Source organism: Argiope bruennichi, chromosome 1 (assembly GCF_947563725.1).
Source record: "Argiope bruennichi chromosome 1, qqArgBrue1.1, whole genome shotgun sequence".
NCBI lineage: Eukaryota > Metazoa > Arthropoda > Arachnida > Araneae > Araneidae > Argiope > Argiope bruennichi.
The window spans coordinates 111747011-111819099 of NC_079151.1; the positions used below are offsets into that span (position 1 = coordinate 111747011).

Here is a 72089-nt window from a genome sequence, read left to right on the forward strand (position 1 = left end):
ATCCCTAGCAAACTAACCACTCAGGTGGCCAGCAACCAGCCGATTGATACACCGGGGACCACAGTGCATCACCCGTCTAATGGGTCACCACGCACGGCAAACACGTGGGGGTATTTGCTGTCCATGAGAAGCAAGAAGCAAACAGAGCGGCGACAGCTTCTCATGGAGAGCTCCCTCGCCTACCCTCGAGGGAAAGAAGAAAAAAGGAGACAGCAGAAGACGTAGTGCAGAGTAAAACGTAAAGGGAGTAAAGATCCCTGGGTACCTCGGGTACATGTATGCCAAAGTACAGACAAACAGAGGTCAACTTCTTGATGGATTGGATCCAAATTTAATACCTATCCATACTTTAGATGTAAAATATGTAATTTAAATTTTATACATCTACTTATCTTTGTTTCATAATTATGGCGTTAACTTATATTCGGAAAGCCGGACTGACTTTCTCTGTAATAATATACCTGCGTAATAACCATATACCAAATTTTTAACTATCTAGTCAGTGTTTTTTAATTAATGTGTTCGTAGACAGACATAATTCCAAAAATGTGTTTTTTTCGGATTCCTAGATGTCTCAAGTGTGGAGATTCGTTAAGAACTCTATCGAATTCTTTGACAATTATTTATCTTTGTATATAAAAAAGTAAAAACATGAAAAGTTAAGTAAATACAATTTGACAGTTTTCATTCTATAAAGATTAAAATACTGACTAAGTAAAGCAAACATAACCTCCATGTTGAACTTAATTACAGATGTATTGAACAAATCTTAAATTGAAGAAAAATTATTGAAAATGTTTTTTTTCACGCCTGCATCTATTTGAAATTAAACGCAGATGATCACATATAGCAGCAATTTCATGCAATCTCTATATAATATCTTCCACAAGAATATATTTTGTAAAACAAGTAGAAATACTCATTTTTGCTTCGACGATCCTACTAATTAAATTTAATTGAAATTTTTTGTTAGTTCTATTCGTATGCAAAAACGCAGATTAATTAATTCAGTGGATGCATGGATAGAATGCATATTCGTTGACTGCACAGTAAAAATATATAGCCATATTTATAAAGAAAAACCTTAGACATTGAAAGAATTAGTAAAAATCTTTTTTTTTATACTTTTTGTAATTTCTAAAAATCTTAAATTACAAAGAAAAAAAACTGTAAATATTCTCGCCGTCGTCTTTGAAGTATTGATATAAAATAATTAAGGCATCTACGCATCTATCTGCTAGTAAACCTACATTTATTAATTTGGGATATTTCGGGATTCCTTTTAAGTATTAACAAGGTTAAGGAAAATTACTTTTCATCAAAAAAGTGAGAATAAAAATTAATCATCTTTGTTTCCCCTAAAATGAATTACCTACGATTACAAATTAATTACATCGCAAAATCAAATTAGAATTATAAATTGCAATTTTTTATTAAAAAAGAAAGCATATTGAACGCAAATGGAGATGAAAAACGTTAAGAAGAAAGGGGTGTTAAGCTATGCATCTCACATTTATATTTAGGATTGAACTGAAAATTTTATTCCATTCTTCAAGTTTTCACTATTTTATCCTTAAAAAGTATTACTTTATATTATTGAGTTTTTATTATTTATGATGATGTGCTTTTTAAGATATAAGAGGTATAATTTATTTAATTGAAATAATATTTTCCTTTTGCATAAATTTAACATTTACGAGTTACAAATGTGAAAACTGTATCATCAAGAAATCGAGGATCATTTGAATTTTAAACTGTTGAAAGTTAATATTAATCCTAAACTCCATTTTGTAACAAGAAGCATTATAAAAACCTACATAATTTACATCTCAAATTAAATAGATAATAGATGCTACAAAAGTGCTAAACAGCATTATACAGATGCTGAAGCAGCAAATGAAATATGGAAGATTTATAGCTGATAGACAGGTTTCATGACGCAGTTTTTTCGCCAGGGATTCAAACTGTTAGCAAATTAACATAGTGGTCGCTAAAGTTGTCTCACATCTAGCATTATTTAAATGGCACGCATCTAACATTATTTAAATGTTATATATATTATACTTTTAGGATTTCTAAACAAATATTTGATTAAGAAAGAAATAAGTATTTAAATCGACCAAAATTTCTCTTTTTCGAAATTATAAACTATTCATGTAATGTAGTCTTCTGGAACAAAAATATTTTGATTTGAATCCCTTTTTGTGATTGTTCCCATTTTTGTAAAATAAGTCATTTTTACTTATATTGCAGAACTAATAATTTGAGAAATTTCCATATTTGCTTTCAATATTGCCATTAAATAGACTGTAAAAATTTCTGCACCATGCTGTCATAAGACTGTATTATAGAAGGGTTGCCACAAGCTGCGATACGGTTGTATAATACGGTTCTTTTATAATACGGTTATATTCAACTATTCTATAATACTTTTAAGCTGTGGTATCACAACCCTTAGCCACAACAACTCATGGAAATGTCCCATTCCTATTTTTTCAGTTAACACAAAGCCACTTTAAACTATAAATATCTGATATATGTGTTCACTTCATTGATTTGAGATGGTAGCCAATGTAATATAATACATCAGGGTAATGACAGTATATTGCAGTCTGTTACCAGAAATGGTAGGGTCATTGCATCTTGAAACATTGACTATGTATATAATATATATCATCCCTAATGCATATAATTGCATACTGTGAGAATGAAAACCCGTTGACACATGTATTCCAGTTGTTTTATCCCAATTTTCTAATTTTAAAATTTCTAATTAAACACATTAGAATTATAAGAGGAATTTTAGACCAAGAGAAACATGTGTTACCCCGTTTAACATTTATACTTCAATGATCTAAGGGTTCCCTTTAACATCATTTCCATATAAGTGTTTAAAAGTAAGAAGTGCTAGGTCAGAGAAGTTTAATTCCATTGCAAAGTTTGTATGCTTCCGTGTATGTTGTAAGTTTGTAAAGTTTGTATGTTTGTACATGCTTCCGTGCTCTAGATAATTAGTGCGTTTCAGCCTTTTCAACATTTCTAAATGAGCTTAAATGTTATATATCCTTTATTATTATATATTAGTTTAATTGTTTAAGTGGACTGTTTATTCTATTATGGATTTTTGCAGAATTAAGAAATTTTTATGAACATTTATTAGAATGAAAATACGTCAAATATCTTTTAAAAATTCTTTATAACAAAATATATTATTTTTAAGCCATTTAAAGAAATTATAATTTTTGAAAATATTAAAATATTTCAAACAAAGAAATTTTTAATGTTTGCATTATTTTTTTGCCTAATTATCATATAAATATGCATTTGAGACAAATCTCTGTTTAATTTTGTAATTCTGTGTAAAAGTTGATTTTTTAAAAAAAATATCTTCTTAGGAAGCATTGATTTTTTATTAGAATTTTATTTCTTTGAATTAAAATTGGCTTTTAATTTTCTAAAAGTGTTCGAAACGGAAAGTTACTCAATTTTATTTTAACGTTTAACGTGAAACTTCATTATAAATTGTATGCCAGATCCTCAAAGATTATGATAATTTCAATATTAAAAACAATTTAAACCCAAATGGAACTTTTAGATAAAAACATTAAAATATATTTAATAATCTAGAATAATTAAATATTCATTCTACTGAACAATACGTTTGTTTTGCTATTTTATTCGCATGTAAGTATATATTGTACAAATGACACATTAAAATGGAAATCTCTCATTTTCAACATTTTTTTTTTTTTTTTGCTAATTGGAAAACCATGAATCAAAAAATAAATTAATTAATTAAACATAAAATCTAAATTACAAAACATTTAAATCGTCTGGTTAAGATGCTGTATCACTGAAATTTAGAGATTCTAATTTACAAATGAAACTTATTTCTTTTCTCTCTTATTATCTTGCAGATAATTTTTTAAAAATTTTATTGAATGATTCACTTTCGTTGATTTGATTTGATTTGATTTGATTGTTTTTTTATGGCGCAAGGGCCAATACTGGCCAAGCTGTGCCAAACTCGAATTAACTTAAAATACAAAAAAATAAACTCATTTCAGTAAGGGGATGTAAAGTTAAAATAACAAGGTGAAAATAGAATTTTAGATATTATGCATGAAATTAATGTCAAGTAGAAATGAAAATACATTAATATGGAAAGGTTCGCCAATTATATCTTTCAAATTTGGATAATCACTGCCGAAATATTTTGCTCTTAGAAAGCGGTATTTAGGGCATTCACATATGATATGCCGAACTGAAATTATAGCATTACATTTTGTACAAATTGGAGCTGTAACTGAATAAAGTAAATGTTTGTGAGTAAAATGAGTATGACCTATGCGAAGCCTTGTTAACACAACACTCATTCTACGGCTGAGAGAGTCATTCTTAAACCCAGAAATAAATGGTTGGATGGAATGCAATTTATTATCAAGTTGCGAGTCCCAAGTACTCTGCCATATACGAAGTGAACATTGCTTTAGAATTTGATCTAAGTCTTGAAATGGGACAAAGGTTTCTTCATTTGAATTAGCTGTTTTTGCGGCAACATCAGCTTGATCATTCCCAAGGATACCAACGTGTCCGGGAATCCAACAAAATAGAATATTAAAATTACGATCCAGCAATTTAAAATATAGTTTTACTGTACTGAGCACCAAAGGATGGCTTTGTCTGGATGAGTTCAAAATTGCATCAATTGAACTTTTTGAATCGGTATATATGATCCAGTCTTTCTTTGATAATAGTCTTATCGCTCTTAAAGCAGTGTAGATGGCAAAAATCTCCGAGGTAAAAACAGAACAATGTTTGTTTAGCTTTCTGGAAAGTACAATGTGGTCAAATATTACAGCTGAGCCAACGTGGTCACCGATTTTGGAACCATCTGTAAAAACAGTGCCGTATTTTTCAAACGACTGCCTATGATCACAAAAAATTTGTATGTAAACAGATGGTGCAGTTGTAGATTTTGGTAGCTTATTAAAATCATCGACAGTTAGAATGCTTTTGCATGTCCAAGGAGGAATTTCGTCTTCTTTAGTTAAAATGTCAATGTTCTTTAGGTTAAAACTATCTAAAAGAGGGCGGATTCTAAAACCAAATGATGGAATAAATGAAATCTTTTTCTCGTATAATTGTCCATAAATCGGATTCACGATTCTGTCATATAAAGGGTGTGACGGATTCTGATTTATTTTAAAAAAGTATTTGAGAGAAAATCTCTGGCGTCGTAATTGTAAACCTGGTTCTTTAGTTATTACATATAAGCTTTGAACAGGAGAAGTTCTAAAAGCCCCTGATACAAGTCGGAGCCCCTGATGATGTATTGCGTCAAGCTGTTGCAGAATAGACTTTGCTGCTGAGTTGTAAATCACGCTACCATAGTCTAATTTTGATAAAATGACACTTTTGTAAATTTTTAATAGAGTTGAAGTATTGCATCCCCACGTTGTATTTGACAAAACTTTGAGAATATTTAAAGACTGAGCGCATTTTTTCTTTAGATGAAGAATATGAGAACGGAATGTTAGTTTAGAATCAAATAAGAGGCCTAAAAATTTAACGACCGGCACAACGGGAATAGCTGTGCCATTTAACTGAATTTCTGGGTCGGGGTGCAATCCACGAACTCGACAAAAATGAGTGCATTCGGTTTTTTGAGTAGAAAGGACGAAACCATTTTTATCAGACCATTCCGTTATAGATTTGACAGCAGCTTGCAATTGTCGTTCGATAAAGGGCATGTGAGTACTTGAGCAATGGATTTGAAAATCGTCGACAAATAATGACCCATGAACATATGGTGGAAGTTTTTCCATAATTCCATTAATTTTAATAATAAATAAAACAACACTTAAAATACTCCCTTGCGGTACCCCTTCATTTTGAATAAAATCATCAGATAAAACATCATTAATACGAACGTTAAAAATTCTTTTCTGAAGAAATTTTTGAATAAATATTGGCAATTTTCCACGAAAACCCATATTATGTAAATCTTTTAAAATGCCATGCCGCCAAGTACGATCATATGCTTTCTCCATGTCGAAAAAAATAGATACTAGATGTTTTTTGGTAATGAACGCCTCCCTGATGGCCGTTTCCAGGATTAGTATGTTATCTAAAGTACTGCGACCATGTCTGAATCCACTCTGATATTTAGAGAGCAGTTTCTTCTCTTCTAGAACATAGATTAATCTAGCATTGATCATTCTTTCCAGAGTCTTACAGAGGCAACTGGTAAGGGCTATAGGCCTGTAGCTTGATGGAAGCTCTGGATTTTTACCAGGTTTTAGAATGGGAATAATCGTTGCTCGATTCCAGGACGTTGGGAAAACATGCTCATTCCATATTCTATTGAATAAAATTAGAAGCGAATTTAACGAATTGGAACTCAAATTTTTTATCATGTCATGATGAATGCCGTCAGGTCCAGGTGCTGTAGGATGTGAGTTCTGCAATGCTCGCTTAAGTTCATGAAGCTGAAAATCAGCATTATAAGCATATGACGCTAAGGTATTAAAATCAATTTTTCTTTTTTCTTGTTGTTTTTTATAGGTAATAAAACTTTGAGAATATGATTCTTCACTGGCTACATTAGCAAAAGCTGTACCCAATGTATTCGCTATATCTTTTGTATCAGTGATGGAATTTCCATTGCTGTGTAAGAATGAAAGTTTCTGATATGATTTATTGTTCCCTAAAATTTTCCTAACTTTTTCCCACATGCGCTTGGAAGACAAATGTCCGTGGATGGAGCTAACATATTTTTGGAAGGAGTTAAACTGACTTTCTCGTCTAATTCTTCTAAAAAAGGATTTAGATTTTTTAAAGGCAATAAAATTTGGGGTGGTAGGATATCTTCTGAATTTATCCCAAGCCTTTCTTTGTGCTTTTTTAGCAGCAGCGCATTTTTCATTCCACCAGTGTTTGTAAAACCTTGGCAAATTTCCAGAGGATTTCGGAATTGCTATTTCAGCAGCTTTTATCAAGCATTTTGTTATTGAATCTACTGCATTATCAATATTTGGCTGTTTTACTATGTCTTCTGTAATTTCGGAATGTGATCTAAAAAGTTGCCAGTTGGCTTTGTCAAAGATAAAACGCTCAGGTCTCCTGGGAAGGCTAACATCAGATTTTGAATATTTTAAAATAATGGGAAAATGGTCACTATTGAATAGATCGTCTGAAACTGAGAAATCCCAATGGGAAACAAGTAAAGGTGAGCAAATGGCTAGATCAATGGTGTGAAAAGTTTTATTTGCCTGATGAAAATAAGTAACATTTGAATCATTTAAAAGACAAAGAGAATGATCATCAATGAGTTTTTCGATCTGTCGACCTCTTGCATTTGTATCTGTGCTACCCCAAAGCGTATTATGCCCATTAAAATCTCCAAGAATAATAAAGGGAGCTGGTAACTGTTTGATAAGATCATCAAGATCTTTCTGGTGAATAGTGTCATTAGGTGGAAGGTACACAAAACAGACGGCAATTACAGATTTGATCTGAATTTGTACAGCTACAGCCTGCAGTGGAGAGGTAATATCGATATTCTTGGATGGAAAACAGCTGGGTATGAAAGTGGCGACACCTCCAGAAGCACGAGTATTTTGTAAATAATCTTTTCTATTTATTTTATAATTTTTTATTCTCACGTCAGTCATAGAGTTGAGGTGTGTTTCTTGGATCCCTAAGCAAACTGGTTGATATTTATTCAAAATAGATTTGATGTCATCAGAATGGGTGCGGCATCCATTACAGTTCCAAGAGATTAAATGAATAGCCATTATTTGGGTTTTTTAAAAAATTTTGATTTAAAATGTTCGGATGTCATGTGAGTAGAATCAGAATTAACTTTGTCCTCATCCATGCTACTTATAGAATCGTCTGATGGATGAATTGTCAGTTGTTCTTCCTTTTCCTCGATTTGATGTTTTTTATTTTCTTTTTCAAGATGTTGACGAGCTTTCACTTTATTCAAAATCTTTTTTCGCTTAACGTTTTTAGGAGGCTGGGAGGAATTTTCTTCATATGATCTTTTTATCTCAAGAAGTGCGAGCCAATCACTTCTTTTTATTGTTACAGTATCTGGGTTGGTATTTGAAGGTGTTACAGGATTATTAACAGTCGGTTTAGGTATTGGCTGCGAATTTCGTTCAGTTGTTGAGTTTAATGCAGCAGAATACGAGAGACCTGGTTTAGGTGTTCTGTCTGTTACTATTTTTCGAGCTTCTGGAAAAGGTATGTTTTTTGTGATTTTAACTGTTTGAATTTCTTTTTCTTCTTTGTAACGTGGGCATGATCGGAAGTATGCCGGATGGTCACCGCTACAATTGAAACATTTTGGTGTTGTCGAAGTGCAATTGTTACTATTATGATCAGGAAGGGAGCATCGAGCACAAATTTCTTTGTCTCCCCTGCATGCAGTTATAGTGTGTCCAAATTTCTGACATTTGAAACATCGGATGGGATTCGGTATGTATGGTTTAACAGAACAGTTTATATAGGCTATTTTCACAGATTTTGGTAAAACAGGAGTGTTGAATGTTAAGATAAGGTGCTTTGTAGGCTGGATTTGATTGTTTTTTTTAATCGTGATTCTACGAACAGCTATTACATTTTGTTCTTTGAGGCAATTTAGGATGTCTTCCTCAAGGTCTGTCTGGAATTCTCGTTCCGATATAACGCCTCTAGAATGATTTAAAGATCGATGGGCTGCAACAGTGACTTGGGTTTCCCCTATCATTTTTAGCTTTTCAATGTTTACTGATTGCTGTTTATTTTTCACTTCTATAAGAAGGTTACCATTAAATAATTTTTTTATATTACTAACTTCTCCAATGAGACTAGTTATACATTTGTGAATAACAATTGGTGAAACAAATTTCAATGAACTTTTCTCAGCACTTATAATAGAAAATTTAGAAAAAGCATTACAATGGTTAGAAATAGTAGAAGCCATGCGACATAGAGAAGGTTTCGGGCCCGACGGCACCGCCCACCACGGAGCCCAACAAGGGAAGGCAGCCACCGGCTCTGTCCCTTCCCAGCCTCGGCGCTTACCTTGGTGCTAGCCGGAACCTATACGCTCGGAGTTACCCCCGGGGACAGTGACCACCCTTAACGCCAAGCCCAAGGAGTAACCCCTTCGCTTGATCCCTAGCAGACTAGCCACTCAGGTGACTATCTACCAGCCGATTGATGCACAGGGGACCACAGTACACCACCCGTCTTTCAAATGGGTTGCCACGCACGGCCAACACGTGGGACTTTGACTGTCCATGAGAAGCAAGAAGCAAACAGAGCGGCGACAGCTTCTCATGGAGAGCCCCCTCGCTTGCCGTCGAGGGATGGAAGGATCAAGCAGAAAGCAATAGGCGTAGGGGAGTGTAAACATAAAATGAGTAAAGATCCCTGGGTACCTCGGGATTGGGACACCCGTACTCACCTATAGTAGGTGAGCCCCTGAGGGGTCACTTTCGTAGTTAGATCAATGAGTTATGATGCCTGAAGGGAATTATCTATTAGCAGTTAATGTCAATTTTCTAAAACAATCCTGTGTGCATTAGCGTTTCATTTATAATCCTTAATATTTTCGTATGCATTTCAATATATCTCCTTCCTCCTCTACCATGTGTACAAGTATTCTAATATTCAATGATTTCTACCTCAAAATTTTGAAGAAATTGTAAAAATATATTATTGTAAATAATAAATTCAGAATAATTCTAACCATCAAAGAATTCTATTTAGACAGTTTGGCAAATATCTACATTTCAGGTCCTTCTGAATCCAACAAACACATTAATGGAATTGCGTATATTTGGAAAAAAAACATAACTTTATCACTCTCAGCTAGACAGATGAAATTAGCCATATAGACTTTGAAAAAGGATTTACAAATATAATGTAATGTTTAGAAAAAAAAATGCAAAAGGAAATTATAATAATAAATAAATAATGTAAAAATTAGTAGGAAGTTTGTCTCTCCGATTGCATGTGCAGACAATAAGTAGCTAGATGAGTAAAATTTAGTACATAATTGATAATCAAATGTTTAGATCTACGTTGAATGCAATTTAATAATGGGTTGAACATATGTAGGTCGGTACTTTTACATTCGTGCAAGCACGATAAAAGAAAATCGAAATGGTTTAAGTAAATGGAATCTATTATGCAATTATGTTACTAAAATTATATCTCTATGTCAAATCGGTGGGTAAAAATGGCATATGCTGTTTTCTTTAGTACACTAAGAAGCACGAAAGTCTCATGTACGGGATATCGAAAATAAGATTCTGAACATTATTAATATTCAGTGCCTTTTTCAATGTCAATACATTACTGCAGGAAGATTTGGATTTGGATTTGGATTTCTGGCGCAAGATCCTAATATAGAATATGCTGCGCCGAAACAGTTTAAAATTTTCACAGCAAGATAAAAAGTAGTTTATCGTTACAAAAAGTGTAACTGACAGTGTTCAAACTAGTCAAAAGTTAAGGTAAGAAGGTATTAAAACTATATGTTAAATTTCATGGATGATATCAACATCTTTAATGTACGAAAAAATGTTTGGATGATGCGTCTCACCCAATAAAGAATCTAAGGTAAAATTGTTGGACTTAAAATGCTTGCAACGAAGATCAGTAAAACTTGCGCATTCTATTAAAATGTGACGAATTGTTAAAATATCTCCACAATTAAAACATACTGGTGGTGGCTCGGCAAAAAGTAAAAATCTATGTGTCAAGCGAGTGTGACCAATGCGTAGTCGGGATAAAATTACATCATAGCGCCTGCTTAGTTTTGAAGACCAGTTGGCCAATTGTGGTTTAATAAAATGAAGCTTGCTGTTAGTTTCCATGTCCCATTCATTTTGCCACTGGCGATAGCACCAACGAATAATCGCTGTACGCATATCTTTATAAGAAAGACGTTGGGGCAAGATTACGCTCGCCGACTTAGCTGCTGTGTCTGCGATTTCATTTCCAGAAATGCCCATGTGTGAAGGGATCCAGGAAAGCAAAACTCTAATATTTTTTAAACATAGAAGTCGGTATATCTTCTTCACTTCCTGTAGAAGTGGATGACCAAGAGATGAAGAGTTTAGAGCCTGCAGAACACTCAGAGAATCCGTGTAAATAACAGACTTATGGATATGTTGTTCATCAATATATTTGAGGGCTAAGTAAATAGCGGTTAATTCCGAGGTAAAAACAGTAGAAAAAGGATGAAGTTTATAACTTATAATTCGATGTCCATGAACAAATGCGCAACCCACATGATCAGATGATTTAGAACCATCCGTAAAGATGGGTTCATAAGAACAATAAAATTCACGATGATGTTTAAAAAGTGCAATAAAAACCGAGCTATCAGTGTCTGATTTTCTAAATTGTTTAAAAGGGTCTTCAAAGTGTAATTTGTCCTCCATCCATGGAGCTGTATTTGGACTATCCTCCTCATATATTTGTATATCGCTAAAATCATTTGGCAATATTCTTTGTACACGCAATCCCAAATGAGGTATGTAGGATTTGCGCGAATTAAACAAGCGATCGTTAACGTCATTCCGGATTTTCTCATGAAAAGGATGGCGTTTATTGGATAAAATACGATAGAAATAAAACAATGATAGCTTCATTCTCCTATTTGACAAAGGAGGCTCAAACGCTTCAGCATACAAACTAGCTACTGGTGATGTCCTAAATGCTCCAATGCACAATCGGAGAGCTTGATGGTGAACAACGTTCAAACGTTTAAGGTAAGATTGCCTAGCAGAGCCATAAATAACACATCCGTAATCAATTGTTGATCGAATGATACCTCGGTAAACTCTTAGTAGGCACGTCCGATCAGCACCCCAAGAAGTATTGGATAAAACCCTCAGAATGTTTAATGACTTCAGGCATTTACTCCGCAAATATGTAATGTGCGGAAGGAAAGTCAATCTTTTATCAAAAATAATACCTAAAAATTTGTGCTGATCCTGAATGGAAATTAAATTACCTCTCAAGAACAATTCTGGCTCTGGATGAAGGGGACGTTTGCAGAAGTGCATAGCAACTGTTTTCTGAGGAGAGAACGTGAAACCGTGTTTATTTGACCACTCTACAATGTTATTTATCGCTGTCTGAAGCTGCCTCTCAATGTATCGCATGTCGCGGGCATAACAAGAAATTTGCATATCATCTACATATAGTGTCTTGTTGACAGTTGCTGGTATAACAGATAAAATAGGATTAAGAGCTAAAATAAAGAGTGTCACACTTAAAATACAGCCTTGTGGGACACCTTCTTCCTGGCAAAAAACATTGGAATAAGTATTCCCAAGCCGCACTTTAAAATATCTCTGGTGTAAAAAATTTTGAATAAAAAGAGGTAAATGCCCTCTAAACTTAAGGTCGTAAATATTTTTCATGATCCCGTATCTCCATGCTCGATCATATGCTTTATTTATATCAAAAAATACCGATACCAAATGATTCCTTTTTATAAAGGCCGTTCGAATATCCGTTTCCAAGGCCAAAAGATTATCAATTGTTGAACGATTCTTCCGAAAACCGCTTTGAAAAGGGGAAATAAATTCATTTTCCTCCAGTATGTGAACGAGGCGTGCGTTTACCATTTTTTCAAAAACCTTACATAAGCAACTGGTCAGGGCTATTGGTCTATAGTTAGATGGCTCTTGTGGATCTTTTCCTGGCTTTGGTACAGGGATTATTATTGCAAATTTCCATTTATCAGGAAACACATGCTCTTTCCAAATTCTGTTATACATGAACAGAAGATTTTGGAGGGATCTGTCAGATAAATGCTGCAGCATTGAATAAGTAATTCCATCCGGCCCCGGTGCTGTCTGTTTTGTGACAGATAATGCTCTGCGCAACTCCGAGATGGTAAAATCAGCATTGTAAGATAAATGCTTTTTTGTTTTAAAGCGTAGTTTGATGTTTTCTTGGTATTTTTTGTGCGTGAGGAAAGGTTCCGTGTAATTACTCGCTGAACATACAGAGGCAAAAGCTTCTGCAAGAGCATCAGCCATTTCCTGAACACTGGAAATAATTTCCCCATTCTTCTTCAGGCAAGAGATGGAACGATCAGGATATATTCCGCATACTTTTCGAATGCTGGTCCACATATATTTGGAAGTTGCATCAGAATTTATGCTCGATACAAATTTAATCCAATAAGTCCTCTGACTTCGTCGCTTAACTCGTCGTGCTATTGATTTGGCCTTTTGAAAAAGAATCAAATGATTCGTTGTTGGTCGCCGCCTAAAGGTGTTCCAGGCCTTCTGAAGATCTTTTTGGGCCTTTGTACAATCTTGGTTCCACCATGGTTTTTTATATTTGATTTTTCCTGATCTCGATTTTGGGATTGTAGCATCTGCAGCTTTTATAATAGTATCAGTTATTAGGTTTACAACGCTATTTAAATCATCATTCTCTACCATATTATGTGTTATCTGTGCCCTTGAGGTAAAGTCTATCCAGTCAGCTTTTTGAAAAATATATCGTGGTAGACGTGGAGTATTTACACCACTTCCAGTTAAATGCTCTAAAAAGATGGGGAAATGGTCGCTATCGAGCAAGTCAGTTCCCACTCTAAAATTAAAGTACGGAGCTAGAGAAGGTGAGCATATAGCGAGATCTAGTGAATGAAAGGTTTTGCTCCTATGATGAAAATATGTTTCTTCTCCATTATTGAGCAGGCATAGTGAATGGTTATTAATAAATTCTTCAATCAGCCGCCCACGAGGATTAACATCTTCACTTCCCCAGAGAGGGCTATGACCATTTAAATCACCAACTAAGATGAAAGGAGATGGTAATTCATCCACTAAGGCATTAAGATCTCTTAATTCTACCGAAATACTAGGTGGCAAGTAAAGACAACATATTGTCGTCAAAGAGGGGTTCAAGACTCGGACAGCAACAGCTTGCAAATTTGTATGTAATGGAATGATAGACGAGGGTGTATTATGGGATACAAGGAGAGCAACACCTCCAGTAGCTCGATCGGATTCATTATCCTTTCGTATAAAGCTATAACGTCTGATTTTCATAGTGTCTGACGGTTTCAAATACGTTTCTTGTAGAGCTATACAAATCGGATGGGTTTCACTAATTAAATCTTTAATATGAGTTGTTTTATTACGGAAACCACGGCAGTTCCAGGAAATAAATTTGGCCATCAAGATTGGGTTTGGTTTGGTTTGTGCTGTTTATTGGCGCAAGAGCCATATTTGGCCATGCTGCGCCAATCCAATGGTAAAATATAAAAGTGAGGTAAAAAGTAGATTTAAATAGCAAATTTAGTTAAAAAAATGATAGACTAATCAAGGAAGGAATTAATGTCTGGATTCTATTGATCACAGTGATACGACAGATATTGTACATACTAAATACAAGTATAAAATCTTACAGCTTTTAAAAATTTAAAAATATTTGGGTGGGGATTTTCACCCACCAGGTCCTGCAAGTTCAACGAAGTTAAATGAAAAAAGCGAATACGTTGGAAGTTAAAATCAGTACATTCAATTAAAATATGTTTAATAGTAAAATCCACACGGCATGTGGGGCACTTTGGTGCCGCTTCACCGAAAAGAAGATGTTTGTGTGTGAAGCGAGTATGTCCTATACGCAGGCGAGTCATTTTGACGTCAACCTCACGTATAGGGAGAACAGACCACAATCCAATAGTTGGTTTAATGGAATGTAATTTATTTTCGGTTCGCTGATCCCACGTCAATTGCCAAGAAGAAAAAATGTGTTTAGCCAAGGACTTCTTAATATCGCAATAAGGAAGTCCCTGAGACAAAGCATTCGCTGCTGATTTTGCCGTTAAATCCGCCATTTCGTTTCCAGCAATGCCAACATGACTCGGCACCCAACAGAAAATAATTTGAAAGCCTTCATTTTGTAACAGGCGCAAGATAAATAAAATTCTAACAGCAATCGGGTGCATCCGATTGTGATAGTGAGTTAGTGTCTCCAAAGCAGTCATGCTATCAGTGTAAATAATAAATTTACGCTGAGTAGAAGGGGAGATTTTCTGAAGAGCGCAGAAAATGGCCACCAACTCAGCAGTAAAAACTGAGCAGCAATTGTGTAAACGGTGGCTCAGTGTATCAGATGGTAGTATGATTCCACAGCCAACATGACCATCTGATTTCGAGCCATCCGTGAAAATTGGTGTAAAGGAAGAAAACCGATAGCGATGATATAGAAACATCTGTTGAAAAATAATCGGTGCAGTTGAGGATTTTTCAAATCCTGAGAAGGGGTTTAGAAAAGAAAATTGTGGTATATCCCAAGGTGGAAAACAAAACAGATCAGCGGATTTAATAGTAATATTTTCAAGGCCCGAGTCATGAAGGATATTTTTAATTCTCTCATTGAATGGAAGGATATGAAATGGACGGGCATTATACAATCTGCGAAGAACAGGCGGAAATTTAATTTGACGTAAAGGGTGCTTTGACACTGACATGATTCGGAAGTAATACGAAGCGGACAATTTGTTACGCCTTAAATTTAGGGGCATTTGGTGACAGATAACATGCAGGCTCTCAACGGGAGAGGTCCGAAATGCACCGGAACAAATTCGTAAGGCAGAGTGGTGAACAGTATCCAATCGCCGCAAGATGGAAGCGCTGGCAGAACCATACACCATACAGCCATAATCGATTCGGGATAGAATTACTGCTTCATAAATGCGGAGTAGGGAGGTTCGATCGGCACCCCAAGATGTTCTGCAGAGTACCTTCAGAACATTTAAGGATTTCTCACACTTCTTCCGCAGGTGCAAGATGTGCGGAAGGAAAGTCAACTTGCGATCGAAGATTATTCCCAAAAACCGTATTTCATTTACGACAGGAATCGATATATTACCAATGTTAATATTTGGATCCAAGTGAATGTTTCTCTTTCGGCAAAAGTGCACACAACGGCTCTTCTCCGGTGAGATATTGTGTCCGTTGTTTTTGCACCAAGCTACTAATTTATTCACAGCATTCTGCAATTGTCTCTCAATAAGGTTCATACTGCTTCCTTGGCATGAGATCTGAAGATCATCCACATAAAGACTTGCTTGTACAAATGAAGGCAAATGAGTTAAAATCTGGCTCAGATGAATAATAAAAAGGGTGACACTGAGGACACTTCCCTGCGGAACTCCCTCAGCCTGAATAAAACTATTAGAATAAAAGTTCCCAACACGAACTTTGAAAGTCCGATGTGATAAAAAGTTCAATAAGAATATGGGCAGGTTTCCCCTAAAACCAAAGTTAAAAAGCGTAGAGAGTATGCCGTAGCGCCATGTACGGTCATACGCCTTCTCAATATCGAAAAATATGGAGACAAGGTGGTTCCTCCTTACAAATGCGTTGCGAATTTCAGTTTCCAGTAATACGAGGTTGTCAAAAGTAGACCGACCTCGACGGAAACCACTCTGCAACGGAGAGATGCATCCTTGTTTCTCCAATTCGTATATGAGCCGAGCATTGACCATTCTCTCAAAAGTCTTGCAAAGACAGCTTGTTAAAGCAATTGGTCGGTAGTTCAGAGGATTAGAAGATTCCTTGGCAGGTTTTATAATGGGGATCACAATCGCTTCTCGCCATTGTGAAGGGTACTTCTGCTCAGTCCATATTCTGTTGAAAAGCATTAACAGATTGGAAAGGGAAGTGGTATTCAAATGGCGGAGCATATTGTATGTAATCCCATCAGGCCCGGGACAGGAATCATGGGCATGAGATAATGCTGTTTCTAGCTCAAACATTCTAAACTCGCAATTGTATGGAAAGGTATTTCGTTCGTTAAAGCGCAAAGGCAACCGTTCCGCACGATTCTTAATTGTAAGAAAGTCAGGGTTATAAGAATCAGTAGCGGAAACCTGTGCAAATGTTTGACCGAGAATGTTGGCAACGTCTAATGGGGCAGAATACTTCACATTCCCTCTATTTAAAACAGGAATGGAGGATTCATGATATATTCCATTAGCAGCCTTTACCTTTTTCCATAGAACTTTGCTGGATGTTGAGGATGTGATAGAGGATATGAATTGAATCCAGGATTCCCTCTGACTACGACGTCGTATGCGGCGAGCTAGTGCTTTGGCTTTTTTAAAAGCTATAAGATTCTCTGTTGTAGGGTACCTTCGAAAGGTGTTCCAAAACTTTTTCTGCTGCTTGTGACTGTTGGTACAGGCTTCATTCCACCACGGTCTGCGAAATTTTCTTAGACGTGGTGAACTCTTTGGAATAGTGGAAGTTGCGGCACATATTATACTGTCAACGACATTTTGAACTGCTTCCGAGATGTCTGATGTATTTACCATTGTCTCTGTGATATCTGCCAGTTGAGAGAAAGTAGTCCAATCTGCCCGCTGGAATAAGAAACGCGGAGGACAATAAGTCGCACCGCTTCCATCAGCATGGGAAACGATAATAGGATAGTGATCGCTATTATATAAATCGTTGCTAACAGCAAAAGTTAGCAACGGCAGAAGTTCGGGAGAACATATGGCCAAATCAAGACTGTGGAAGGTACGTGTAGGCTCGTGAAAGTACGTCTTTTCATCATTGTTGAGCAAACATAGACAGTTATTAGAAATGAACTGTTCTATTTGCTGCCCACGAGAATTTGTACTATTTGAACCCCACAACGTACTATGGCCATTGAAATCGCCAAGCAGGATAAAAGGCGAAGGAAGCTGGTCCACTAACTGGTCAAGATCTTGTTGACGAATGACATCATGAGGCGGTAAGTAAATACAGCAGACAGTGACCAAAGTTTTTATATGAACTTGTACAGCCACAGCCTGTAGAGAGGTGTGTAGGGTGAGAGGAGTGCTCGGATATAAATTGGAAGTGAAGATGCAGACCCCTCCAGAACTATGAGCTCCATTGTCTGCATCTTTCCGAATACAATTGTAACCGCGTAATTTGATTGATATATTTGGCTTCAAGAAAGTCTCTTGAAAACCAAAACAAACAGGATGAAATCTGTTAATAATAGACTTGATGTCATGAAGTTTGGGCCGAATGCCGCGACAATTCCAAGAAAGGAAGGTACCCATTAAGAGAGTGATTTGGAAGGAGAGAGAGAAGAAGCAGTTGTTGGAGTTGCATGATCATCGCAACTCATACCAAGTTCATATTCATCCTCAGACGGATGCAGTTTAATATCGGGGCTATTAAGCGTGTCACCAAAGATGGACTGTAAGTCCTTATGGACAACACCTTGCGTCGCTAACCCCAATGCGACGGAATTTTTCGATGCAGAATTTTTCAGTTTCTTTCGCAAATCTTTTTGCGTTAGGCCACGTTTTGCTAAGTTTAATGTCAGAGAGTTCTGTGATTTTGATTTTCTTCTAACAGTTTTTTGAGTATCAGTGTTAGTTTTCAGAGTATGTTCAGCATCGGAATCTGAGGTTTTTTCATTATCTGTTGTTTTCCTGGCATATTTTAAGCAGTTTTCACAAGAGCAATTCTGACAGAAAGTTTTCTTAACTGCTGAAGCATAACTGACACCAGGGATTGGGGTCTGTGCCTTAACCCTGCGTCTGGCTTCAGGATAAGATAAATCCTCTTTGAATTTTATTGTCGTAACCTGCTTTTCCAGTGCCCAGCGAGGACAAGATCGAGAATATGAGGGATGATCGCCACCACAGTTTACGCACTTTTCTTCTGCGGTACACTGTTGGCTGTCATGCCCTTTTTGTGCGCAGCGGGCACAAGTGAGAGACCCGCGGCAATTCATTTTGGAGTGGCCAAAGCGTTGGCACTGGAAACACCTTAGTGGATTAGGGATATATGGCCTAACCGGTAACTTTATATAGCCTGCATAGACGTACTCCGGTAATTTAGAAGTTTTAAAAGTTAATACGTGATGTTTCGTCTCAAGTATTTGTCCATCACGTCGTATGGAAATTCGACGCACATGTGAAACACCTTGAGATTTCATTTCGGAGACAATTAACTCTACGGGAAGATTTAGTATTTCGCCGCAGGTGATGACGCCTTTGGAGCTATTAAGTGATTGGTGAGGGGTTACAGAAACTCTTATTGTTGCCAAGGATTTTAGTTTTTGTATCTGTTGTGCTTGCTTACGAGAAGAAACCTCCACAAGCAAGTCGCCAGATCTCATTTTTCGAATAGATGCAACTTCGCCGACTGTAGCATTTATTGCCTTTTGTACAAGGAAAGGGGAGACTGTTTCAAAAGTTTCTTTATTTTCAGAAATTCTATTTATTACGAAAAAAGCATCAAAATGTTCATTATTGTTGAAAGAAATAGGTACTTTGTGACGCCCACTAAAGGGACCCTTCTTGGGAGGAGCCATGCGATATTGAGAGTGATTCGGGCCCGACGGCACCGCCCACCACGGAGCCCAACAAGGGAAGGCAGCCACCGGCTCTGGCCATTCCCAGCCTCGGCACTTACCTTGGTGCTAGCCGGAACCTATACGCTGGGAGTTACCCCCGGGGACAGTGACCACCCTTAACGCCAAGCCCAAGGAGTAACCCCTTCGCTTGATCCCTAGCAGACTAGACACTCAGGTGACTAACTACCAGCCGATTGATGCACAGGGGACCACAGTACACCACCCGTCTTTCAAATGGGTCGCCACGCACGGCCAACACGTGGGGTTTTGGCTGTCCATGAGAAGCTAGAAGCAAACAGAGCGGCGACAGCTTCTCATGGAGAGCTCCCTCGCCTGCCGTCGAGGGAAAGAAAAAATACAGCAAAAAGCAGAAGGCGTAGAGGAGAGCGAACTGAAAGGGAGTAAAGATCCCTGGGTACCTCGGGATTGGGACACCCGTACTCACCTATAGTAGGTGAGCCCCTGAGGGGCCATCAAGATTGGGATTTATCTGGAGGTTTTTTCTTTTTTTCCCCACCTGATTGATTTTTAGAGGTAGTAGACCGGTCTAATTCCATATCGGAGAACTCAGAAGACGACGTGTAAGTTTTTAAGAAATCTTCTGCCACAAGGGGTCGATTCAATAATGCTTTCTTTTTTGTTCTTTGTTTTGCATTTACTTTAAACGCTTTAAGAGATGATATCGTGGAGATTTTTGTTTTATTACTGCAATTACGTTTGGCAATTTTATCATTTACAGGATAATTGGATGACATCGAAGGAACAGAGGAGACTGCTGGCAATTTTGTAGTTTGATTTGAAACTGAACTAGTGGGTGGTAATTGAGTTATACGAGAATCGGTTTGAGCACTACTACATGTTAGTGTTGCTTTTAGTATACCAGAGTAAGATGCACCAACTTTTGGAGTTCTATCATTTATTAATTTTCTTGCTTCTGCGAAGGATATATTTTTCCGTATTTTTGTGGATATAACTTCCTTCTCTAGAGTCCATTTAGGGCAAGACTTGGAGAAAGAAGTATGAGACCCAGAGCAATTAACGCACTTCATGGTGTCTGAATGGCAATTATTTATCTCATGTCCAGGTTCAGCACATTTTGCACACATGATCATTTTGCTACGACATGCTTGCTGGGAATGGCCGTACCTTTGGCATTTAAAACACCTAAGAGGGTTAGGTATATATGGTCGAACTCTACAAATTTGGTACCCTGCTTTGATTGACTTAGGAAGAACTGGAGTTTGAAAAGTTAATACGATGTGTTTTGTTGGTATAAGTTGACCGTCACGCCGAATGTTGATACGACGCGCGGCGCATACTTGCTGGTCTGAAAATTCTGTTACAAGATCTCCATCAGATAAGTCGATGAGATCCGGCTCGGAAATGACACCACGTGAAAAGTTTAAAGTTTTATGTAAGGCTGTTTGGACAGGAAAATCTCCTAATTTGGTGAGTTTACTAATAAGAAGAGCTTGTTTCTCGGAAGTCTGCAACAAAAGGTCACCAGAACGTAGTTTTTTAATGTTTTGTACTTCACCAATTGTTGATTGTATTAATTTGTTTACAAGGAAAGGAGAAACTCTATGAAATGTATTTTGAGTACTAATGATCATGAAACGAGAATTAGATGATGCTACAACGACGTTAGAAGAAGAGCCCATATGATATGGATTAAGGTTCGGGCTCGACGGCACCGCCCACCACGGAGCCCAACAAGGGATGGCAGCCACCGGCTCTGGCTCACCCCAGCCTCGGCGCTTACCATGGTGCTGATCGAAACCTATACGCTAGGAGTCACCCCCGGGGACAGTGACCACCCTTAACGCCAAGCCCAAGGAGTGACCCCTTCGCTTGATCCCCTTGAGCAGCCCAGTTAAATGCCTGGGATACCGGCCGATTGATACATTGGAGACCGGAATGTACCACCCGTCTAATGGGACGCCACGCACGGCCAACACGTGGGGTTTTTGGCTGTCCATGAGAAGCAAGAAGCAAGAAGCAAACAGAGCGGCGACAGCTTCTCATGGAGAGCTCCCTCGCTTGCCGTCGAGGGAAGGAAGAAAAAGAAGACAGCAGAAGGCGCAGTGGAGAGTAAACATAAAGGGAGTAAAGATCCCTGGGTACCTCGGGATTGGGACACCCGTACTCACCTATAGTAGGTGAGCCCCTGAGGGGTACTGCAGGAAGAGGGAGGGGGTTTGGAAAGGCTGCTTTTATATCAGAAAGTATAAGAGGAAATTTCGAGAAGACCTCAGATGCTGTTTATCTCTTGTGGTTCGAGAAAACTTGGATGCTCTTTCATAGTCTCGGGGTCAATGAAGCCATTTCCCATTAACAGAATAATGTAATTTTCTGTGCATTTTCCCTTTTAATTTAATCTATAGATTCTTTAATGTATCTTAGATGGGGAAATGATTTTCATGTATGTAATTAATTTTAAGCTTGTATAGCAAAATTTTGTTCCTTGGTGAGAATTAGGACTGTTTTCCAATGAGAAGAATTTTTAAACGGACTATGATTCGTAACTAACAAGTCTGTTTATATTTTATATTAATTTTTGTTTCATTTAGCATGGCAACAAAATAATTTATTTATGTATACACTTGTAAAGTCATCTAGTTTGATATACTCTTTCTCTAAAAATTCGTAACTTAAGCTCAAATTCAATAAGTAAAGTTATTTCTATCGTGTTAAAGACTAAAATAAGAGGTTTATAATAAACTTTGTAACAATAACAATAGGAAAAAGAACCGAATATTTCCATAACAAACATATTCAGTGAATACTTACATAAAATATGTGTCCATTCATACAGTGCCGTTTTTTATATGTGAAAGCATCCATTCCGTTTTCCGCAATTATTTTTGGTTTTTTTGGTTATATTTCAGAAAGAAAATTTTCATGCCCAAAGGCTGCGAAACAAATTAGTTTTCTTTTCGTGAAAATGAAGAAATATGTTTTAGTTTCAGTATGAGTCACACATATTCAGAAATCCACTCCAATACCAAAAAAAAATCATTTTATGCGTTTTCGCACAACATTCACAGAGGAGAAAAAGGAAAATAAGATTCAATTTGGAAAGTTTTGAATATTATTAGTGGGAAATTTTGATATTCTGTTGTTGTTGTTTGGTTTATTGGCGCAAGAGCCATTCTTGGCCATACTGCGCCAAGCGCATGGTTCAATTTCATCCCATATAATATGTGATTAAAATTTAAAAAACGGTAAGTAGTAAAAAACGTACATTTTTTTAAAGTCGCAATGAATGCATGAAATTCAAATGTAACAATGATTACTAAAGTACAATAAAATTACTATAAGAGAATAAAAAATTAGAGAAAAAAGGAAATGTTTTAAAAGCTCAGTAGTATACAGAGGAATGTGGCAATAAATGCCAGATACAAGTAAAAAACGCGATAGATTTTAAAAATTTAAAAATATTTGGATGGTATGTTTCACTCACCAAGTCTTGCATGTTAAGATTTGACGAGTGGAAGAAGTAACGACGATGAACATCAAATTAGGACATTCAATCAAAACATGTTGAACACTAATATCAATATGACATTCGGAGCATATTGGTACCCTTTCACCAAAAAGGAGATGGCGATGAGGATATCGAGTATGCCTCACGTTGTCGTAGAGTAGGCCATAAACCAACTGTGGGTTTGGTGAAATGTAACTTATTGTGGATCTGCAGATCCCATGCCACCTGTCATTTAGAAAAGTTGTATCGTACAAGAGACGGGAAATTTCGATATGATATTATATTCCCAGAAAAAAGGTAAATAAGGCATTGCCATAAAGAAAATATAAACTGAATTACGTTTGCAAAATTACAATAAAATTTAATTATTTTTATACTATTTGTTGAGAAATGCATGATTTTACATCATTCATTAAAGTTTGCTTGCGTTATTTTGTTTTCGAAAATAATAAATTGCATGCATATTTTTCTATTCTCAGATTAGAAAACTAGATATCTGCCCATTTGCAAAGAGGATTTAATAGAGGTGAAATGAAAGATGGAGAAAGAATTGGTCTTTTTATTGAGCAATATGTTGGATCCCTATTATTAGTTGATAATCTATACAACACAAACCAAACAAAAGATAATATAAAAGTAATATAAAACTAATGATGATTTAAAAACTTTCTGAGGTATTAAACATAATTTATTATCATTTCAAATATCTTCTTTTCAAATTCATTAGCGAGTCAAAAAATGCGTTCCCAATTATTCATAGTTCCTGGGATAATTTGGGAAAACTTTATTTTATTCTTCTTTCTTATATAAATATTTTACACTGAAGAAGAAATAGCCTGAAAAATTACCGAATTACCGAAACTAAATCTACATTTGGTGCTGAAAATATTATGAAGTATAGATTAATAAATGAATCAAAAGCATAAAACATTATAAAAAAATTAATCCTTTCAACGTCTTCAACCCGTTTTCTTTTAAAAATAAGTAATTAAATATAAATACATTTTTATTATTGGCCATTTCTTTGCACACAAATAAAAGCGTTTTTATATTAACGAACTTTTATTAGTGTGTCAAAAACTAAATATTCCAGTTATTTTCTGTATTTTTAATTTTTGTACATAAAATTAAGTTAGAAAATTAGTTTTCCTCCAGTTCGCTAGTCCAATTACTCCAACTTGCGAAATTAGTATAGAATACTAAAATTTTACCAAATTAATGGATTTTTGTATACATTAATACATTATTATCAACGTATATAAAAGTATAAAGTTTCAAATTTATTTTTCCACAAGTGAAATAAAAATGAAATATATTACTAAATCTTTCCAACATGAATGTATCAAGTTAGATAAAAAAAATATTCTTTACTTTACTACGTAGAGCCTGCACAAACTTGATCTTTGATCTAGAATTATATAACCTTCCTAAAGGAAATGGCTTATCGAATATAGAGTATTATTCAAATTCAGGCTTTAAACCCCTTTGGCGGATTCAGAATTTTATGTTTGAGTTTCTGATAATGGCACTCGGAGAAGAAAGCCAAGAACGTGTATTCTGTACTAAATGCGCCTGAGAGATTTAATAATGGATCTTACTATGCGATAATAAAAAAAAAAAAACAGGAAAATCCATAAGTGACTTTCTGTCTGCATGGATCAGATGAACTTGATGCTTCATTTACATAAATAAATATACTTCATATACATTTATTTTATTAGTTCTAATGACATGGAATGTTATGATGATGTATAAATATATGAATAAGATTTATTTTACATATTTTTATTTCATTTGTCTTCTTTTATATTTGTAAAGAGAAAATTTTAAGATTGCCTGAAATATTTTTTTTATTTGATGGATCTGTGTGTGTTTGATACAATTCATTGTCTTAATATTTTTTTAAATATAATTGTCAATTAATTATTTCATTTAACTAAGATTTGATTGCACCCAAGGGGCTCTATTTGGTATTAGATTTCAAACAAAAAACGCGGGTCTTCCTCATATCTGACTGCAGAAATAGGTGTTGCTATTAGAAATTCTGAAATATATTCTTAATTCAATATACAGATGGAAGTTTATGACATTTTTAATAAAAATGTTTCAAAATTAAAAATTCGTTAATTCCTTAAGATTTTTATTAAACAATATTTTTGTTCATTTACCTTTTTTATGATTGAACGATAAATTGTAAATATATGATGTTTTTCCGGTGTGTAAATGTGGTTCTGTTAGTACAATTTGCAAGTTCTCCTCTGTTACCAAATTCACTTCAATATATGAAAATGTTTTGAAAGATTGAAATAATTTCAAGATTTTAGAGTTAAATGATATTTGATATTAAAAATTCGTTAATTCCTTAAGATTTTTATTAAACAATATTTTTGTTCATTTACCTTTTTTATGATTGAACGATAAATTGTAAATGTATGATGTTTTTCCGGTGTGTAAATGTGGTTCTGTTAGTACAATTTGCAAGTTCTCCTCTGTTACCAAATTCACTTCAATATATGAAAATGTTTTGAAAGATTGAAATAATTTCAAGATTTTAGAGTTAAATGATATTTGATATTAAAAATTCGTTAATTCCTTAAGATTTTTATTAAACAATATTTTTGTTCATTTACCTTTTTTATGATTGAACGATAAATTGTAAATGTATGATGTTTTTCCGGTGTGTAAATGTGGTTCTGTTAGTACAATTTGCAAGTTCTCCTCTGTTACCAAATTCACTTCAATATATGAAAATGTTTTGAAAGATTGAAATAATTTCAAGATTTTAGAGTTAAATGATATTTGAACAAATCCAACAATTTGAAATTTCTATTACCAAGAAGAAATTCAGTTGAGATTTAGATTCTTCTGGGGTAAGTTAAAGAAAAAAATTCTAAAAACCGAAATGGCGGATTCATGAATATTTTGATTCCAAGAAGTTCTGGTTTATCAGCTATTGTGTGTGTGTGTATATATATATTATATATATATACCGTTTTCTGCTGTGTTAGTTTATGGTTAGAAAGGAAGAGTTACAAAGTGTGTTTCAAGCCAGTGTCTGATGACGTTGCTGAACATTTGACAAAGCACTTACTAAAAATTAAGTTTTCAGAAAATCCAACAATTACGGACCTACATTTTTTTTTTTTTTGGAAGCTCTCCTGGAGAAATCCATATGACGTCACGCTCTTGGAAAGCTATACATCTGAAATATTCAACGGGATTTATCTGCCTGAAATTTTTGCTCAAAAGAGAGCTATTAAATGTTGAATACTACTACTGACAGCACCCTGAAAATTATTTAATTATTGACTTGTTCCCGGGTTCTGCTGCTTATTTTTACCTGTTCTTTGCTAACATCTTGATTGGGATTTACTGTTATTTGTGTTCGTGTTTTCTGGATTGAATTGGATTTCATCCCTTCCGGGTTTAAGGATTGGAATCACTATACCCTCATGCCATTGTGAGGGAAATTAGAAAATTAGATAGAGATACCTAATTCAAATGGCGAAGCATATTATAAGCGATTCCATCCGGACTTGGGCTAGTATCATGGGTGTGAATCAAAGCATTTTTTGACTCAAACAGACTAAAAGTACTATTATATGCAATATATCTGCGAACAGTGAAATTTAAATAATTGTCTGCCGCTCGATTCTTAGTCACTAGGAATGTAGGACTATAAGAATCAATGGCGGAGACTTTTTTCGAATGCTACGTCCGAGAACATTAGCAACTTCCAGAGGCAAGGAATATGCTTCCTGATTTCAACACAAGCAGTGAAAATTCAGGATAAATTCCATTGGCTGCTTTGACTTTTCTCCATAATTTTTTACTGGGCGTAGAATACGTGATAGAAGAAACGCATTTCAGCCAGGATTCCCTCTGACTAATCCATCGAATGCTGCGAGCATAAGCTTTGGCTCGCTTAAATGCAACAAGATTTTCCGTTGTTGGGTACCTATGAAATTTGTTACAAAGCTGCTTTTGTTTCTTGTAACGTCACAACAATCCTTGTTCCACCATGGTCTGCGGAATTTCCGTAGAAGGGATGAGCTTTTGGGAATACTTTTGTTTGCTGCTTTTAAAATGCAGTCGAGGACAATCTGTACTGCCGTCGATATACCTACGGTGTTAATCATTGTTTCAGTGATTTAGACCAATCCCTTGAAATAACCCCAGTCTGCTAGCTGGAACCGGAAGCGAGGTGGACCTTGGATCGCATCCCCGTTATGATCATAAGACACTACTACAGGAAAATGATCACTATCGTACAATTCGTTTTCAACAGTAAAATTCATCAATGGCAAGAGTACGGGAGAACATATGGCGAGATATAAATTGTGAAAAATGCGTGTAGGTTGGTGAAAGTAATTTTTTTCATCATTGTTGAGCAGACACTGGCAGTTATTAACAAGAAAGTAGGAAGATACGAGTATGAAGTTTTTTAATTCAATGACTTGAAGAAAAGTTGTTGTTGTTGTTTTGGATTTTTTTGGCGCAAGGGCCATATCTGGCCATGCTGCGCCAAGCATATGGTTTAAAATCATACTACATAAAAGATAGTTTCATCGATTAAAATATAAAACAGTTTAGTCTCGGTAAAAGAAGGCGAAAATTGAATAGATTAAAATGAAACATATAACATTCAGAAATTTAAAATGAGCAATGATGGTTTAAATGTGGAAATAAAAAGTGAAAGTCACAAAGTTATTTTTAGTTGTCAAACAAGCCAAAAAATGAATTAAATGTACGTGAAAAGGCGAATAGCCTTTAAGAATTTGAAAATATTTTGGTGGTACGTCTCCCCCACCAAGTCTGTTAAAGTTAAAGATGAAGATTTAAAAAAACGAATTCTATGTGAGCTAAATGAGCAACATTCTATTAAAATGTGTTTAATACTAAAAACGACCCGACACGTGGGACATATCGGTGCACTGTCTCCAAAAATAAGATACTTATGCGTAAAGCGGGAGTGCCCTATACGGAGACGAGTCAACTTAACATCAAGCTCTCGTATAGGAATCGTAGGCCATAAACCAATGGATGGTTTGACTGAATGCAACTTATTCTCAGTCTGCAGATCCCATTTTCCTTGCCATATTGATAGCAGGCGGGAAAAAATGGCTGTTTTAAAGTCACTATATGGGATGCTTTGACACAGCGAAGTGGAAGCATGTTTTGCAGCGACATCTGCTGCTTCATTTCCAACAATGCCCACGTGACTTGGTACCCAGCTAAATATAATATTAAATCCCTTTTCCTTAAGAGTTCGTAAAAGAGACAATACCTCAATGGCAATCGGATGCATTCGATTATGGTAGTTGGATAATGTCTCCAATGCACTCATGCTATCAGTATAGATTATGAAATTACCCTGAGTGTTTGGCGAGATCTTCTCTAGAGCACAGAAAATTGCAGTCAACTCAGCAGTAAACACTGAGCAACAATTGTGCAAACGATAGCTCAGTGTCTCAGATGGAAGTATGATGCCACTACCGACATGTCCATCCGATTTCGAACCATCTGTAAAAATTGGTGCAAAAGAAGAATATTGGCAGCGATGATAGTGGAAAAGCTGCTGTAAAACAACTGGCGCAGTTATGTCTTTATTGAAACCAGAAAACGGGTTCAAAAAGGTAAATTTTGGAACATTCCAAGGAGAGAATTGGAGAGAAGGAACTGATTTAATAGTAATATCATTAAGTTCCAAATCATTCAGAAGCATTTTCATTCTCTCACAAAAAGGGCGTATGTGAAAGGGACGCGCATCATAGAGTCTCCGCAGTCCAGCCGATAGTGTCATTTCACCCAATGGAGACTTGAAGAAAAATCAAATCATTGAAGCAAAAACAAGAAAATATATCCATTAAAAGTTTATTTGAAAAAAATAAACATCACCAGTAGATATTTTTATAAGCATTTTCAATAAAAACGTTAAAGCAGTAACAAACGTATAATAGATTCATCAAGCACTAAAAAAATGAGATGTAAAATATAAAATTAAATTCCTTTATATTTGAAAGTTTTCCTCCTTTGATTCTTATCAATTACTCTAATTCGCAAGCATTAGAAAATGTTCTATTTTTAGCTTGAATATGTGCTTGATACAAAAGCAGATGTTTTTCATATGAACATTGAAATAATGGAAACATATTTCTGTATATAAAAGCCTGTATATATTTCTGTATATAGATAAATTCCTAATTCCTATTTCCAATATCAAGAACATATTACCAAGAGATTTAAATTTGGCATTCAAGATACTCGACATAGTTTCGAATAAAAGAATTTTTCGTTTTTCTAGTTGTGGGGTAAAGAAATAACGACAAATAGAAACTTTTCTCTTTCCAATTTTAGTTAATAACCAGACACCTGTTACTTACATTAGGGATATATAAATATTTCCTTTTTAAAGTTGTTTCTTGGCTTTTTTTTCGCAATCTGGAAAGCACGCGCATCGAGATAGACCTCATGATACTACTATACAGACATTAAACTTAACCCTTCTTCCTTATCTCTCCACAATGGAAGAAGAATGGAATTATTTGATGAAAAAAATTCAAATTGTTTAGGTATAGTATAGTAAGGTGCAGTGCGGTTTATTGGCACAAAATCCAAATTTGGGACAAGCTGCGACATTACAGAGATCTTTAAACAGTTCCAGAATAATCAAGGATACATCGTAAAATGTCAAAAGTTAAGAAGGTCAATGTTTTATCACGATTTTGTACAAGGATAGAAATAAATCTCAAATTTTAAATGCTATGGAAAAAAAACAATGGTTTTTAAAAGTCAAAGAAGTTTCTCACCCACCAGGTCCTGCAGGCGAATAAAAGTGAGTTAGTTAAACGATCAGAAGTAAATTGTGACTTTGAGTAAGAATATGCGCAATAGAATTGACCACATCACAGTTTGCACAATGAAGGGCCCATTCACCAAACAACAGATGTCTCTGTGTATACCTTGTGTGTCCAATGCGAAGACGAATTAAATTTACATCTGCGCATCGGTTCGGTAGAACTGATCACATATTTACATTTGGTTGAACAGTAAATAGTTTATCAACTTGCATGTCCCAACCTTCTTGCCAGTTTCCCTAGATATATCGTTCAAATTGTTTAGATAATTTTCAAGATAAAACGTCTGAGCATCTGTGCTCTGTTTGAACAGATTTTGAACTGTTCATATTGTATTGGCCTACAATTATGACTTCATAGAGATTGCATGATATTGAGTATTGTACCAATCGACTGGTGTATAATGGTTAGAATATCATCTTTTATTTCGTAAGCTGTACTCAACATGTGTAGATTGTGGTAGAATATCATCTTTTAGTGGTTAATGGTTAGAATATCATCTTTTATTTCGTAAACTGTACTCAACATGTGTAAAAGGCCACGTAGTTTTAACAATCAGATATTATTTGGGTTTATCTCCAGTTTTTTTTTATCAGTATCGTTAGGGTTTTTAATTCATTATCCATGGGACTGCAAGATTGTGTGTGAAACTCACCCAAATATTTTTAAATTCAACGATCCACTTTTTTCATTTAATTTAGCTTTGTTCTTATCCGAATCATAATTTGTTTTCCGTTTCATGTGTAGTTACGCTTTTAAAACGTTTGTTTGCTTCTGAAATGTAACATTATTTTAAGAATTTGTTTAATTTTAGACGATTTGAGTTTTTCCTACAACTTGATTGGCTAATATAGCCCAATATAACTTCTCTAAATACCCTTGTATCAACTAAATTGTAAAGTTTAGGTTTCAAGTTCCTCAATTTAAATTTTCAATTAAATTGAAGAAATCGAATTGCTATCCTCTCGAAATTGTTATTCGAGCTTCCGGATTCAAGATCATATTAGCTTAAAATATCAGTTATATATGTGTGTTAAATCTAATTTTTAATCCAGGAATGTCCTACAAATGTACAGAATATATTTTAAAAAAGGAATATTTTTGCCTCAATATGTAATGTATGTCAGCTCGAAAGATATAATGCAGTCAGTACAAATGTATTAGTGCAGATGGGTTCCCCATACTCATATAGACAGTAATTCGTCTAGGTTGGTTGGTTAGTTGATTTTACTGGCGCAAGAGCCATGTTTGGCTATGCTGCGCCAAACATATGTTAGATCAACAGGATCAAGGTATAAAATATATAAAATTTTAAAAATATTAAAATAAATTTTCCTTAAGTACATAAATATAAATGTCTAAAATCATTGAGAACAAGTACTATACATATGAAATACTTGAATAAATTTAGGGCAAAGATTAAAAGGAATTAACCGAGTACATAACGTCATACAATAAATGTAAATTTTAAAACCGACAGATAACTACGAAATCGATAATTTTAAAAAACTAAGGTTGAAAAGATGATATATATTTATTTATATTTTGTTGGAATAATAATATGGGAGTATCTTTTCTCCCGTTTGCGTGTAGTAGTTGGTAGAGGCGGAGTTGGAGGACTAGTGTCTTCAGATGTATCCTCTAAGTTTTCTGACATATTATATTCCAGTGTATCACCTTCCGATGCACTAGAGCACATTTCTGCGTCAGTATCCGATTCCTGACGTAATGGATCACTGGAGTTTCCCGAAGGAAGGTCAGCTAAAATTCGAGTCTCAGTATCAGCTGAATAAACAAGGGCTGGAGAGTTTGTAATCAAAGCAGCACTTGTTACATCATTCGTTCCAGAATTGCCCTCTACGGAAGCGGAAAGGGGAGGGTTTCTTGGTGAAGTTTTATGGAACTTTGCACTCTCTTTTTTATCCAAGTTCATCTTGTGAGATTCTGAAAGATGCGAGGTTTTATAATGTTTCGGTGCGTTATTAATATTTAGTTTTTGATTATCTTTATTAATCCTATAATCTTTTTTGAACTTTTTCCTGTTATTAACTTTTTTAAAACCAGAGCAATCAGATGAACTTATATTAGATTCTGGGACAGTGGATTTACGCATTTCTTCGGTTTTCTCTCCACATGTACTGGGATTGAATGCTGCTATAAAAGATTCGTCATATCTAGGGCAGGTCTCCGAAGGTATGTACGATATTTTAAATCGAGCAGAATCGGATGGTAGGACTGCAGATAAGATCTGAGTGCTTGTGGTTCCGAATGTTTTATTCACCACAGATGCATAGCTGACTCCTGGAGGTGGAGTGCGAGACTTCACAATCTGTCTGGCTTCGATATAAGAAATATCATTTTTTTACCTTCTCAGCAATCACTTCTTTTTCAAATTTCCAAGCAGAACAGGAACGGGAAAAGGAAGTATGAGAATCTTTGCAATTTACGCATTTCTCTGGTTTAGTACATGCAGAACTGTCATGACCAGCTTCCGCACAGCGGGCACAAATAAGAGTTCCACGGCAGGAAGCTTGTGAATGCCCAAAACGCTGGCATTTAAAACACCGCAGGGGGTTTGGAAAATATGGTCTAACTGCCAATTTCATGTACCCCGCTTTAACTGACTCGGGTATTTTAGGAGAGTGAAAAGTGAGAATTAAATGCTTAGTATCAACTAGTTGACCATTTTTTCTGATTTTGATCCGACGCACATGTGTAACGCCAATTGCCTTGAAATCTTTACAAATTTGCTCTACCGGAACATTAAAAAGTTCTCCACAAGAAATCACACCCTTTGAGGAGTTAAGAGATGCATGTGGAGTAACAGAAACAGGGATAGTGCTTAGAGAATTCAATTTAAGAATTTGTTCTGCCTGCTTACGAGATGCTACCTCAATAAGCAGATCTCCTGAGCGTAGTTTCCGAATAGACTTAGTGTTACCAAGATTAGAGGATATCGCCTTCTCAACCAAGGACGGAGAAACAGTATGAAAAGTCTCATTTGTAGTAGAAATACGTTTCAAAATAAAAAATGTATCAAAAGATTTGTTAGATTCGACTTGATTATTGAGGTGTCCACTGAAGTTAGAAAAGTTTTTGCGGCCCATATGATATTTATAGAGGTTCAGGCCCAGCGGCATCGCCCACCACGGAGCCCTACTAGGGATGGCAGTAACTGGCTCTAGATGTTCCTAGCCTCAGCACTTACCATAATGCTAACTGGTACCTATACGCTGGGAGTTACCCCCGGGGACAGTGACCACCCTTAACGCCAAGCCCAAGGTAGGTAGGTATGTATGGTTTATTGGCACAAGAGCCATGTGAGGCCATACTGCGCCAGTCATATGGTTTAATTTAAGAGCACATTAATATGTACTGAATCAATCAATTATAAATTAATACCAACTAAGATAAACTGTATATAGTGTAAGCGATGTAGCAATCAACTAATAAAATTTTAAAATTTATGAATCGCAGGAAGAAAATAATTATGAAACGGTAAAAGTGTGATATTAATGATACGACTCCATAAAAATGCAATAACAGACGATAAAAGGTTGAAAGGCAATTAGATGCAAGTAAAAAGGTTAATTGCTTTTAAAAATGTAAAAATATTTGGGTGGTATTTCTCACCCACCAAGTCGGTTAGAGTTACGGATGATGTATTGAAAAAGCTGGCACGATGGGGATGGTAGGCAGGACATTCAATTAAAACATGCTTAATACTCAAATCAACATGACACATCTGACACATTGGTGCCCTTTCGCCAAAGATCAGATGTTTGTGAGTGTAGCGCGTATGTCCTATACGGAGGCGTGTTAGCTTGACATCTACCTCACGGATAGGAAGAGGTGGCCACATAGCAATGGACGGCATGACAGAGTGCAATTTATTGTGGGTCAATAAATCCCACGTTTCTTGCCAAGTAATCAAAACACGACACGCCAATAGTCTCTTGATATCACAGTATGGGAGTTCTTGGTTTAGGAAGGAGGATGCAGATTTAGCTAAAGAATCCGCCATCTCATTCCCAGGGATACCAACATGACTTGGCACCCAGCTGAAAATGACATTAAAACCATCGATCTTCAAATGACTCAAAGTAAACAGAATGCTATTAGCAATCGGGTGCATCTTATTGTGGTAGTGAGAAAGAGTTTCTAATGCACTCATGCTATCGGTATAAATAATAAAATTCCGTTGAGCCAAGAAAGAAATTTCCTGGAGAGCATAAAAAATAGCTACTAGCTCAGCAGTGAATACAGAACAGTACTTATGTATACGATAGCTCAGAACATGAGATGGGAGAACAATGCCACAACCAACATGATCAACTGATTTGGAACCGTCAGTGAATATTGGTGTAAATGAAGAATACCGACAGCGATGATAGTTAAATAGCTGTTGAAAAACAACTGGAGCAGTTGAATTTTTGTCGAATCCTGAGAAGGGATTCAGAAAGGAAAATTTTGGGATATCCCAGGGTGGAAAGGAAGAGAAATCATGTGGTTTTATGGAAACGTCATTAATAGCTAAATCGTGGAGAATTGCTTTGATCCTCTCAGTAAATGGGAGAATGTGAGAGGATCGGGCATCATAGAGTCTTCGAAGACCAACTGGTAAAGTTGTTTCGGAAATGGGATGATTTGACAGAGACTTTGTTCGAAAATGATAAAGGACAGATAGCTTCTTTCGTCTTAGATAAAGAGGTAGTTGGTAACAAATAGCATACAGGCTCTCTACCGGGGAAGTTCGGAATGCCCCTGAGCAGATCCTTAAAGCAGAATGGTGAATGGTATCCAAATGCCGCAAAACAGACGCACGGGCTGAACCGTATATCATACAAGCGTAGTCTAATCGAGAGAGAATTACTGCTTGGTAAATACGGAGAAGGGAGGTTCGATCAGCTCCCCAAAATGTTCTGGATAGTACCTTCAAAATATTCAAGGACTTCTCGCACTTCTTCCTCAGGTATAAGATATGAGGAAGGAAAGTCAGTTTATGATCGAAAACCACTCCCAAAAATCATATCTCGTTCACAACAGGAATATTAACATTCTCAATGCAAATATTCGGATCTGGATGAATCCCTCTCTTCCTGCAAAAATGTAGACAGCGACTCTTCCCAGGAGAGATAGCATATCCATTGCCCTTGCACCATGCCACTACTTTATTCACGGCATTTTGTAATTGCCTCTCAATTAGGCTCATGTTACTACCTTCATAAGAAATCTGCAGATCATCCACGTACAAACTACAAGATACAGAAGAAGGCAAATGATTAAGGATTTGGCTGAGATGAAGGATAAAAAGTGTGACACTGAGGACACTTCCCTGTGGGACTCCCTCAGTTTGAATAAAATGATCAGAATAAAAGTTTCCTAAACGAACTCTAAAAGTACGATGCGATAAAAAATTCTGTAAAAAAATTGGCAGGTTGCCCCTAAAACCAAAGTTGAAAAGTGTTGAAAGTATGCCAAAGCGCCAAGCACGGTCATATGCCTTCTCCATATCGAAGAATATGGAGACAAGGTGGTTCCTTCTGACAAATGCGTTTCGTATTTTAGTTTCCAGCAATACGAGGTTATCGAAAGTAGATCTACCTCTTCGGAAACCACTCTGCAACGGAGAGATGCATACTTGTTTTTCCAATTCGTATACGAGTCGAACATTGACCATGCGCTCAAAAGTTTTGCAAAGGCAGCTCGTCAGAGCAATTGGCCTGTAATGCAGTGGGTTGGAGGAATCCTTACCAGGTTTTAGGATTGGAATCACAATAGCTTCGCGCCATTGTGAAGGGAACTTCTGCTCAGTCCAAATTCTGTTGAATAACTCTAACAGATTAGAAAGGGAAGTGGTATTCAAATGGCGAAGCATGTTATAGGTGATTCCATCTGGCCCTGGGCTAGTATCATTGGCTTGACACAAAGCCATTTCCAGTTCCGACATCGTAAATTCACAATTATATGCGAGGTTTCTTCTAGCATTAAAACGCAAAGGCAACCGTTCCGCGCGATTCTTAATTACCAGGAAATCAGGACTATAAGAATCTATTGCCGACACTTGTGCGAATGCTTGGCCGTGAGCAGTTACAACTTCTAATGGGGCAGAATACATCACATTTCCGGTTTTTAAAACAGGAATGGAAGATTCGTTATAAATCCCATTAGCAGCTTTTACCTTCCTCCACAAAGTTTTACTGGGAGTATAATATTTCAGAGAAGAAACAAAGGATATCCAGGATTCCCTCTGGCTTTGACGGCGTATGCGACGAGCAAGGGCTTTGGCACGTTTAAAAGCAACGAGATTGTCCGTTGTTGGATACCTTCTAAATATGTTCCAAAGCTTTTTCTGATTTTTATAACTGTCACGGCAAGCTTCATTCCACCACGGTCTACGAAATTTCCTTAGACGTGGGGAAGATTTTGGTATAGTTACATTTGCGGCGTTCATTATAATATCAACGACATGTTGCACTGCTTCCGAAATGTCAGGAGTTTTGACCATAGTCTCTGTGATATCTGCCCGTTTCGAGAAAGCAGTCCAATCTGCCCGCTGGAATAGGAAACGAGGAGGCCATGAAGTCGCACCACCGCTATCAGCTTGGGAGACTATTATAGGATAATGATCACTATTATAAAGATCATTCCCGACTGTAAAATTCAAGAATGGAAGAAGCTCAGGAGAACAAATGGCCAAGTCCAGACTATGGAAAGTGCGTGTTGGTTCGTGGAAGTATGTTTCCTCATCCTTATTGAGCAGACAGAGACAGTTATTAGAAATAAACTGTTCGATCTGTCGCCCACGAGAGTTCGTACTGTCCGAACCCCACAAAGTACTATGCCCGTTGAAATCGCCAAGTATGATAAATGGCTTAGGAAGTTGATTCACTAAGTTGTCAAGATCTTGGAGACGTATGATATCATGAGGTGGTAAATATATACAACAGACTGTGACCAATGTTCGAGTGTGAACTTGTACAGCCACAGCCTGTAGTGAAGTGTGTAGAATAAGTGGTGTGCTTGGATGCAAATTCGAAGTAAAGATACAGACGCCTCCCGAACTATGATGTCCAGTGTCTGCATCTTTTCGCACACAGTTAAAACCACGCAATTTTATGGGAATGCTAGGCGTCAAGAAAGTTTCTTGCACACCGAAACAGATTGGATGAAATTTGTTAATCATGGACTTGATATCATAAAGTTTAGATCTAATGCCGCGACAATTCCATGAAAGGAAGGTACCCATTAAGAAAGTTTTTTAATTTTTGAAATAGTAGGGTCAGTGGCCTGAATAGGAGTGACTTCGCAAGTCATTGCAAAGTCATTATCATCCTCATCAGATGGATGTAGGGCTATGTGATCGGGACTTCTAGGTAAGCCACCAAAGATGCTTGGTAAGTCCTTTTGAACTATGCCCTTTCTTGCCAGTCCCAGAGCTACAGAACTCTTAACATGGGATTTTTTAAGGGTCGATGTCAGTTGTTTTGGTGATAGACCACGTTTAGAAAGCTTGAGCTGGAGTGATTTCTGCATTTTTGATTTTAATTTGGGCTTTTGGGATATATGTGTTTCAGTTGGATTGTTTATTGATGGTTCGGTGTCAGAGTCGCATGACTTTTCACTGTGAGTTGCTTGGGAAGTAAATTTAGCACAGTTTGTACATGTACAGTTTTTGCAAAATGTATTCTGAACAACTGAGGCATAGCTTTTCCCAGGTGACGGTGTTCTAGCGAGAATTTTCCGTCTCGCTTCAGGGTACGAAATTTGCTCTTTCGTCTTGAGCGTTATTATTTCTTTTTCCATTTGCCAACGTGGACATGATCGTGAAAAGGAGGTGTGGGCGCCATCGCAGTTAACACACTTTTCCTGTGCACTGCTTTCCTACACTGCTGGCTGTCATGTCCCTTCTCTGCACAACGGGCGCAAGTGAGTGTCCCGCGACAGGCCATTTTAGAGTGCCCAAAACGTTGACACTGGAAACAACGCAAAGGATTCGGAATGAAAGGTCGGACCGCCAATTTCAAGTAACCCACTTTAACCGATTCCGGCAAAGACGGGTTTTTAAATGTAAGGACAAGGTGTTTTGTGGGGAGGAGCTGCCCATCTCGTCGTATTGAAATACGACGTACATGTATAACTCCTTCAGGCTGAAAATCTTTCATAATTTCTTCAATTGTTGAATTGAATAACTCTCCACATGTTATTACACCTTTCGAGTTATTAAGTGAGTTATGGGCACTTACAGTGATTGGTATTGTGGCTAAAGCTTTCAGTTTTACGATTTTATTAGCTTGCTGTTTAGATGAAACTTCAACGAGCAAGTCTCCAGAGCGGAGTTTCCGAATTGAAGCGACTTCACCAAGTGTACTATCGATGGCTTTTTCAACCAAAAACGGTGAAACAGAATGAAATGTTTCTTTGTCTTCCGATATTCTTTTAATGACAAAAAAGTGATCAAAGTATTTGTCTCTGTTGAAATGAAAATTTTGTTTTGTTTCTTTTTGTTGCCCACTGAAGGGAGATTTCCGGGAGGAGCCCATACGATATTGATAGTGATTCGGGCCCGACGGCACCGCCCACCACGGAGCCCAACAAGGGAAGGCAGCCACCGGCTCTGGATATTTCCAACCTCGGTACTTACCCTAGTGCTAATCGGTACCTATACGCTGGGAGCTACCCCCGGGGACAGTGACCACCCTTAACGCCAAGCCCAAGGAGTAGCCCCTTCGCTTGATCCCTAGCAAACTAACCACTCAGGTGGCTAGCAACCAGCCGATTGATACACCGGGGACCACAGTGCACCACCCGTCTAATGGGTCGCCACGCACGGCAAACACGTGGGGGTATTTGCTGTCCATGAGAAGCAGGAAGCAAACAGAGCGGCGACCGCTTCTCATGGAGAGCTCCCTCGCCTACCCTCGAGGGAAAGAAGAAAAAAGGTGACAGCAGAGGGCGCAGAGGAGAGTAAACCTAAAGGGAGTGAAGATCCCTGGGTACCTCGGGATTGGGACACCCGTACTCACCTAAAGAAGGTGAGCCCCTGAGGGGCCAAGCCCAAGGAGTAACCCCTTCGCTTGATCCCTAGCAGACTAGTAACTCAGGTTGCTAGTTACCGGCCGATTGATACACCGGGGACCACAGTGCACCGCCCGTCTAATGGGTCGCCACGCACGGCAAACACGTGGGGGTATTTGCTGTCCATGAGAAGCAGGAAGCAAACAGAGCGGCGACAGCTTCTCATGGAGAGCTCCCTCGCCTACCTTCGAGGGAAAGAAAAAACAAAGCAGAAAGCAGAAGGCGCAGAGAAGAGTAAATCATAAAGGGAGTAAAGATCCCTGGGTACCACGGGTATTTGGTATTTGGTATTTTGAGATTTAATGGCTCAAGAGCCAAATATGGCTATACTGCGCCAAACAAATGGTTTTAGAAATGTCACGTATAATTCAATCAGTTTAAATTTATAATTTCTCGTGATAAAAAGAAATACATTCAATAATGAATAGTATCAGCGTTTATAAATATGCCAATTACATCCCGTAAAGAAATTTTTTCTAAAAATGTTAAAAGATTAAAATATCGATGAAATTTAAAAGAAGGTGAAAATGCATCTTCCATAAGATAAAAAAAGGTACAATAAATTACAAAACGAAGTGAAAAGAAAAAATAATTGCAATCTTTTGATTCGGTGTTTTTTCAAGTATTTGCTATGTATAGGTGTACTTGAAGTTTCACTGTAAAAATTTTTAAGATTAATCCATTTAACTTGACATTCTTGGGGTCTTTGTTTAAAAACAGTTTTATCAACTGTGGTGGAATCGGTAGAATGTTCCGCAGCAAGTGGTGTTTCGTCAATTGTTTCATGAGGGTTGTATTCTATTGCATTATCCGATTCTATTTCGCTGTCAGTGTTTGGTTTGGGTTTATTTGTGGTCATGTATTCAAGGTCAGGCTTGGCTTCATCCATTTTATCTGCTGATTTAGAATCAATCGAAGAGCTCAAACTTGAGACTGGCATAGGTTGGGGGACTTGTCGAGGTGAAGTCTTCCAGAATTTAGAATATGATATATTTTCAGAATTTTGCTTGTGATCTTTTTTATATTTTTTCTTATAAGTGACAGTTTTAAATTTATTGAAGTCCTGTGACATTTCATTAGATGGAACATGAAGCGTTTCATGTTCATGACCAGTTGGCTGGTTAACATTTTTACTGTTGAGATCTACTGGCGATGACGTTACAATAGCGGACTCGGGACTATTATCAGTAAGTATATTGTTTCTTTTGTTTTGAATACGATCAGTTGCAGGTGGTTTTTTCATCATAGATGAGTAGCTGGTTCCAGATACAGGAGTTTGTGATTTTACAAGTTTACGAGCTTCGGAGTAAGAAATTTGTTTTTTAATTTTTGTACTAATTATTTCCTTTTCTAACTGCCATGCTGGACAGTTTCGAGAAAAGGAAGTATGTGTACCTTGACAATTAAAGCATTTCTCCCTAGATGTGCATTCCGAACTATCGTGACCTACTTCTGCACAGCGGGCGCAAGTTAATGTCCCTCGGCAAGAAGTTCTTGAATGTCCGAACCGTTGGCACTTAAAACAACGAAGCGGATTCGGTATATATGGTCGAACCAACAGGCGCATGTACCCCGCCTTGATGTACTCGGGTAATTTGTTGAAACTAAAAGTAAGAACCAGATGTTTGGTATTTAGGAGCTGGCCATCTCTCCGTATAGCTATACGCCGTACATGGCTAACCCCTTGTCCTTTCAACTCTTTAGTTATTGCATCTATCGGTTCATTGAATAGCTCCCCACAGGAAATGACACCTTTGGAGGAATTCAGTAAAGAATGTGGAGAAACAACGACTGGTATATTTTCGAATGATTTTAATTTCATAATTTGTACAGATTGTTTTCGAGATTGTACTTCGACCAGCAAATCGCCAGATCGAAGTTTTTTAGTACTTTTAACCTCACCAATATTGCCAGTTATACATCTTTCAACAAGAAACGGAGAGAGAGAATGAAATGTATCATTAGTAGCAGATGATCTTTTGATAATGAAAAAGGTTGGAAAATTAGGTACTGTTGGAAAGGTAGAAACATTTTGTTGCCCACTGAAGGGAGCAGCTTTGCGTTTGCCCATACGACATTGGTACAAATTCAGGCCTGACGGCACCGCCCACCACGGAGCCCAACAAGGGAAGGCAGCCACCGGCTCTGACCATTCCCAGCCTCGGCGCTTACCTTGGTGCTAGCCGGTACCTATACGCTGGGAGTTACCCCCGGGGACAGTGACCACCCTTAACGCCAAGCCCAAGGAGTAACCCCTTCGCTTGATCCCTAGCAGACTAGCCACTCAGGTGACTAGCTACCAGCCGATTGATGCACAGGGGACCACAGTACACCACCCGTCTGTCAAATGGGTTGCCACGCACGGCCAACACGTGGGACTTTGGCTGTCCATGAGAAGACAGAAGCAAACAGAGCGGCGACAGCTTTTCATGGAGAGCCCCCTCGCTTGCCGTCGAGGGAAGGAAAAACACAGCAGAAAGCAGAAGACGTAGGGGAGTAGAAACATAAAGGGAGTATAGATCCCTGGGTACCTCGGGATTGGGACACCCGTACTCACCTAAAGTAGGTGAGCCCCTGAGGGGTGGGTACCACGGGATTGGGTTGGATTGTAAGGTTTAGTGGCGCAAGAGCCATACCTGGCCATACTGCGCCAGACCTATGGTTAAAATATTAAATACTTGTCTTAAATAAAAATGTAAAAGTGGAAACTAATTGACAAAATTACATTGCAATGTCTCGTAACATTATCAACAAGGTGTAAAAAAAATGACAATAAGAAGAAATATTAAATAAGATGATAAAAACCAACTGCTTTTAAAAATTTAAAAAGATTTTTATGGGGACGTTCCCCCACTAGCATTTGCATGTCCACTGTTGAAGCATGAAAAAAACTTAGACGGTGATATTTAAAATTAGGACATTCAACCAAAAGGTGATGAACCGTTAAAATTACTTTGCATCTCGTGCAAAATGGAGCTCTATCTCCGAATAAAAGATGTTTATGTGTAAGACGTGTGTGGCCAATGCGGAGTCTAGATAATTTAACGTCTAGCTCTCGCACTGGTAAACAAGGCCAGAAAGAAATAAAAGGTTTTATCGTGTGAAGTTTGTTATTAATTTGATTGTTCCACGACTCCTGCCAGAGTGAGTAAAAATGACGTTGGATTGCACTTTTCGCATCATTAAATGGGATGTCTCTCTGTATAAGCAAAGACGAACTCTTTGCAGCATTATCCGCGAGCTCATTACCAGAGATTCCAACATGACTCGGAATCCAGCAAAATAGTATCTCAAACCCCCTGTTTTCGAGAATCCTTAGAAGATCTAGGATTTCCACGGCAACTGGATGAATCCGATTTTGAATACTGGACTGTATTTTCAATGAGCTCATACTGTCAGTATAGATACAATATTTTCGCTCAGAAGAGAGTGAAATCCTCTGAAGAGCATAAAAAATTGCCAATAATTCAGCAGATAGAACTGAAAGAGATGTGTCTAGGCGGTAACTGAATATATCAGTATCGAAAACAATTCCGCAACCAACATGACCATCTGACTTTGAACCATCCGTAAAAACTTTTAAGTAATCTAGATACTGACAGTGATGAGAATTAAAGAGATTCTGGTAGACAATAGGGGCAGTATTCTGCTTCTCAAAACTAGAGAAGGGATTTAGAAAGGAAAACTGAGGCATATTCCATGGGGGAAAGGAAAAGAGATCAGCAGTCTGTATCATCTTATCATGGAGCTCGGAATCGCGAAGAAGAGATTTAGCTCTCTCGAAAAATGGGAGAATGTGGGAAGGTCGAGCATTATGAAGTCTTCGAAGACTAACCGGAAATGTCATAGAGGACAAGGGGTGCTTTGGAATAGACAAAGCTCGAAGGTAGTACTGGGCAGATACTTTTTTTCGTCTTAAACCAAGTGGTAACTGATGGCAGAGAGCATAAAGACTTTGCATTGGTGAGGTTCGAAATGCACCAGAGCAAATTCGCAAAGCTGAATGGTGTACAGTGTCAAGTCTACGTAAGGCCGTAGAACGCGCAGAGCCATACACCATACATCCGTAATCAATACGGGATAAAGTCAATGATTCGTAAATTCGGAGCAAGGAAGTGCGATCTGCTCCCCAAGTGGTTCTGGAAAGAACTTTAAGAATATTTAATGACCTGTCACACTTCTTCCGCAGATGTAGAATATGCGGAAGGAAAGTGAGCTTACGGTCAAATATTATTCCTAGAAATTTCATTTCATTGACCACAGGTATTTCAACATTCCCAATATGGATTGAAGGATCCAAATGAATGGCTCGTCTTCTACAAAAGTGAATGCATTGACTTTTTTCAGGAGAAATGGTATGCCCGTTTTTATCGCACCATCCTACCAGTTTGTTAACGGCAACCTGCAATTGGCGCTCTATTAAGCGCATATTGCTCCCCTGGCAGGATATCTGAAGATCGTCAACATATAACGTAGCCTGAATAGATGAGGGTAAAACATTAAGAATTTGACTAAAATAACTGATAAAAAGTGTAACGCTGAGGATACTTCCCTGTGGAACACCCTCAGCTTGAATAAAAGGATCAGAATATAAATTACCGACCCGAACACGAAATGTGCGCAACGATAAAAAATGTTTTAAAAACATGGGTAAATTTCCTTTAAATCCAAATTTTGATAGTGCAGAGAGAATACCAAACCGCCACGTACGGTCATAGGCCTTTTCAATGTCAAAGAAGACAGAGACCAGATGATTTCGACGGACAAATGCATTGCGAATTTGAGTTTCAAGTAACACAATATTATCAAATGTCGACCTTCCTCTGCGAAAACCACTTTGAAGCAACGGGATGCATTCTTTCCTTTCCAGTTCAAATACAAGACGGGCATTAACCATGCGCTCAAGTGTCTTGCATAGACAACTTGTGAGTGCAATAGGCCTATAGTGAAGAGGGTTAGAGGAGTCCTTACCGGGTTTCAGGATTGGAATCACAATAGCTTCATGCCATTGTGATGGGAACTTCTGTTCAATCCAAATACGATTAAATAAAATTAACAGATTGGAAAGAGAAGTGGCAGACAAATGGCGAAGCATGTTATATGTGATTCCATCTGGACCAGGACTGGTATCATGAGTCTTCGATAAAGCCGTTAGCAATTCGTGCAATTTAAATTCCGAATTGTATGGAAAGGATTTTCGAGTAGAAAAACACAACTTTTTCTGTTGTGCGCGATTCTTAATTTCTACAAATGAAGGCTTATATGAATTATCAGAAGAAACCTGTGCAAATGCATATCCAAGAGCATTGGCGACATCTAATGGGGAAGATACACTTCCATTTTCTGTCTCCAGAACAGGAATAGAAAACTCTTTGTAAATACCATTAGCTGCTTTAACCTTCTTCCAGAGTAGTTTCGAAGAAGTAAAGGCTGTGATGGAAGAGATGAAATGAATCCAGGACTCTCTCTGACTTTGCCTACGGACACGACGAGCATTGGCTCTGGCACGTTTGAAAGCAAGTAAATTCTCTGTTGTGGGATATCTTCTGAAGATATTCCACCGCTTTTTTTGTTCTTGGTGACTGTCGCGGCAAGCTTCATTCCACCACGGTCTCGGGAATTTCCTCGGACGTGGGGAGCTTTTGGGAATGGAATTGTTCGCAGCATCAATTAAGCAGTCAACTACATTTTGTACTGCCTCTGCAATATCAGTCGTTCTGACCATATCTTCCGAAATTCTTGCCAGGTGCATGAAAGCAGTCCAGTCTGCCCGCTTGAATAGGAAACGTGGGGGACAAGAAGTCGCTCCACCTCTATCAGCATAGGAGACCATTAAGGGGAAGTGATCACTATCATAGAGATCACTCCCAACCGTAAAATTGAGTAACGGAAAGAGGTCGGGAGAGCAAATAGCCAGATCTAGACTGTGAAATGTACGTGTGGGTTCGTGGAAATAGGTTTTCTCGTCATTATTGAGCAGACAGAGAGAGTTATCAGTGATAAACTGTTCAATCTGTCGCCCACGAGAATTTGTGCTTTCCGAACCCCACAAAGTACTATGAGCATTAAAATCGCCAAGAAGCAAGAAAGGTTTGGGTAATTGGTCCACTAAACTATTAAGTTCATGTTGATTGATGACAGTGTGTGGCGGCAAATAAATGTTACAAACTGTGACAAGGGTTCGTAAATGGACTTGAACAGCCACAGCTTGTAGAGAGGTGTGTAAATTTAAATGCGAGCTCGGGTACAGGTTGGACGTTAAGATGCAAACACCACCGGAAGTATTATTTCCAGTATTAGCATCTTTCCGAGCACAGTTGTAACCACGGATTTTCACAGCAATGTCATGTTTCAGGAATGTTTCCTGAAAAGCAAAACAAGCAGGATGGAGCTGATTAATAATATGCTTAATGTCAACAACTTTGGACCGAAGACCACGACAGTTCCAAGAAATGAAAGTGCCCATTAAGTAACTGAAGAATTGAGTTTATTACGGCTAGTGTTATGAAGAGTTGGCGAAACATCGCAACTCATTTGCAATTCATCTTCCTCGTCAGACGGATGGAGGGAAATGGAATCGGGACTTTTAGGTGAGCCAAAGATGGACGTTAAGTCCTTATGGACATTACCTTTCGTCGCAAGTCCCAAAGCGACAGAATTTTGTGTTGCAGATTTTTTCAACTTAGTTCTTAGTTCTTTTGGTGAAAGTCCCCGTTTTGACAGCTTTAGCTTTAGTGCTCTTTGAGAATTGGAGTTTGATTTCGATTTCGATCGGACTGGTTTGCTAGTTTCTGGTGCACTGGATGGTGAATTTTCAATCTCAGAGTCGGAAGAGTTTTTGACAGTTGTAGTTTGGGAGTTATATTTCACACAGTTTGTGCATTGACAGTTTGCACAGAAGGGTGTTTTTACAACGGAAGCGTAACTCACACCAGGTTTGGGTGTTTGAGCTAATACTTTTTTTCTTGCTTCAGGATACGAAATAGATTCTTTAAATTTAATGGAGGTTATTTGTTTTTCAATTTTCCAGCGTTCGCAGACTCGAGAAAACGACGCATGACAGCCTCCACAGTTCACGCATTTTTCGGGGGCGTTACACTGTTCACTATCGTGGTCTTTTCCTGCACAGCGGGCGCATGTTAGAGTCCCGCGGCAATTAATCTTCGAATGGCCGAATCGCTGGCATTTAAAACATCTCAAGGGGTTTGGGATGTACTGTCGGACCGGTAGTTTAATGTATCCAGCATATATGAATTCTGGGATTGTTGGTCTATGAAATGTAAGGATATAATGCTTTGTGGGAAGGAGTTGTTCATCTCGCCTAATGGAAATTTGGCGTACGTGAGTCACTCCTTGGGGTTTCAATTCCGCAGTGATTTCAGTACGGGTGTCCCAATCCCGAGGTTCCCAGGGATCTTTACTCCCTTTATGTTTACTCTACACTGCGCCTTCTGCTGTCTCCTTTATTCTTCTTTCCCTCGAGGGTAGGCGAGGGAGCTCTCCATGAGAAGCTGTCGCCGCCCTGTTTGCTTCCTGCTTCTCATGGACAGCAAATACCCCCACGTGTTTGCCGTGCGTGGCGACCCATTAGACGGGCGGTGCACTGTGGTCCCCGGTGTATCAATCGGCCGGTAGCTAGCAACCTGAGTTACTAGTCTGCTAGGGATCAAGCGAAGGGGTTACTCCTTGGGCTTGGCGTTAAGGGTGGTCACTGTCCCCGGGGGTAACTCCGAGCGTATAGGTTCCGGCTAGCGCTAGGGTAAGCGCCGAGGCTGGGAATGGCCAGAGCCGGTGGCTGCCTTCCCTTGTTGGACTCCATGGTGGGTGGTGCCGTCGGGGCCCGAAGCCCCATCAATATCGTATGGGCAAAAAAAACCGTTCTCCCTTCAGTGGGCGTCAAATGTTACCAAATCAAATCCAAACCATTTCACATTTTGACACATTTTTCATCATAAAAAGAGTTTCTGAATCTAAAGATACTTTTCACTCTGTATCACCATTTCTTGTGCAAAAAGCCATAGTAGCAACCGTCGGTGATGTTGCAGGTATACGCAAAATGCGTTCTGGTGACTTGCTCATAGAAGTTAATTCTAAGAAGCAAGCCCAGCAAGTAACCAAACTAAAAGCCTTAGCTACAATACCTGTTACTGTTTCCCCTCACTCTTCCTTAAATTACTCGAAAGGCGTCATAACCTGTGGAGAGCTGTACAATGTTTCTCTTGAAGAAATATCTAAAGGATTTCAGCAGCAAGGAGTAACTCATGTACGCCGCATAACCATTCGGCGGGATGGGCAACTCATTAATACGAAACACCTCATCCTCACATTTCATTCACCTAAACTGCCTGAATTTGTATATGCCGGCTACCTGAAATTACCTGTTCGAGCCTATATTCCTAATCCCTTGAGATGTTTCCAATGCCAACGTTTCGGTCACTCCAAAGCTAATTGCCGCGGGACAGTAACTTGTGCCCGATGTGCTGAAAAAGGTCATGAAAGCCAGAAGTGCACTGCGCCAGAAAAGTGCGTCAATTGTGGTGAAGATCATGCTTCCTATTCGAGACTTTGCAAACGTTGGACACTCGAGAAACAAATAACCACTCTCAAATTCAAAGAAAGTATAACTTATCCTGAAGCTAGACGTAAAATTCTAGCTCAAACACCTACGCCTGGTTTAACTTATGCTTCTGTGGTACAGAAACAGTTTTGTGTAAATTGTTCTTGTCCAAATTGTGTTAAATCTGTTACCCACACAAAAACACTTGAAAAGTCAAGTGATTCAGAAACAGAGCATTCCACAAACAATGAAATTGAATTATTGAAACCTGATAAACCTAAAATAAACAAATCAAAATCTGGAAAGCATTTAAAATTACAACTTTCAAAACGTGGTCTTTCTCCACAGGAAATTAGAACAAAACTCAGAAAATCAACCTTGCGCAATTCGGTTGCTTTGGGACTTGCAAATCAAGGTGCAGTCCACAAAGACCTAACATCCATTTTTGGTGGCACATCCAAAAGTGCTGACCTAATCGCACTTCATCCATCTGAAGAAGAGGATGAACTTAAAATGAGTTGCGATATTTCGCAACTTCCCAACACTGTTTCCAATCCTTCACTTGAAGCAAAAGTTTCGTAATGGGTACCTTCGTTTCATGGAATTGTCGTGGCCTTCGGTCCAAATTAAATGACATCAAGACCATCCTTAACAACTTTCATCCTATCTGTTTTGGTGTTCAGGAGACATTCTTGACACCTAGTATCCCCATCAAAATACGCGGTTATAACTGTACTCGTAAAGATGCAGAAACAGCATCTCATCCTTCTGGTGGAGTTTGTATTTTCACGTCGAATTTATATCCGAGCACACCTCTCCTATTACATACTTCTCTGCAGGCTGTGGCTGTTCAAGTTCATACTCGAATTTTGGTCACAGTCTGCTGCATTTACTTACCGCCTCATGATGTCATTCGTCAACAAGATCTTGATAAACTTGTGGACCAACTGCCTGCACCATTTATTATTTTTGGCGATTTTAACGGCCATAGTACGTTGTGGGGTTCGGAGAATACAAATTCTCGTGGGCAACAGATAGAACAGTTTATTTCTAATAATTGTCTCTGTTTGCTCAATAATGAAGAGAAGACGTACTTCCATGAACCCACACGTAGCTTCCATAGCCTTGATCTAGCCATGTGTTCTCCTGAACTTTTGCCGGTGTTGAACTTTGCAGTTAGCAAAGATTTACATAATAGTGATCATTTCCCTATTATTGTCTCCCATGCTGATAGCGGCGGTGCGACTCTCCGTCCTCCGCGTTTTCTATTCCAGCGGGCAGACTGGGATACTTTCACGCAATTGGCAGATATAACTGAGACCATGATCAGTACTTATGATATCACGGAAGCAATGCAACTTGTTATTGACGCCATATTAAACGCCGCAAATGCCACCATTCCAAAGACCTCCCCACGTCTCAGAAAATTTCGCAGGCCGTGGTGGAATGAGGCTTGTCGCGACAGCCACAAGCAGCAAAAAAAATTATGGAACATCTTTCGGAGGTACCCGACAACTGAAAATCTCATTGCTTTTAAAAGAGCCAAAGCGCTAGCTCGTCGCGTTCGTCGTCAGAGTCAGAGGGACTCCTGGATTAAATTTGTATCATCCATTACATCATCGACCTCCAGCAAACAGTTGTGGAAAAAAGTAAAGGCTGCGAATGGTATTTATTGTGAATCTTCCATTCCTGTTTTAAATACAGGAAGTGGGATACATTCGGCTCCATTAGAAGTAGCCAATATCCTGGGCCAAGCATTTGCACAAGTTTCCGCAATAGAATCTTATAGTCCGGAGTTTCTGGCGATTAAGAATCCCGCGGAACAGTTGCCTCTGCTTTTTAATGACCATCGCAAGTATTCATATAACTGTAAATTTAAAATGTTTGAACTCGAAAAGGCCTTATCTAAATCTCATGACACCAGTCCAGGGCCAGATGGGATTACATACAATATGCTCCGTCATTTGAGTAACACTTCCCTTTCCAACCTGTTGTTGTTATTTAACAGAATCTGGATCGAGCAGAAGTACCCTTCTCAATGGCGCGAAGCTATTGTTATCCCAATCCTAAAACCTGGCAAAGAACCATCCAATACTCTGAACTACCGACCAATAGCTTTGACGAGCTGTCTCTGTAAAACCTTAGAACGTATGGTCAATTCTCGTCTGATTTTTGAATTAGAAAAACAAGGATGTATCTCTCAGTTACAGAGTGGTTTCCGTAGAGGACGGTCAACTGTTGACAACCTCGTCCTTCTGGAAACGCAAATCCGCAATGCATTTGTGAAGAGAAATCACCTTGTATCTATTTTTTTCGATATAGAGAAAGCGTACGACCGTACGTGGCGTCACGGCATACTCTCAACGCTTTTTAACTATGGCTTTAGAGGAAATTTACCGATATTTTTAAAAAACTTTTTATCTTGTCGAACGTTTAAAGTTCGCATGGGTAACGTCTATTCAAATGATTTTATTCAAACTGAAGGTGTCCCGCAGGGTAGCATTCTTAGTGTTACTCTTTTTATTGTCCATTTTAGCCAAATAATTAATGTTTTACCTCCATCTATTCAAGGCACATTATACGTGGATGATCTCCAGATCTCTTGCCAAGGGAGCAATATGCACCTGATAGAGCGACAACTGCAGGTTGCTGTAAACAAACTTGTAAATTGGTGCAATGAAAATGGACATACGATTTCTCCAGAGAAAAGTAGATGCGTCCATTTTTGTAGGAAACGGGGTATTCATTTAGATCCCAAAGTTCAGATTCGTAATGCTACCATCCCTGTGGTAAATGAAATAAAGTTTTTGGGGATAATATTTGACCGTAAGCTCACTTTCCTTCCGCATGTCCTACATTTGCGGAAGAGGTGTGATAGGTCATTAAATATTCTCAAGGTACTGTCCAGAACCACTTGGGGAGCAGATCGAACTTCTTTGCTCAGAATTTATCAGGCAGTGACTTTATCCCGTATAGATTACGGAAGTATGGTGTATGGCTCTGCTCGTCCTACGGTTTTACGTAGACTTGATACCATACATCATTCTGCTTTGAGAATTAGCTTAGGAGCATTTCGCACCTCGCCTGTGAATAGTCTGTATGTTCTCTGCCATCATCTACCACTAAGTTTACGGCGTGAAAAATTATCTGCCCAATATTATCTTCGAGCACTGTCTGTTCCGAAGCATCCGGTGTGTTCTTTGATATTTCCAGTTAGTCTTCGGAGACTTTATAATGCTCGTCGCTCTCACACACTTCCATTCTGCGAGAGAGTTAAACTGCTCCTTCGTGATTATGGACTTCATGATAAGGTAATCCAGACTTCCGATCCATTTTCCTTTTCTCCCTGGAATATTCCTCAGTTTTCATTTTTAAATCCCTTCTCTGGTTTTGAGAAGCAGAGTACTGCCCCTATTGTCTACCAGAATCTGTTTCATTCTCATCGCTGTCAGTATTCAGATTATTTAAAAATATTTACGGATGGTTCGAAATCAGAAGGCCATGTTGGTTGCGGTATTGTTTTTGATACCGACACATTTAGTTACCGTCTAGATTCATCTCTATCTGTTTTATCTGCTGAATTATTAGCCATCTTTTATGCTCTTCAGAGGATTTCCCTCTCCTCTGATCGTAAATTTTGTATCTATACTGACAGCATGAGTTCATTGACAATGTTTTCCAACTGTAATAATCAGATTCACCCGGTTGCCCTGGAAATTCTTGATCTTCTAAGAACTTTAAAAAACAGGAAATTTAAGATATTATTTTGCTGGATTCCGAGTCATGTCGGAATCACTGGTAATGAGCAGGCGGATAACGCAGCAAAGAGTGCATCTTTGCTTGCACAGCGAGACATCCCGTTCTGTGATGCTAAAAATATTTTTCAACGTCGTCTGTACTCACTCTGGCAGGAATCATGGAATAATCATATTAATAACAAACTTTATGGCATAAAACCTATCATTTCATCCTGGCCTTGTTTACCAGTGCGAGAGCTAGACGTCAAATTGTCTAGACTCCGCATTGGTCACACTCGTTATACACATAAACACCTTTTATTCGGCGATCGAGCTCCTTTCTGCTCTAGATGCCAAGTGATTTTAACCGTTCTTCATCTTTTAATAGAGTGTCCTAATTTTAATCATCATCGTTTACGTTTTTTCTGTACTTCAACAGTGGACATGCAAATGCTTGTGGGGGAACGTCCCCACAAAAACCTTTTTAAATTTTTAAAAGAAATTGGCTTTTACAATTTTATTTGACATTTCAATTTGTTACCAATTTTTACAATGTTTGGAGATATGACCTTGCAATTTTTTAATCAGTTTTTAATTCTACAGAATATTGCATAAAAACCGCCTTATATATTTTAACCATACGACTGGCGCAGTATAGTCAAATTTGGCTCTTGCGCCACTAAATCCCACTATCCATCCATCCATCCATCCATCCGCAGGGATTTCTTCAAGGGGGACATTGAACAATTCACCACATGTTATTACACCCTTGGAAAAATTTAGAGATGTGTGAGAGGCAGCGGTTACAGGGATGTGAGCTATAGCTTTCATTTTTATTACTTGCTGTGCTTGTTTTTTCGTTGAAACTTCGATCAGCAAGTCACCAGAACGCATTTTCCGTATTGCAGACACTTCGCCAATTGTTGCAGTGATTGCTTTCTGCACTAGAAAAGGTGATACAGAATTAAAATTTTCGTTTTTATCACTGATTCGTTTAAGTATAAAATAACGATCAAAAAGTGGAAGGTTGGTAGAAAGATTAGGTATTTTGCGATGCCCACTGAAGGGAGATTTCCGGGAGGAGCCCATGCGATATTGATAAAATTTCAGGTCCGACGGCACCGCCCACCACGGAGCCCAACAAGGGAAGGCAGCCACCGGCTCTGGCCATTCCCAGCCTCGGCGCTTACCCTAGCGCTAGCCGAAACCTATACGCTCGGAGTTACCCCCGGGGACAGTGACCACCCTTAACGCCAAGCCCAAGGAGTAACCCCTTCGCTTGATCCCTAGCAAACTAACCACTTAGGTGGCTAGTGACCAGCCGATTGATGTACAGGGGACCACAGTACACCACCCGTCTTTCAAATGGGTTGCCACGCACGGCCAACACGTGGGGTTTTGGCTGTCCATGAGAAGCAAGAAGCAAACAGAGCGGCGACAGCTTCTCATGGAGAGCTCCCTCGCTTACCGTCGAGGGAAGGAAAAACACAGCAGATAGCAGAAGGCGTAGGGGAGTGGAAACGTAAAGGGAGTAAAGATCCCTGGGTACCTCGGGATTGGGATACCCGTACTCACCTATAGAAGGTGAGCCCCTGAGGAGAGTAATTCGTCTACCATAATACTTCCCCCCACTGTATGAATTTTCAATACATTTTAAAACTGTTTATTCAAAAGGAGGAAAATTATTACTCAACAAATACACCATTTTCATGAAAATCAAATTATCAATAAAAGCGATTATTCAAGCTGTTATTTATTGGAATTAGAGAGTCTTATAAAGGGTTAACTCACAGAACTTAATCATTCAAGATAAAAACCAACTTCAGAAGATTGTGCTGCATTTTGGACAATCGATTAACTCTTAATGTTTTCCAAAGGCCCTTTCTATATATCGGTGAAGAATGGGCGCGTGTTAACTATAGATCCTTCTTTGTAAATTTATGGTGGCTTGTTTTTATACACTTAAGTACAAATACCATAAAAAAGTAAAGACTTTCTCGATTAGTAATGTAGGCACATTCACTAATGAAAACCCAATAAAAGGATTTAGCCCGATTGGTAGTAATAGTTCTGTTTAGCTTTCAAATAATAGGAACCACCTCTAAAATATACTGAACTTTTCATTAACAGTGGCATGTCAGATTTGTCAATTAATGATAAAACAATTAACTTGCCATGTCCAATATATTGGATTAACCACTTAAACTCAATATGCCCTGAGCACAAAAAATTCCGAAAACCGATGCCGCATCGCATTAGATTTTCATTACCTAAATAGTGTCTCCTTTGTGCGATTGAATACACAAATAATTACTGGTGAATGCTATATTTTTTTCTAATATTGTTAATATCAAGAGTTTGTTTTGAATAAGGTAATTTACCAAAAACATCTATTATTTCAATTGTGTTATCTTCAGAATATATGAATCTAATAATAGTTTTTTGACATCCAGAAAAATATGGAACGAGGTTAATCAGTCAGAATACTTACAGTTATTGTTGTTAGGTTTACTGAAATCAGAGCCATTTTTTCTTTACTGTTCCAAATGTATAGTTTAATTTCATCCCAGGCTATAAAATATATAATTGAACTTTAAACAACATACGGTTTAAATAAAATTTGACAATTTTTAAAAGTTAAAAATGAATGCCTGAAATTAAATTGTAGCAGTAAGTTGACATAAGCAATATTATTGCTCTAAAAGAGAGGATAAAAATAGATAGTACTAAGAACATCAAGATTAATTCATCTAAAGTATGCCTTAAGAAAAATCTGAAAACTTCTTATCTTAAAATTTGGGAAGATAGATGGTATATTTTTGAGACGAGGCATTGAACGTTTCTATGCTAATTCGATTTAATTGCAACAAAATTCTTAACTCAAAATTTAATGAGTTTTTCAAAGAGCATGCATCTTTGTTACCTATCTCCTAGATTTACGTTCTCCGGCTCATTTCATCTGTGAAAACAAAAGTGATTCAAACTACTATATATCTATATGCCCTACAAGAAAAATATTTCATTTCTACATGCCCTTCACAGAAATGTTTTGAAAATCATACTAAAATAAAAAAAAGTTATATGATGAATCAAATGATGAAGATTGTGAAACTTCTACGATAGCGAAAGTATGATGTCATTATTGATTGGATTGGATTTTTTAAGCACAAGATCCTAGAGATAATATGCAACATCACTGAATAAAAATTACATTAAAAACATTCAATAGTCACTATCAAGCTTTCATAGTCGATCATTTCAGTACACTTTGCGCATTATACCCCCTTTTTCCCAATATTTTTCTCTAATATCCCCCTCAGGGGCTCACCTACTATAGGTGAGTACGGGTGTCCCAATCCCGAGGTTCCCAGGGATCTTTACTCCCTTTATGCTTATTCTATCCTACGCCTTCTGCTTTATGCTGTGTTTTTCTTTCCCTCGACGGCAGGCGAGGGAGCTCTCCATGAGAAGCTGTCGCCACTCTGTTTGCTTCTTGCTTCTCATGGACAGCCGAAAACCCCACGTGTTTGCCGTGCGTGGCGACCCATTAGACGGGTGGTACATTACGGTCTCCGGTGTATCAATCGGCTGGTATCCCAACCATTTGGCTAGTCTGCTCAAGGGGATCAAGCGAAGGGGTCACCTTCTGGGGCTCTGCGTTAAGGGTGGTAGACGTTCCTGGAAGTGGCCCTTAGCGTATAAGTTCTGGCTAGCATCAGGGTAAGCGCCGAGGCTGGAGGCAACCAGAGCCGGTGGCTGCCTTCCCTTGTTGGGCTCCATGGTGGGCGGTGCCGTCGGAGCTCGAATTTTTGTCCCTTTTTGCATGGGTTTTTCAGACACTTCGCCACGTTTTCCTATCACCGAAGATACTAGATTTCTAATCTTACACACACCAAAGACCTTTCATAAAGTTTCACCTTTTCTAGTTCAAAAATTGATCACTTCATTTATTGGTGATGTTAAATCTACAAAAAAACTTCCATCTGGGGATCTTTTAATTGAGACCTCATCAAAAGCTCAGATTGCTGCTATACAGAAATTAACAAAACTTGGAGACTTCCCTGTAGAGGTAACTCCTCACAGGACGCTGAATTTTTCTAGAGGGGTCATCTCTGATATAGATCTTTTTGATTGTTCAGAGACTGAACTCGTTCAGGAATTACGTTCTCAAAAAGTTTGTGCAGCTCATCGTATAAAAATTAAACGCAACGGCACATTGATTCCAACAAAACATGTCATTCTGACCTTCAGTAGTCCAGAACTTCCGAAATTTATACGAGCTGGCTACGTACAATCCAAAGTTAAACCTTATGTTCCTAATCCTCTGCGTTGCTTCAAATGTCAGAGATTCGGACATTCACAGGGAACTTGCCGTGGCAGCCTTAGATGTGCTAAATGCTCAGCTGATGACCATGAAACGTCAGTTTGTAGCTCTCAAGCTTTGAAATGTTTAAACTGCTCTGGACCCCACCCTGCTTATTCTCGTGATTGTCCTAAATGGAAGATGGAGAAAGAAATCCAAAGCCTGAAAGTTAAAAGAAATATCACCTATGCAGAAGCGAGAAAGTTTGTTTTAGACAGGACACCTAAACCTGGCCTTTCTTATAGTGGAGCCATGAAATCAACATTAAAATGTACTGGCTCTCAGACAGAGATTACAGACATTATAACTACGAACACGTGTTCTTGTAAACATTTGGCTCAGGAATCAGTTAAGATCAATAACTTTCAAAAAACTGAAACCAGCCGAAATCAAGCTTCTACTTCGACAAAAAATTCTCCACCTCTTTCTCAATCCAAAGATTCTGAATTTTCTTTGGCTCGTTTCCCTAAGAAGAAACGCAAGAAAGCAAAATCTCCAAGTGCCAAAAGATCTGACACTGAGATCCCTCCTAAACCTCCAGATATCCCTACTACTTCAGATTCTGTTCTATCAATTTGTCCATCTACATCTGATATCTCTGATGTAGAAATGGATCAACATTTTCCTAATAAATCGCCCCCAGGAGGCCATACGTAGCTTTTTCAATTCTTCCTTTGTTTTTTAGTTATTTTTATGTCTGGTTTCATTTCATGGAATTGTCGTGGGTATCGTTCTAAAACTGTCGAAATAAAATCGATTTTAAATGAATACAAGCCTGCCTGTGTTGCCTTACAAGAGACATATTTAAAACCCTCAATAATTTCTAAAATTAGAGGATACAGCTGTGTACGGAGAGATGCGAATGCAAATTCAAATGTTAGTGTTTCGGGAGGTATTTGCATTTTCACTGCCAACCTCTACCCCAGCACACATCTTATTCTTCATACCAATTTACAGGCTGTTGCTGTTCAAATCCACATAAAGAGACTCGTAACAGTTTGCTGCATATATCTACCTCCACGTGAAGTGATTTCACAAGAAGAATTAAATTCCTTAATAGATCAACTTCCTGTTCCTTTTATATTGCTTGGTGATTTTAACGGACATAGCGTCCTATGGGGAAATGAAGATACTAACCCTCGTGGCCAGCAAATTGAACAATTGATTCACGATTATAATCTCTGCCTGTTAAATGGTGATGAAAAGACATATTTTCACGAGCCCACTCGTTCATTCCACTCATTAGACCTTGCTATATGTTCTCCAATATTGCTCCCACTTTTAAATTTTTCCGTTGGAGCAGATCTTCTCAATAGTGACCACTTTCCAATTTTGATTGACCTTGCTGATAGTGTTAGGATGGCACAACGACCATCTGTCTACTTATTCCAACGGGCAGATTGGGACAGCTTTCAGCAGTTGGCGACAATCACTGAGGCAATGGTTAATTGTTTGGATATCTCAGAGGCAGTTAAACAAATAACTGAAATCATATTATATGCCGCTGATACTGCAATCCCGAAAAGTTCTACCAGACCTCATAAACTTTCAAAACCTTGGTGGAATAATGCCTGCCGTGAAGCACAGAAGGCGCAAAGTAAGCGATGGGACATTTTTCGAAGGCGCCCGACAACAGAAAATCTCGTTGCATTCAAATATGCAAAGGCATATGCTCGCAAAATACGAAGACGTAGTCAGAGAGAATATTGGATTCGATATGTCTCTAGTATTAGATCCAATATTTCTAGTAAAATTTTATGGAAAAAAGTAAAGGCTGCCAACGGTATGTATCAGGAATTTACCTTTTCTATTTTAAAAAAGAATTCTTTCACATACTCATCACCACGTGACATTGCAAATATTATTGGTGAAACATTTTCCAAAGTGGCTAGCTCAGATAGCTATAATCCTACCTTTTTAAACATAAAAAACTGTGCTGAGCGACAACCAATTAACTTTAAAGTACGCCATACCCTCCCATATAACTCTGAATTCGATATGTGTGAACTGCAAAAGGCACTTTCCAAATCTAATAATACCAGCCCGGGACCTGATAAAATTTCATACCACATGCTTCGTCACTTAAGTGTTCCTTCGCTTTACAACATTCTTCGCCTTTATAACAGAATCTGGAATGAAGGAATTTTTCCATCGCAATGGCAGGAAGCTATTATCATTCCAGTTTTGAAACCAGGGAAAGATCCGACAGATCCTTCAAACTATCGCCCCATTGCACTTACGAGCTGTCTAAGCAAAACATTTGAAAGAATGGTCAATTTTCGACTGATCCATCAACTGGAATCGGAAAAACTCATACCATTACATCAAAGTGGATTTCGCAGAGGTAGATCTACTCTGGACAATATTCTACAGCTGGAGACGGAAATCCGTAATGCATTTGTGCGCAGAAATCATTTGGTATCGATATTCATAGATATTGAAAAGGCATATGATCAGACTTGGCGTTATGGGATACTTCGAACCCTCTTTCAGTTTGGGTTTCGAGGCCAATTGCCACTTTTTATTGAAAATTTTTTATCTCACCGTGTTTTTAAGGTCCGTGTTGGATCGACGTTATCCGATTCTTTTATTCAAATGGAAGGCGTTCCTCAGGGTAGCGTATTAAGCGTTACCCTTTTTATCATCCACATTTCTAAAGTTCTTTTAATACTTCCTTCATCAGTTTTAGGCACATTGTATGTAGATGATTTACAAATTTCTTGCCAGGGATCAAACATGAGACTGATTGAAAGGCAGCTGCAGACTGCTGTGAATAGTCTTGTCAAATGGTGTGATCAGAATGGATACAAAGTTTCATCAAGTAAAAGTTGTTGCGTCCATTTTTGTAGAAAACGTAGTCTTCACCCTGAACCAGAAGTTTATATAAGCAACAGAGTTCTTCCTGTGGTCCCAGAAGTTCGTTTTCTCGGGGTAATTTTTGATCGAAAGCTTTCTTTCCATCCTCACATCTGCTTTCTACGAAAGAAATGTGGGTTGGTTGGTTGTTTGGATTTTTTTTGGCGCAAGAGCCATTTTTGGCCAAGCTGCGCCAAGCACATGGTATGAAATGCTACTAGATTAAAAAGAACCAAACATCATAAAGTCTAATATAAAGTAAAATACGCAAATTCGGATGATATAAAACACATTCAAAGAGTAAAAATTCCAAATGAAAGTTTGAGAAAAGATTTTCCCATAAAAAGTGTTGAAACAAATTTAATAAATAAAAGACGATAAATCAACAAAAAGTGTTAAATGCGAATATAAAATCCAATGGTTCTTAAAAATTTAAAAAGGTTTGGGTGATGTTTTTCACCCACCAATTCCTGTAGGGTTAATGATAATGATTTAAAGTAGTGTAATCGATACGAGTTAAAACATGGGCATTCAATTAAAATGTGCTTGATGGTAAAATCAGCTTGACATGTTTGGCACACTGGCACCCTTTCACCAAAAATGAGGTGCTTGTGCGTGAACCGAGTATGTCCTATACGGAGGCGGTTCAATTTGACATCTTCCTCTCGTATAGGTAGAACGGGCCATAATCCAATGTTGGATTTCACGTCATGCAATTTGTTATGGGACTGCAAATCCCATTGGTTTTGCCAAATTATAAAAATACGACTATTGAAGGACTTCTTCACATCAGTGTACGGAAGTCCTTGGTTCAAGGTAACCGATGCCGATTTTGCAGCAGTGTCCGCCTCTTCATTGCCAGCGATGCCCACGTGACTCGGAATCCAACAAAAATTAATTTGGAAGCCCTCATTCTGCAAGAGACGTAAAGTGCATAGAATACGGATAGCAATGGGATGTATTCGATTGTGGTAGTGAGAAAGCGTTTCTAGTGCACTCATGCTATCGGTATAAATCATAAATTTTCTTTGAGAAGAATGCAAAATTTTCTTTAAAGCACAGAGTATTGCTAATAGCTCAGCAGTAAATACCGAGGAAAAGTTATGCAGACGGTAATTAAATGTATCGGATGAAAGTATTATGCCACAACCAACATGTCCATCAGATTTTGAACCATCTGTATAAATTGGGATGAAAGAAGAATACCGATAGCGATGATATAGAAAGAGTTGCTGAAAAATAATAGGAGCAGTTAATGACTTGTCAAATCCTGTAAAGGGATTCAAATAAGTAATTTGTGGTATATCCCAAGGAGGGAAGCAATAATCAATAGATTTAATACCAACATTATCAAAGTCCAAGTCTTGTAAGAACTTTTTTACTCTCTCACAGAAAGGCATAATATGAAAGGGCCGAGCATCATAAAGTCTGCCGAGGCTAAGCGGTAGTGTTATTTGACTTATAGGGTGTCTTGGAACAGATTTTGATCGGAAATAATACAAGGCAGATATTTTTTGGCGCCTTAAGCATAGAGGTAGTTGGTTACAAATAACATGCAAACTCTCTACAGGAGACGTGCGAAATGCACCAGAACAGATCCGTAAAGCTGAATGGTGCACGGCGTCCAACCGCCGCAAAACAGAAGATCGGGCCGACCCATACACCATACACCCATAGTCGATACGGGAAAGGATGACTGCTTCATAAATTCGCAGTAGGGAAGCACGATCGGCACCCCAAGATGTTCTGGAAAGCACCTTTAAGATATTTAATATTTTCTCACACCGCGTCCGAAGGTATAGGATGTGTGGTAAGAAGGTCAATTTCCGATCAAAGATAACTCCCAAAAATCGGGTCTCATTCACAACTGGAATAGTTGTACGTCCAATGTATATAGCGGGATCCAAATGTACATTTCTCTTTCTGCAGAAATGGATGCACTGACTCTTCTCGGGAGAGATTCTGTGGCCGTTGTTATTGCACCAAGCCACCACACTGTTTACTGCATTTTGTAGTTGTCGTTCAATTAGATTCATATTACTACCTTGGCAGGAGATCTGCAAATCGTCTACATAAAGTGTTCCATTAACAGATGGCGATAAAATCGATAAAACTTGGCTCAGATGAACTATAAAAAGTGTCACACTGAGGACGCTTCCTTGAGGAACTCCCTCAGATTGGATAAAAGAATCAGAGTAAAAATTAGCAACCCTAACTCGAAACGTTCTATGGGATAAAAAGTTTTCCAAAAATACGGGCAAATTTCCTCTAAACCCAAAGTTAAAAAGGGTGGAAAGTATACCATAGCGCCATGCACGGTCATACGCTTTTTCGATATCGAAGAATATTGAGACAAGGTGATTCCTCCTGACAAATGCGTTGCGTATTTCGGTTTCCAGCAAAACGAGGTTGTCAAAAGTAGACCGACCTCTACGGAAACCACTCTGCAACGGGGAGATGCATCCTTGTTTTTCCAATTCGAACATTAAACGAGCATTGACCATGCGCTCGAAGGTCTTGCAAAGGCAATTTGTCAACGCAATCGGCCTGTAATTCAGAGGGTTCGATGTCTCTTTACCAGGTTTTAAGATTGGAATCACAATAGCTTCTCGCCATTGTGAAGGGTACTTCTGTTCAGTCCAAATTCTGTTGAAAAGCATTAACAGATTGGACAGGGAAGTAGTATTCAAATGGCGAAGCATGTTATACGTGATTCCATCTGGTCCAGGGCTCGTATCATGGACATGAGACAAGGCCAATTCCAGTTCATACATTCTGAATTCAGAGTTATAAGGAAAGGCACTTTGAGTATTAAAAAGCAGCCGCAACCGTTCTGAGCGATTCTTAATTGCCAGAAAATCAGGAGTATAAGAATCTGCTGCAGAAACACGTGCGAACGCTTGGCCAAGAATATTAGCTACATCAATGGGGTTGGAATGCATCACATTTCCTGTTTTTAATACAGGAATCGAAGCTTCACGATAGATCCCATTAGCAGCCTTTACCTTTTTCCACAGAAGTTTACTGGACGTCCTGCATGTAATGGATGATACAAAATTAACCCATGAGTCTCTTTGGCTACGACGCCGAGTGCGACGAGCTAGCGCTTTGGCTCTTTTAAAAGCGACAAAGTTCTCAGTTGTTGGGTACCTTCGAAAGATGTTCCAGAGTCTTTTTTGATTCTTGTAACTATCCTGACAGGCTTTGTTCCACCATGGTTTTCGAAATTTTCTTAGACGTGGTGAACTCTTAGGAATAGTGGAAGTTGCGGCACATATTATACTATCAACGACATTTTGAACTGCTTCCGAGATGTCTGATGTATTGACCATCGTCTCCGTTATAGCTGCCATTTGAGAGAAAGCAGTCCAGTCTGCCCGCTGGAATAAGAAACGCGGAGGACAAAGAGTCGCACCGCCGCTATCAGCATGGCAGACGACAATAGGAAAATGGTCACTATTGTACAAATTAGTACTTACTTCAAAGGCCAAAAACGGCAGGAGTTCTGGAGAACATATGGCCAGATCAAGGCTGTGGAATGTACGTGTGGGTTCATGAAAATATGTTTTCTCATTATTATTGAGCAAGCAGAGCGAGTTGTTGGAAATAAATTGTTCTATCTGCTGACCACGAGTGTTTGTATTATCTGAACCCCACAAAGTACTATGGCCATTGAAATCGCCAAGTAAGATGAAAGGTGAAGGAAGCTGGTCCACTAAGTTGTTGAGATCTTGCTGACAAATGACATCATGTGGCGGTAAATAAACACAACAGACTGTGACCAATGTTCTTGTGTGAACCTGCACAGCCACAGCCTGTAGAGATGTGTGTAAAGTAAGAGATGTACTGGGATATAAATTGGATGTAAAGATACAGACACCACCAGAAGTTCGAGGCCCTGTGTCTGCATCTTTCCTAGTACAGTTATAGCCACGCAATTTTATGGGAATATTGGGTGTCAAGAACGTTTCTTGAACCCCAAAACAGATGGGATGAAATGTATTGAAAATGGTCTTGATGTCATTAAGTTTGGAACGAATGCCGCGACAATTCCAAGACAGGAAGGTACCCATTAAGAGAGTCTTTTTGAAGAGGAACCAGAAGAGGCAGTGGTTGGAGTTGCCTGAATTTCGCAACTCATCTCCAAGTCATCATCATCCTCAGATGGGTGTAATTTTATATCAGGGTTATTATGGGGAATATCACCGAAGATAGATGTCAAGTCCTTATGGACCACACCCTGCGTCGCTAACCCTAAGGCGACGGAATTTTTTGATTTGGACTTTTTTAATTTCAGAGTGAGGTCCTTATGCGAAAGGCCGCGTTTTGCAAGCTGCAGTTTCAGTGAATTTTGAGATTTACGTTTAGCTTTTGGATTTAATTTGCCAACTTGAGATGTTTCAGGTGCACTTGTAGAATGGTCTGTATCGGAATCTGAATTTTTCCTGAGATTTCTAGGTTTTGTGGCAAGGTTTTTACAATTTTTACAAGAGCAGTTCTCGCAAAATGATGTTTTAACTGCTGAAGAATAACTTATGCCAGGGGTAGGAGTTTGTGTTTGCACTTTACGCCTGGCTTCAATGTATGATATGCCTTCTTTTATTTTAACTGTTGTGATCTGTTTTTCCAGGTTCCAGCGTGGGCAGAATCGAGAATACGAGGGGTGGTCGCCATCGCAGTTCACGCACTTTTCTTGTGCGGAACACTGCTGGCTATCATGCCCTTTACTAGCACAACGGGCACAAGTGAGTGACCCGCGGCAATTCAGCTTTGAGTGGCCAAAGCGCTGGCACTGAAAACATCTAAGAGGGTTTGGAATATACGGACGGACTGGTAATCTAATGTATCCTGCATAAGCGAACTCGGGTAAATTTGGTGTTTGAAAAGTTAAAATATGATGTTTGGTTTCAATAAGTTGTCCATCTCTCTTTATATTTATACGCCGAACGTCTATTACTCCTTGTGGTTTCATTTCTTTTTTAATAATTTCTAATGGGACATTTAACAGTTCTCCGCAGGTAATAACACCTTTAGAGGTATTCAGAGATTGGTGAGGACTGACTGTGATGGCTATTGTTGCTAATGCTTTTAGTTTCTGTAGCTGCTGGGCTTGCTTTCGAGAATTCACCTCTACTAACAAGTCACCAGAGCGCATTTTCCGGATAGATGTAACTTCTCCAACAGTTGCAGCTACGGCCTTTTGAACTAAAAATGGTGACACGCTTGAAAAAGTTTCATTTTTATCTGAAACACGTTTGATTACGAAAAAACTGTCAAAATGGTTCTCAAAATTAGAATTAATTGGTACAATGCGACGCCCACTGAAGGGACCACGTTTGGAGGAGCCCATACGATATTGAGAATGATTCGGGCCCGACGGCACCGCCCACCACGGAGCCCAACAAGGGAAGGCAGCCACCGGCTCTGGCCATTCCCAGCCTCGGCACTTACCTTGGTGCTAATCGGAAACCTATACGCTGGGAGTTACCCCCGGGGACAGTGACCACCCTTAACGCCAAGCCCAAGGAGTAACCCCTTCGCTTGATCCCTAGCAAACTAACCACTTAGGTGGCTAGCGACCAGCCGATTGATGCACAGGGGACCACAGTACACCACCCGTCTGTCAAATGGGTTGCCACGCACGGCCAACACGTGGGGTTTTGGCTGTCCATGAGAAGCAGGAAGCAAACAGAGTGGCGACAGCTTCTCATGGAGAGCTCCCTCGCTTGCCGTCGAGGGAAGGAAAGACACAGCCGAAAGCAGAAGGCGTAGAGGAGAGCGAACTGAAAGGGAGTAAAGATCCCTGGGTACCTCGGGATTGGGACACCCGTACTCACCTATAGTAGGTGAGCCCCTGAGGGGCGAAAGAAATGTGGGAAAATGCTAAATATTCTGAAGGTTCTCTCCAACACATCTTGGGGGGCTGATAGGACATCATTACTCCGAGTTTATGAAGCTCTGATTCTATCCCGAATAGACTACGGTTGTATAGCATATGGCTCTACCAGCAATACTGCTTTGAAGAAACTTGATACAATCCATCATTCTGCCCTGAGGATTTGCTCTGGAGCTTTCCGCACATTCCCAGTGCAAAGCTTATATGTGACGTGCCATCAACTTCCACTCTCTCTGCGTCGCCAGAAATTGTCATTGCAATATTATTTTAAAATTTCATCCATACCTAAGCATCCTTTAATTTACACCACTCTCAGTCAATTCTTAGAACGACTTTATAATGCTCGTCCGAGAGCTATCCGTCCGTTTTATGAACGCATGAAATCTTTCACTTCTGGCACACAACTTTCCGAAGTAAGAATATTATCTATTGACCATTTCTGCTTTCCTCCCTGGAATACACCATGTATTGCTCATATAAACCCATTCCTTGATTTCAAAAAATCTCATATTGATGCACACTCGCTTCAGCGAATATTCCTTGAACATCGTGCCCAGTATAACAACTATAAAACAATCTTTACTGATGGTTCAAAAACGATGAATCATGTCGGTTTCGGTGTTATTTCAGATAACGCTACTTATAACCATACTCTCCCCAAATATTGCTCAGTGTATACGGCAGAAGCAACTGCTATTTTATTTGCGCTACAAAGTATTTCCTCATCTGACTCTCGTAAATTTTGCATATATACCGACAACATGAGCGTTTTGCAACAATTGCAAAATTTTGATTATTCTTGTCATCCGATTGTTGCACAAATCATGGAACAACTGTCAGTACTGATGAAAAGAGACTTCGACGTAATTTTCTGCTGGGTACCAAGTCACGTTGGAATCTATGGCAATGAGCTTGCAGATCAGGCTGCAAAATTCGCTTCAATTCCTCTTGAATTTCGTGTTCCCTTCTGTGATATTTCGGGATATATCAAACGATATATCTATGAGGAGTGGCAGAAAGTTTGGGACACGCAGGTTGATAACAAACTACATGCTATTCAACCAAAAATAAATATGTGGTCAGTTTTACAAAATCGATGCGCAGATGTAAAATTAATTCGTCTACGCATTGGGCACACAAGATATACACATAGACATTTACTGTTTGGTGAACGAGTCCCTCATTGTACGAACTGTGGAGTAGTCAATTCAATTGCACACATTCTTACTCAATGCCCTAATTTTACTTCTGATCGTTTAACTTACTTCCATTCGCCCATTTTAAATTTACAGGACTTAGTGGGTGAGAAACCTCACTCAAAACTTTTTGACTTTTTAAAAGCCATTGGTTTTTTTCATAGTATTTAAAATTGAGATTTATTTTGATTCTTGTGTCAAATCATTATATATCGTATATCTTCTTAACTTTTGACGTTTTACAATGCATCTTTCTTTTATCTACACATTTTATAATGGAACTGTTTAAAAATCCTTGTGAATGGCGCAGCTTGTCCTAAATTGGACCTTGTGCCAAAAAACCATATCATACCATACCATACCATACCCAATATTTTTCTACCTATACCATACATTTTTCTTTGCCGAGAAGGTTTTTTTAAACATTAGAACTTACAATTTGATCCTCCACCCGATAATTTAATAGGGAGAATGATAAAGGTTTGAAATTATAATTATGTTCCCTAAACCTTATGGTATGTTTGTTCATAATTGCCATTCTAGAATGATATCAAATAAACTTCGATAAAACAAAAATATACAAATAAAATCAAGCCTCACTTATGTCATGAGAAATTACGTTTAAATATATTTCAAAACATGTACCTCAGTAAATAATAAAATGTAAGATTTAGAAAATTTACATATTGCATTAATTTGAGCATGAGCTGAATATATTCTCTTGCTACCTCAAAGTTATTGTCTCCATGTATTCACTCTTAGAAGAATGGTATTCATTCAAAACACGACTTCTTTTCATTGGTAACACAAGGTATATTATTTAATGGCTAAGACATTAAGAATCACAACGATTTAAATGCTTACTTCCTTGTAAGCATGTGCTTACGCAAATATTTAATCTAAGAAAGCAGGTAAATAGCATACTTTTAAGTTCAATTTCAGCTCTTCTCAGTTCACTATTCGTTTGTTCAAGAAAGTAGTTGAATAAACAAATATTAGTGACACGACTTTTAAGATGTTGCATCGAAAGTTGGATTAAATATGAACAAACGTATCTCTAGCAGTTTGTTCAGAGAAAGAAGTCTGCTAATCGACGGAATTTAATGGATTAATTATGCAGTTAGAGGAAAGAGGCTGGTAGCCAGACTTTCAAATCTTAAAAGAGGAAATATATTTATTTGGATAACTTTAATGAACTTCAGTATATGATTCCTGGAGGAGTCAGATTAAAAAATAAAATATCTGAAGAACAAATTATACATATAAATTTTTATATCTGTAGTAACATTCTTAGTATAAACTTTTAAATCAAGTTTCTCAAATTACTTTAAGCATTGTTTTTAAGATCATGTAAACTAGATAATTGTGATAATTTTATTTCACTCTTAATTAATAAACGCATAATTTCCGGAGTGGGTGGAGGGTCAATCGGAAAAATTTCTTCCAACAAGTCGTGAAATCAGTAAAATTTAGAAAACCTTTTTTTTTCAAGTGTTCCGAGCTTAGTGAGATAAATCGTAGATAATTTTTTTCCAAACTATTTTAAATTAAATGCTAGTAATTTTGTATCTGAAAAGAAATTTAATTCTTCACAAGGCATAATATCTGTTTCTGGTTATTAAAAACATACATATAATTTTAGACTTGAGTTTTTTAATATCTTTCTCTCTGACTACTCTCTGACTGACTCTTTTTAATATCTTTCTCTGAGTTGCAAGATTCAGCCAGTCCAACTTCTTTGATGTTTGTTTGTTGTTTGTTGTTTTATGGCACAAGAACCATATTTGGTTATACTGCGCCAATCAAACGGTAAAATGAAAGCCAAATATTAAAATCTATATTAATATAGAACTTTATAAAAGATAGTATTGTAAAAATTAAATATACGATATTACAAAATAAACATATGTGTTAACATATGAAAATGTAAAACAATGAGACAATGCAAAACACAAAAGGTGAAAAGTGCTAAATACAAGTATAAAAATGAATGGCTTTTAAAAAGTTAAAAATATTTGGGTGGAATTTTTCACCCACCAAGTCCTGTAAAGTTACTGATGATGTATGAAAGTAATATATACGTTGATGGTTAAATACAGGGCATTCAATCAAAATGTGTTTTATACTAAAATCAACATGGCATGTAGGGCACACTGGCTTCCTGTCACCAAAAATGAGATGCCTGTGAGTGTATCTAGTGTGTCCTATACGGAGACGAGTCAATTTAACATCGATCTCGCGTATTGGAAGAACAGGCCAAGAACCAATGATAGGTTTCACGGAGTGTAACTTATTATGGATCTGCAGACCCCATGCCTCCTGCCAAGAGGAATTTATATGACGGGAGAATGCCACCTTAACGTCACAAAATGGAAGTCCTGTCCTCATAAAGGCTGTCGCAGATTTTGCAACCGAATCTGCTTTTTCATTTCCTGGAATGTCAACATGACTCGGAACCCAACAAAATATAATATTAAAACCATCATTTTTCAAAGAGCGCAAAATGAGTAAAATGCGGTTAGCAATGGGGTGCATACAATTATTATAGCTAGACAACATTTCTAAAGCACTCATGCTATCGGAGTAAATGATGAAATTACGCTGTAGAGAAGGAGAAATTTTCTGGAGTGCACAGAAAATTGCCATCAATTCAGCAGTAAAAACAGAGCAGCAATTATGAAGACGGTGGCTCAGTGTATCAGAAGGCAGTACAATACCACAACCAACATGTCCAGCTGATTTTGAGCCGTCCGTGAAAATTGGAACAAACGAAGAATACCGATAGCGATGAAGCAAAAAGAGCTGTTGGAACACCACAGGAGCTGTTGACGATTTGTCGAAACCAGTGAAGGGATTCAAAAAAGAAAATTGAGGGATATCCCAAGGTGGAAACATAAATGGGTCGTTAACTTTGATTCTTACATCGTTGAGGTCCGAGTCGTGTAGTATGGGTTTGATTCTCTCACAGAATGGCAGAATGCAAGCAGGACGGGCACCATAAAGTCTACGGAGAGCAACTGGAAACCTGTTGCAACAAATGGGGTGATGAGGCACGGACTGTGTGCGGAAATAGAATGAAACTGATATCTTTTTACGCCTCAAATTTAGAGGTAACTGGTGACAAATGACATACAAACTCTCAACTGGAGAAGTACGAAATGCTCCGGAGCAGATCCTCAGAGCAGTGTGGTGGATGGTGTCCAGTCGCCGCAAAACTGTAGGGCGTGCAGAACCATACACCATGCAGCCGTAGTCAATGCGGGAGAGGATAATCGCTTGATAAATACGGAGTAGGGAGGTTCGATCAGCTCCCCATGATGTTCTGGAGAGCACCTTCAATATATTTAACGTTTTCTCGCATCTCTTCCGCAGGTCCAAAATATGTGGAAGAAATGTAAGCTTTCTATCGAATATCACTCCCAAAAACCGCACTTCACTCACCACAGGAATGAGTACATTTTGAATATAGATATTTGGATCCGAATGAATGGTTCGCTTTCGGCAGAAGTGAATACACCTACTCTTCTCGGGAGAGATCGCGTGCCCATTGTTGTTGCACCAAGTTACCACTTTATTAACTGCATTCTGTAATTGACGCTCAATGAGATTTATACTGCAGCCTTGGCAAGAGATCTGCAGATCATCAACGTAAAGAGTTCCATGAACAGATGAAGGTAAAACAGACAAAACTTGACTAATATGAACAATAAAAAGTGTAACACTGAGGACACTTCCCTGCGGAACTCCCTCAGCCTGAATAAAAGAATCAGAATAAAAGTTGCCTACACGGACTCTGAAAGTCCGATGTGATAAAAAGTTCTGTAAAAATGTGGGAAGATTTCCCCTAAAACCAAAATTATAAAGTGTCGAAAGTATGCCATAGCGCCATGCTCGGTCGTATGCCTTCTCAATATCGAAAAATATGGAGACAAGGTGATTCCTCCTAACAAATGTGTTGCGTATCTGGGTTTCCAGTAAAATGAGGTTATCAAATGTAGATCTGCCTCTGCGGAAACCACTCTGCAACGGGGAGATGCATCCATGTCTCTCTAATTCGTACATAAGGCGGGCATTGACCATGCGCTCAAAAGTTTTACATATACAATTCGTCAGGGCAATTGGTCGGTAATTCAGAGGGTTTGATGAATCTTTGCCAGGTTTTAGGATAGGAATTACAGTAGCCTCGTGCCATTGAGCTGGGTAAATTTGCTCAGTCCAAATTCTGTTGAATAGCAATAACAGATTGGAAAGGGAAATTGAATTTAAATGGCGAAGCATATTATACGTAATTCCATCTGGCCCGGGGCTGGTATCGTGGGTCTTCGATAATGCTGCTTCCAATTCATACATACTAAACTTACAGTTGTAAAGAAAAGTACTTCGGTCATTAAAACGCAATGGCAGTCTTTCCGCACGATTCTTAGTTGCCAGAAAGGCAGGGCTGTAAGAATCGATAGCGGAAACTTGTGCAAATGCTTGACCGAGAATATTTGCTATGTCTAATGGAGCGAAGTGCGTCATATTTCCTGTTCTTAAAATAGGAATAGAGGATTCACTATGGATACCATTAGCAGCCTTTACCTTCTTCCACAAGGTTCTACTGGAAGTGTTTGATGTGATGGAAGAAACAAAACTAATCCACGATTCCCTCTGACATCGACGGCGGATGCAACGTGCAATGGCTTTTGCTCTTTTAAAAGCTACTAAGTTCTCTGTCGTAGGGTACCTTCGAAATATATTCCAAAGTCGTTTTTGGTTCTTATGACTGTCGCGGCAGGCTTCGTTCCACCAAGGTCTACGAAATTTGCGGGGCCGTAGGGAAGACTTTGGGATACAGGTGTTTGCAGCATTCAAAATGGCTTCAACGGTGAGACGCATTGCTTCCGTAATGTCTGCAGTATTGACCATAGACTCGGTGATTTCCGCCAGCTGCTTAAAAGCAATCCAGTCTGCCCGCTGGAATAGAAAACGCGGAGGACAGAAAGTCGCACCGCCGCTATCAGCATGGCAGACAATAATAGGAAAATGGTCACTATTATATAGATCGTTGCTAACCTCAAAGGTTAGCATTGGCAGAAGTTCAGGAGAACATATGGCCAAGTCTAGACTATGGAAGGTACGTGTGGGCTCATGGAAGTATGTCTTTTCGTCATTATTCAGCAAGCAGAGACAGTTATTAGAAATAAACTGTTCAATCTGCTGCCCACGAGAGTTTGTACTGTTTGAACCCCATAAAACACTATGGCCATTGAAATCACCTACGAGCAAAAAAGGCAAAGGAAGTTGGTCAATCAAATTGTCGAGTTCTCGTTGACAAATAACATTATTTGGCGGAAGATAAATGCAGCAGACTGTGACCAGCGCTTGTGTATGCACTTGCACAGCCACAGCCTGAAGAGAGGTATGCAAATTTAGAGGTGTGCTAAGATACAAATTAGATGTGAAGATACAGACGCCACCAGAACTGTGAGATCCCGTGTCTGTATCCTTCCGAACACAATTGTATCCACGCAATTTAATTGGAATGTTGGGTGTCAAGAATGTTTCTTGAACACCAAAACAGATTGGATGAAATTTGTTTAAAATTGATTTAATTTCATGAAGTTTGGAATGCCACGACAATTCCAAGAGAGGAAGGTACCCATTAAGAGACAGGTTTTAAAAGAGAATTATTAGAAGCTTTGGTACGAGTTGCTGAAAACTCACAACTCATCTCCAGGTCATCTTCATCCTCAGATGGGTGCAATTTGATGTCTGCACTATTTATCGTGCCACCAAAAATGGACGGCAAGTCCTTATGGGCGACACCCTTCTTCGCCATCCCTAGGGCGACGGAATTTTTTGTTGTTGATTTTTTAAATTTTGAGCTAAGGTCTTTTTGTGTAAGTCCACGTTTAGCTAATTTCAAAGTTAGTGAAGATTGCAATTTTCTCTTTGGTTTTGGTTTGATTGTTTCGGTTCGAGAAGTTTCAGCTGTACTGGTTGTGGAGTTTTCTGTATCGGACTCTTGTTTGTCATCAGTTTTTGGTTCTGATAAATTCTTTTTACAATTATTGCATGAACAATTTTTGCAAAATGATTTTTTAACTGCGGATGCATAGCTAACACCAGCAGTAGGAGTTTCAGTTTGTATCCGACGTCGGGCTTCAGGATATGACAAGTTTTCTTTAATTTTAACTGTCACAACCTGTTTTTCAAGTATCCATCTCGGGCAGGATCGAGCATAAGAAGGATGATTGCCGCCACAATTAACGCACTTTTCTAGTGCAGCACATTGCTGGCTATCATGCCCTCTTTCAGCACATCGGGCACATGCGAGTGTCCCGCGGCAATTAACTTTTGAATGGCCGAATCTCTGACACTGAAAACATCGGAGTGGATTAGGGATGTAAGGCCTGACAGGTAATCGTATGTAACCTGCATATACATTTTCGGGTAATTTTGGCGATTTGAATGTTAAAACATGATGTTTAGTCTCAAGGAGTTCACCATCACGTCTAATAGAAATACGACGGACGTGTATAACTCCTTGCGATTTCATCTCTGATGTTATTTCCTCTAGAGGTACATTCAGTAATTCACCGCATGTAATTACTCCTTTACAGGTATTCATCGACTGGTGAGGACTTACACTAATAGCTATTGTAGCCAAGGCTTT

At 38.3% G+C, this 72089-nt stretch overlaps 6 protein-coding genes across 6 annotated transcripts; 2 read left to right on the forward strand and 4 right to left on the reverse strand.

The window, feature by feature from the left end:
* Positions 1-7798: 7798 nt before the first annotated feature.
* LOC129974497 (uncharacterized) lies at positions 7799-8758 on the reverse strand. The gene has a single exon (XM_056087558.1). It carries the CDS (start codon positions 8756-8758, stop codon positions 7799-7801), a length of 960 nt encoding a protein of 319 aa, XP_055943533.1.
* Positions 8759-18096: 9338 nt separating this feature from the next.
* Positions 18097-19167, reverse strand: LOC129974528 (uncharacterized). Its single transcript, XM_056087560.1, has one exon. It carries the CDS (start codon positions 19165-19167, stop codon positions 18097-18099), a length of 1071 nt encoding a protein of 356 aa, XP_055943535.1.
* Positions 19168-19877: 710 nt separating this feature from the next.
* On the reverse strand, positions 19878-21065 carry LOC129974544 (uncharacterized). Its single transcript, XM_056087561.1, has one exon. The coding sequence runs from the start codon at positions 21063-21065 to the stop codon at positions 19878-19880; it is 1188 nt and encodes a 395-aa protein (XP_055943536.1).
* A 24226-nt stretch (positions 21066-45291) lies between these two features.
* On the reverse strand, positions 45292-46826 carry LOC129974560 (uncharacterized). The gene is made up of 2 exons (XM_056087562.1): positions 46807-46826; positions 45292-46096 (listed from the first exon to the last, which is right to left on the reverse strand). Exons 1-2 carry the CDS (start codon positions 46824-46826, stop codon positions 45292-45294), a joined length of 825 nt encoding a protein of 274 aa, XP_055943537.1.
* A 56-nt stretch (positions 46827-46882) lies between these two features.
* On the forward strand, positions 46883-47965 carry LOC129974576 (uncharacterized). The gene is made up of 2 exons (XM_056087563.1): positions 46883-47518; positions 47732-47965. Exons 1-2 carry the CDS (start codon positions 46883-46885, stop codon positions 47963-47965), a joined length of 870 nt encoding a protein of 289 aa, XP_055943538.1.
* A 6933-nt stretch (positions 47966-54898) lies between these two features.
* LOC129974592 (uncharacterized) lies at positions 54899-56140 on the forward strand. The gene has a single exon (XM_056087564.1). The coding sequence runs from the start codon at positions 54899-54901 to the stop codon at positions 56138-56140; it is 1242 nt and encodes a 413-aa protein (XP_055943539.1).
* The last annotated feature ends 15949 nt before the right edge of the window (positions 56141-72089 follow it).

Bases quoted from the DNA above. Each gene is read 5' to 3' on its own strand.
- LOC129974576 (XM_056087563.1), top strand. From the start codon at position 46,883: ATGCGTTCTGGTGACTTGCTCATAGAAGTTAATTCTAAGAAGCAAGCC. The intron at 47,519-47,731 runs GTACAGAAACAG...CTTTCTCCACAG, and splicing joins GTTTAACTTATGCTTCTGTG to GAAATTAGAACAAAACTCAG.
- LOC129974497 (XM_056087558.1), bottom strand. From the start codon at position 8,758: ATGATAGGGGAAACCCAAGTCACTGTTGCAGCCCATCGATCTTTAAAT.
- LOC129974544 (XM_056087561.1), bottom strand. From the start codon at position 21,065: ATGGGCTCTTCTTCTAACGTCGTTGTAGCATCATCTAATTCTCGTTTC.
- LOC129974528 (XM_056087560.1), bottom strand. From the start codon at position 19,167: ATGAGATCTGGCGACTTGCTTGTGGAGGTTTCTTCTCGTAAGCAAGCA.
- LOC129974560 (XM_056087562.1), bottom strand. From the start codon at position 46,826: ATGGTGATACAGAGTGAAAA. The intron at 46,097-46,806 runs GTATCTTTAGAT...TACATTTCATAG, and splicing joins ATGGTGATACAGAGTGAAAA to ACCAACAATCCCAGAATTCA.
- LOC129974592 (XM_056087564.1), top strand. From the start codon at position 54,899: ATGGTGGGCGGTGCCGTCGGAGCTCGAATTTTTGTCCCTTTTTGCATG.